The sequence below is a fragment of the Protopterus annectens genome, chromosome 7.part0, assembly GCF_019279795.1.
Source record: "Protopterus annectens isolate FY-2018-M chromosome 7.part0, PAN1.0, whole genome shotgun sequence".
Taxonomy (NCBI): domain Eukaryota; kingdom Metazoa; phylum Chordata; order Ceratodontiformes; family Protopteridae; genus Protopterus; species Protopterus annectens.
In genome coordinates this window covers 666,303,513-666,375,601 of record NC_056739.1, presented here as the reverse complement: position 1 = coordinate 666,375,601, position 72,089 = coordinate 666,303,513, and positions in this window count along the sequence as shown.

Here is a 72,089-nt window from a genome sequence, read left to right as displayed (position 1 = left end):
TCTGGTGATGCTCATTTTACAAATATGCAAAGGATCCATCAGACTGGGCTGTAAAGATACCTTGTATGTCAGGCAAAAATCACCTCTCAGCAATCTGCAGTATACAGAGTATAGAGACAGAGTTTTAAGGTAATCTGCATAAGACATTGTGTTTATGCCCAGAAAAAAATGTCAGTGTCTGTGGGTGTTAAAGGAGCGTATCAGCTCAGCAAGATCCTGCCCAGGTGTCCTGCAGAGTCCTACAGCAACAGAAGGATAAAAGAGAGACTTTGGTTTAAGTAATTTTTTGGTTTGTTTCTTGCTAGTTATTGCTAATTCCGCCTAAACGCTCCATTTCCAGCATTTATTTGATACTAAAAAGCCTATTTCTGCTGTTTATTGTATTTACTTACTGTTTGCACTTTTAAAATTGTTTCTTTGAGCATTTAAACTGTTTTAACTGTTGTAGGTTACACACTCAAGTGTGATAGCCATTTTACTGTGCTTTAAAGTGATTATTTTGTTGTATTTGCTTTAACTTCTTAAATAAAAACAACTCCCCCCCAAAAAAATAATCTATTCTACACTTGTTTCCCACCTTTCTGAAGCTAGTAGAGTCCAGTTTTCAGAGTTTGCTGAATCCAGGACTGTATTGTAGTTTCTGTGTTGCCCATATCTTACTTGGATGGAAAGAAGTTTCTCTGTTCACAGTGAGAGTGGGGAGCTTTGAGTAGCCTATCTGTCCCTGGAGGAGTAGTTTTCAGCTCAAAATTTGCAGTTTATTGGCCATTTTGGGCTGATTTCTATCCCTTTCATCTTTCTGCTATAAAAACCCACATTTGCGCATTTTTTGCGCTTGTATCAGCTCAGCAAAATCCTGCCCAGGTGTCCTGCAGAGTCCTACAGCAGCAGAAGGAGAAAAGAGAGGCTTTGGTTTGATTAAATACTTTTTTGACTTGTTTCTTGCTAGTTATTGCTAATTCCGCCTAAACTCTCAGTTTCCAGCATTTATTTGATACTAAAAAGTCTATTTCTGCTGTTTATTGTACTTACTATTTGCACTTTTAAAATCATTTCTGTGAGCATTTATACTGCTTTAACTGTTGTACGCTACACACTCAAGTGCAACAGCTGTTTTAGTGATTTAAAGTGATTATTTTGTTGTATTTGCTTTAACTTCTTAAAAAAAACAAGAAAATAACCTATTCTATACTTGTTTCCCACCTTTCTGAAGCTAGTAGAGTCCAGTTTTCAGAGTTTGCTGAATCCAGGGTTGTATTGCAGTTTCTGTGTTGCTCATACCTTACTTGGATAGACGGAGGTTTCTCTATTCACCAGTGAGAGTGGGGAGCTTTGAGCAGCCTATCGGTCCCTGGAGGAGTGGTTTTCAGCTCAGAATTTGTAGTTTATTTGCTATTTTGGGCTAATTTCTATCCCTTTCTTCTTTCTGCTATAAAACCCGCATTTGCACAGTTTTGCACACCGGGTTAACTATCCCTGGCTCCACAAAGTCTGATCTTCAGTTTTGTCCCTTATAACTAGTCAGTCTTTCAACCAAAGCACTCAGACCCACACCTTTTAGCCCAGCACTTGTTCTAAATCTGCTGCAGCACTAAATAACTTCAGCACTCAACCCCCGCACCTGCCTGGAGGGAACAGTCTATATATTTCCCTACTTGACAACTACTTCCCCACCTAACGAAAGTGAACAGTCTATACTACTTATTCAGGCATGCCCAAGAGACAGCCCCTGGTGTACTCTCCAGCCTACCTGATGAACCTGGGCATCTTCAGGCAATGTTACAACTGCCTCATGTACACAGACAACCCTCTCCTCCTACCATCAAACACTAATACCTGCAAGAGATGCTCTTATACACCCAGTCTAGAAGCAAAGCTCTCTCCAACCAAGACCGGAACAGACAGTCAAGAGGAGAAGGTAATAACTCACAGCACCCCACTCACTTCACATAGACCTACTAAACCAACACCTCCAAAACCCAAACATAGTAACACCAAGACATATATGGAGGCTCTGAATAAAAATCTAAATCTGCCTAGACAACAGAGAACTCCAAAGCAGCACACAAGCAACCTCCTCCCACCAACACACCCCAAACAACACATAGCCCACAAACTCGGTGTGCCACACAACCACAGCCCATAAGGCAAAACAACATGCTCAACACACTAGTTATAGGTGACTCTATAGTCAGGCACACCAATGTCCCACTAACCAGGCTGGGCAAAGAGAAGGTTACTGTCAGCTGCTTGTTGGGTGCAAGAATCCACCACATAATGCATGCACTCAGGTCACTACAAGGCAAGTACAAATATGACTCTGTCATTGTCCATGTTGGTGTAAATGACCTGAGACATACATTCCCTGGACTACATTAAAAGAGACATGGAAGACCTCTCCGATCTTGTAGCCCAGGCAGGTATGCCCTAGCCCTGAGTAGCATCCTGCCTTCACCAAGAATGATACCACAGTACAAGGATAAGATGATTAACTTCAACAATTGGCTAAGCTTCTGGTGTCATTCAAAGGGGATCCAGTATCTGTCTGCCTAGGATGACATGCTTGACAGGCCATGATGCTCCAGAGATGGCCTGCACCTGTCACCCCTGGGATTCAGGATATTGGCCAAGGCTCTTGCTGCCCTCATAGTGCCTTTTTTAGGCAAGGCTCAAAATGCAAACCCTCCACCATAAGAACTACAGGTGATAAAAAACTGAGGGCAATGCTGCTCAATGCTAGGCACTCCTCAAAATGGAGAAAATCCATATCTGTACAGTGACTGAGACCTGGTTCAAGGCTCCTGATAGCACCCTAGCACTACCAGGCTATAATTCATACAACACATTTCAGCCACAAAACCTGGACCAAAACACAAAGGGTGGAGGTGTATCCATATTCATCAAGGACATTCACACCTCCAAGCTAGTTGCACAACACGATGCCTCTGAGATCATCCTAGTGCAACTAACCCTGGGCAAAAATGCATTCCAAATTGTAGCTTGGTTATAGATCACCCACCATGACCCAGGACCCACACTCCTCGTTCCTGGAGACATTGGAAAAAATGAGGATCCAACCAAAAACCATAATAATGGGCAATTTAAACTACCTTAACATAAACTGGGAAAACTGCTCTTGTACTAATCCCCTTGCTCAATGATCCCTGAAATTTATAAGCTCTAATGTCCTGGATCAACTTGTCAATGCCCCCACCAGGGGCAACAATATTCTTGACCTGGTCATTGCCAACATGGGTGAATGGAGCTCAATGCCCGAGATCAACTCTGCACTTGTTAGATCAGACCATAAACTAATCACCCTAGATATCCACATCCCAACCCCACCCCCACACAAGGAAACCATCTTAGAAAATTACTCCACAGCAAACTTCACACTACTCAAAACTGAGGGCGCTAACTTTGCGACACCCCTGCAGATGGAAAATACAATCATGACTGCTGAATCCTTCACAAATGCACTCTACAAGCACCTGCATGAATGCATGGATTGCGCTATCCCCAAAAAAACCAAGACACTATCCTCCAAAAGACAGAAGCCGATCTGGTGGTCCCCTGCCATTAAAAAAACTCTACAACAGAAGGAAGAAAATGTTGCAAAAGAGAATAAAAACCCAGGAATGGAGGAACTCCCTGATGGGCCTCAGTAAGAAGCTGAGATCCCTCATAAAATCCTCCAAGGCAAATTGTGAAAGAAAAATTGCCACGGATCCCAAAGACAGCCACAAGGCATTCTATAGCTATGTCAAGAATCTCCATGGCAGCACCCAAATTTGCACTGAGCTACAACAGAATGGCACAAAATATACAGAGCCAACTGATATTGCCAACATCTTGGCAGATAGGTTCAGCGCAAACTTTACTCCCCTCTCACCCCCCCTTCAAAGGGCCTATAACTATAGCAAATGATTGTAGAGCTCTGTTAATCACAAACACACAGGTAAAAATGTCACTGTCTAAAGCCAAAAACACAGCATCTATAGGACCAGACAACATCCCAGGCTGCATCTTACACGAAATCCAAAATGAACTAGCTCCCCACCTAAACTCCATGTTCAGTCAGAAACTCACCACAGGCTATGTGCCCACTGAATGGTGCACAGCAATGGTTATCCCACTCCACAAAGGTGGAGCCATCACAGACCCTAGGAACTATCGACCTATTGGCCTGACAAGCCTGGTCTGCAAGGCCATGGAGCTTATCATCATGGAACTCATAAACAAAGACATTGGTAACCTCCAAACTTTGGATGCTACCCAATTCAGATTTGTAAAGCATAGATCATGTCTTCTAAACCTGGTAGACTTCTTTGAAACAGTTACCAAGGCCATAGACAAGGGCAAGGTGGTCCACACAGCCTACCTGGACCTTGCTAAAGCCTTCAACACTATCCCCCATTCAGGAATCATAGATAAACTCATCAACCTCAACATAAACCCCTACGGCACAGGATGGGTGGCCAACTGGCTCACGGATAGAACCCACACTGTGAGAATTGGAGACTCCAGATCCGACTCCAAACCACTGACAAGTGGAGTGCCCCAGGGTTCAGTCTTGGGACCTCTCCTGTTCAGTATTTACTTCTCCAAAGTGCAAGCAAACACCAAGGGTCTATTTCTACCCAAGTTTGCAGATGACTGTAAACTGGGTGCCATAATAAATTCCCCTGCTGACGTAGCCATCCTGCAAAAGGGCCTCACTGAGACAGACACCTGGTGCCAAAAACATGGCCTCAAGCTAAATGCCAAAAAGTGCATTGTCATCCCCTTTGGCAAAAACACGGTACCCATGAATTACCAAATAGGGGGAAGTTCACTCAACACAGAAAGTGTGATAAGAGACCTTGGGACCCAAGTGGATAGTAACCTCTCCTTTGAAAATCACATTGCCACAGTTGTCAGAAAATCTTTCTGTGTGGCCCACATAATCACAAAAGGGTTCGCATCTAGAAAAAAAGAAGTCATTGTCCCCCTCTTCTCATCACTTATCAGACCCCTCATTGAGTACAATGCCCCATTTGGGATGTACCTTACAAGACACCTACAACAACTGGAGAGGCCCTAGAAGTACCTCACCAAGAGGATTGCTGGCCTCAAACAGTTGCCCTATGCCGATCGGCTCAAAAAACTCCAACTCTACTCAGTCGCATACCACCTGCTCTGAGGAGACCTCTATCTGAGATATAAAGCTATGTCAAACCCAGAATTGATGGACATACTCCACTTAAATAAATCCCAATCTCCCTGAGCTACATGCTCTAGGGACCTAAACCTCACCACAACAATAAATAATACATGCTGGAGGGATCGGTTCTTGCCCCAGAGACTTCCCCTGCTCTGGAACAAAATTCCCATCGACATCAAGCAGAGTTCATCATTAGCACTCTTCAAGAAAAACCTTGATAAGTGGATGGGTAATAGGAAATTCACCCCTGGGATCATGTCTGTGGCTCTGCTTAATAGAGGGGCAGGAATTTAACACTACATGGGTGGCGAAAGCCAAGACACTGTTGGTTAGGCTTAATTTGGCCTTCGGGCCAATAGCCTACTAACTACCTATGAACCTATGAACCTATGAAACACATTCTCAGGTAAGACCTAATAAGGTTCAAACTCATGATCTCTTCTTAAAACCAGTACCTTAACCATTAAAAATAAAACAGTTATATTACTTTGCATTAATGGGTTCGCTTATGGTCTGCAAAATTCAGTTTGAGATTCATTCATTATATGTATACTGTTCAGCATTCTCTAGGTAATTATGATTGACTCAGAATGACCATCTTTAATTACATAGCTGAGTAGACATCTAAGCCACCTCTATAAGAATGCATATTTAAATGGTTAAGAACAGACCCAAATGAAAATCCTGTTTTAATTTATCCTTATTATACTCAGGAGAACTAAATTCCCATTGCTTTCATTTTGCTGTGTGCACTAGTTCTCTGTTAACCAATGTAAAATATATGTAAAATATCAAACATTTTTATGTAGTTAACTGTGGCACTGTGAGCTTTAGCTCCTTAATGGCCAACTACTGCCTTTTTTCTGCCTTACACTTCATTTTACCTCCATAGATTTCATCACTTGTGCATTCTGCCCAATTAACTGTATTTTCTTATATCATGAGTAATTAACCCTGTCACTGAACATCACTTGTCACTGGTAACACCCAACAGATTTCATAAAGAAGAGCACAAAGGGATGGTACACTAATGTAAATTCTGACCAGTACAATACCCCATCACTATACTCTTTAATTGTCCTAGTACTTTCCCTCTGGATGCATAGCTTGGATGTGGCTTTTCCCTCTTGTTGCTACTATTAAGGTAAATATATTATTAAAATTATAGGCTGTGATACAATACATAGTTAACGAACGTTAAAAACACCAGTCAGTGCAAAGTATCTGTGGTTCTCCACTGTCTGTTCTAATGTACTAATTCCCTTAACAATGAGTTTTGTTCTTCAATTGACTGGTTTGCAACACTTGTGTGCTAAAATGTAAAAGGAAAGTCAGGTCTTTGACATTGTTTATGTTTCAATACTCAAATGCACTGTTTACAGTAATATTCAATTTTAACTGACTGTATATTTTGTCAAACAGTTGTTGATGTTATCAGTTATCCTTCTAGGTTATGGAAATGGATCTTATGTTTTATTTAAGCTGGAGAGCATTTTGCTAGCGATGTGTTTCAGTGACTTTCCTGTTTGGTCTGATTTTTTCTCTAGAACTTTAGAACTATATCTCTTGTTTCCCTTTCTATCTACATACTGTATTTTTGCCTGGTCCCGTCCAGCTTTCTAATACATTCTCCCATTGTTTACCACAATAACACTTATATATAGAGAGAGCTTCTCATCATATTAACACATTAATTGTCCATCTAAACATATCTTTTTCCATATGGTTGCCCTGTTTACTTGCTATCACCATGCTCCTTTATGCTCACTTCCTTTAATTTCCTGGTATTTTTTTACTTCATTAGACAAGTTAGGGTTGGAAAAAGTGTTTGGGAGCAGGGATTCATCATTAGGCTCTCATAATAAAATTTTAAAACTTTTGCTATTATTGTAATAGGTGCATCCATAGTATTACAGAATTAGAGGAATTCAACTGAAGGAGAGAAGTTGCTTTAAAGTCTGACATACCCAATCAATGAAGGAAAAGCTGCACACTAGCATTCAGGGACACCTGCATTTTACTTCTGTCTGCCCCTTTGCTGTTCTAAATACTTTAGGTAATTGTAGCAACAATTGTTTAGTGCCCTATTTCACAAAGCTTGAGTATTAAGAACACTGGCACAGCCAAGACTGCACGTACAGAGGATATAAATTGCTTAGTGATGTAACTTCCCACCTGTGTGGGCTGCTTTCATGTTTAAGCATCTTTGAGCACCCAGTGATATATCGTTACAGTTGTACTTCTTCCCATTCTGTACGGTTTGACTTATCGCTTGTTTATAGTAGTGTACCTTCAGTTATAGTTTCTGTCTTTTAACAGCCATGGCAAAACTCTGCCTCAGGCCATTTGTTTAGCTGGGTGTGAAGAACTACTGGGTTTGAGAAGGCCCAGACTGATTTTTTACACATTAGTGGGAGGTTTTTCCCATTCCTCTCCTTCCCACCCCCAATTCATAGGTTCATAAGTTCATAGATTAGTACTAAGCTAACTGCCCTTGTGAGCCATTTTAAGCCTAGCCAATTATCCCTTGTGAAACTCAAACCCTGCACCTTGTGTTTGTAAGGCAAACACCTTAACCATTAGGCCACCCTCCCAACCCAAAGCTGGACATGTAATCCTACTGCTCCCCTCCCATTTTTAAAGACATAAAAATCTGCTTAAAAACACAGAAACATATCAGAACTATTTCCACACATTCATCCATCCTCTACCATCCATCACAACAGTGGTACCTTCTTAAAACCATATTGCTCACTATCCAACCTCATAGAGCACACATTTAGAACCTTACACCCACTCAGGAATTCAGCTCCTCAACACAAGAGAACAAACCATCTCCCATTCCTGCTAGGGGGTCTAAATATCTTTCCCATCCACCTCTCAGACATGATTTGTCCATACCAATTATTCCACCTTTTGGAAACGTTTAAACAAGAGTAGTTGACATTGATGGAACAAGAAAATACTGGTTTATGTCCAACAGCTATTAGGTATGTCAGTAGAGACCATTTTCTCCCACACCCAGCTGATCTTTCCTTACTGCTAAGAAGTACATTAAATGTTATGATTCTGCTAAATCATGTAATAGGTTGCCTTGTCTTCAGTTGAGTAGCTGTCCCCTACAATTATTCTCTCTTGTCACCCTAGAGAAATACTGCATTTCAGTCTATTTCTCCCTAAACCTAAGCAGCTCTGTAGAAACATAGCAAGCACCAAACCTGTAACTCATGTAATAAAAACAACCCCCAAGAAAGGATTTAACATCAGAGTTTGATTACCTTCTAGATCTTTTTATAAACAAAACAACGTCTAGATACTTTCACCCATTAGTCACTCACATCTCACTGGTATCTCACAAAAACCTTCAACAAACCCTATACACAAAACACCACACAACAATGATATACATATAGCTAATCTCTCTACTACTCTTCTCCACACTTACACACACAACTAACTATCAAACTTGCATATCTCAAAAGAGCACATTGGCTACCAACTCACAAACCCATGCACCACTCACAACAGCACCATCCTTTTTTGTTTCATTACACATATACCCACTAAATCTCTCTTTTAGCTACAAAAATCATAAACTAACATGAAAACGATACACCACCTCCTTATACACACATCAAAATCTAAGTGGTATTTCCATTTGTATTACTCAGTCATTTATCTGATACTCAGGGGAGATATCTATCCAAATGCAGGTCCTACTGCTATGTCACAAACTGCTTCAATACCCCCTAAGCTCAACACCTCTAGCTACAAATAAATGGGAAATAATATTACTTCATATTAATCTCAGAAGCATATGCAATAAACTCCAAAAATTCCAGTTATGCCTAGAATTTTATGACCCTGATGTAGCTATGTTCAAAGAAACCTGGCTAAAACCTTACATAAAAGATAATGAAATACTACCTCCAGTTTATAACATTCTCAAACTTGAAGGAACAAAGAAACAAGGTAGAGGAATATCAATTATATACAAAAACTCCATAGAATGTATCCTTTACCCACACCCTTTACTCACATTTAACAATGCAGTATACCTCATAGCACATCTCAAACTTAACAGAAAACCCAGCTGCATCACTGAGCTTTACATCTCACCAGAACAAAACAGTAACCCAGCAGCACAGCTTCTGTGCTGGCTAATAACAATATACCCTTTGAAACCATTATAATGGGTGACCTTAACATAAACTGGGACCTTAAAGACATAAACAAACCCATCAATTAATCTATTTGGTTTCTCAAAAATAATAAAAGATACAGCCAGAACACATAAACACACAAACAAGGACTGCATCTTAGGCTATAGATTTACAAACAAACCAAATAACATAAATTCCTCTAGCTGCCTTGCTGACAGCAAAAGTGACCATCTACCAACTTATGGTGTCAGAAACTATCCCACTATATGCAGACAGGTAGACAACAAACAGGTGTGAAATATAAAATTCTTTCATTCAAGCAACTTCATCTCCACAATTAAGGCCTACAACTATAATATTCTAAAGACCATGCCACTAGATGATGCTGTAACCCATTTTAACAATACTTTCCTAAACATCCTTAATAGTCACTCACTACTCTAAAGAGAGGGAGTGAGGTCAAACCCTAAAGCCTGGTTAACTACTCACTGCACTTACAAAGGACCAGGCACATAGACCCACATATGCAGAGGTGCTCACATCTAACTTATCCAGATCTCAAAGACCACTGAGTCTTATCCCGCTGCACACATGCAAGGTAACTCCCACCATATCACATAAAACCACATCTCGTTGTGTTTCACCTACCAAGATCATAAGGCATAATACCCCACTACCCAATATTTTGATCATAGGAGACTCCATTGTGAGACATATTCATGTCCCTCTCACCAGGATGGATAAGGAGAAGGTCAGTTAGTTACCTGACAGGGACAAGAATCAGCCAGATCGTGCAAGTACTCAGGTCGCTAAACCCCAACTACCAGTATGATTCAGTCATAGACCATGCGGGTGTAAATTCCTGAGACGTACCTCCATGGACTCATGATTAAGATCTCTGAATGTGTGTTACAGGCAGGTATGAGCCTAGCATTGAGCAGCATTCTATCATCTCCAAGGATGAAGCCACAATATCAACAGAAAATAATTGACTTCAAAAATTGGCTTAGCTATTGGTGTCATACTAAAGGGGTTCAATATTTGTCAGCCTGGGATCACATGGCTGACAAACAACACTGCTTTGACAGGGATGGACTTCACCTGTCACCACAGTATTCACCCCTATATTGCCATTTTTAGGCATTGCCAAACAGACATATCTTCCAACACAGCAAAATGTACTCAATATAAGCTATAAGTATTACTGGTCAATGCTAGGAGACTCAACAAGAAACAGAACTCCCTGGAAGCCTCCTTACCTCACAGAATGCTGACATCTGTGCAGTTACTGAAACATGGTTCAAAGCCTTGGAAAGCACTCTGGCAGTGCATGGGTGTAATGCCTTTCATACATTTTGATCACCCACCTGCACATAAAAGAGCAAAAGTGGAGGTGTATCTATCTACATAAAGTATATGTACACCTCAAGACCAGTCAAACAATATTGCATGCTTGAGCTACTCCATGTCCAATTAACCATGGGAAAAATCCATTATCATATTCTTACAGGTTCCCCACTATGAACCTGGAAACTCATACACCATACCTGAAGTTACTAGAATCACTCACCATCCAGCCCAATAACATACTCATGGGTAATTTTAATTACTCCTCCATTAACTGGGAAGCATACATGACCAGTAACATTCAATCCCAAAGATTTTTTGACTTTGTAAACTTAAATGTCCTAGAGCAGCTAGTCTGCACTCTCACTAGGGGTACAAATATCCTAGACTTGGTTTTCAAAAATAAGGGAGAGCACAGATCCCCCAAGAGTGATTTCTTCACTGGTTAGATCAGATCACAGAATGATCTCCCTTAAATTCTGTGATGGTGTGGAAGGTCACAATACACAACTGTTTGAGCACTGACTTTGATGGGGGTTATAAACACATCCTGTTCATCTAAAACGTCTGCTAAATTTAACATAATTCTAGCAGACACCGAAATTCTGATGCTCAGAATAGATTTGTATCATGACACAGTGCATCTCCTTTACACATTTCTAAATCCCACCACCTACATGAGATTCCTTATTTTCAGACCATTATGAATTCATTCATATCCTCTCCATACTGTACTGATTTTCCTCATTTTATACCCCTACACTTTTCAACTGTCCATAATTTTGCAGAAAGTCCATATTTTTGCCTCGTATTATGGCCTTTAATGGCATATCAGTGAGGGTTGAAGTAACTAAATAATGACAAACATTTGAGTTACAGACTTCATATCCTTCAGAAAATACATTCTAATGCAAAATCTGTTATTCTAACAGGTTTCTTAGTTTATAAGGTCATAGGTTCATTCTAGGCTAATGACCACCAGGGTATTTACACGCCTATCTGTGCAACCCAATCCAGTTTTGTCCCAGAGTTTCCTGGATGCCTATATTGTGGGGAATGTTATTAAGGATGTAGCTAAGGGTTATGTGTGTGGGGGATATGTTAGTTGGGGATTAATTTACTTACTGTCATCCTGTCCATCAGAGACATGGGGGCTAGTCCAGTGCTGAATTTGCGATTTCCCATCCAATGATCAAGGGTCAGGGAGGAACTCAGCTTCAAGTAGACGGAGATCTTATGCCATAGTGCAGAGATCCTTTGAGACACATATTGGTCCCCCCATTAGGTTCTATTTGTGTTGTAGACAAAGTTCAGATCTTTGGATCTAGTGATTCTGGTGTTGTTTGTCTTGCAGAAGTGCAAGAAATCCATCACAGCTGGATCCAAATATGCCTTATATGCTAGTTATAGACTGCCTCTCAATAACCTATAGGAAACTGAGTTAAAAAAAAAGACCTTTAAGGTAATCTGTGTAGGACAGAGTATTCATCTGGGTTCCCCTCGTGAGGAAGCTTTGATGTATTCCAACCATTGCAAGCAGAAAAACAAACCTGAAGAATCGGCACTAACACAACTAAGTCACCAATAACTAAACATAAAGTGGTAGTAACGTAATCACAAGGAAAAAGTACAATTTTACTAAAAACGTGTTTTAATAAAAAACTTGGTTGAGTGCTTTTGTCTAAAGCAAAGACTTCTTCAGAACTAATTAACGTCATTCAACAACCCACTTATATAACAATACTATTTCCGGTCACACAAAAAAATTAAATATTTAAAGACCACTATTCAAAAAAATTATGCTGTTTTATATAATCTTCTTACTTCTTCAATTTTAAATACATAAATAAACAACCATAAAAAGTAAAGATATGGTTGACTGGAATGTAAAATAAAATTTATAAAAAATCAGAATTTGGCAGCCCTGAGATTTAAAAGACTTTTAAGTAAGACGGCATCATTTGAAACAGGTGGAACATGAGAGTTTAGTAAAAGTGGTCATCTTTATTCCTTGTATTCAAAGATATGTTCCTGATTACCCCCTCAAAAGACCCATGGACATTGACAACTTCAAAAATAAAAATGTATTAAAATTACTACAAACCTCAGAGTGTTTATACAAAGCATTATTAATGTTGCTGTTTTTAATATCCCTAATGAGTTCCAGGATTCTAACATTAAATCACCTCAAAGTTTTCTCATTGTAATAATCATCAAATGAGGAGCGACAAGCTATATAAACACTCTGTTACTTTTGCAATTACTAAACTCTGAGAAAGATATATTTCTATTAAAGCCAGCAATCGTAATATAAGAGCCCTCAAATATAAAATGACATGCCTTACAATTTATACATTTGACCATTCTTTTTCCTTTGTTGCTTGTGTACTCATCATTATTCTTTCACCTCTCAAGTACTTTCTTAATATTTAACCCTTTCCTCTATGAAAAACAAGGTTTTAGGATGTTAGAGAAACCATCCTGTGATGACTAGACAAGGACATTTTGAACACTAGTTACAGTCCTATGAGACATTTAAACTTTCAGCTAAAAAATATTGCCCCTAATGCTACCCTGCAAATCCAACTTAATCATTTTGAACAAAAATGAATGAAAATGAAAGCTCTTCACTTGGAAAATATTTGTCTAGCCAAATGTATATGGAGATGTATTGTTCCCAAGGGGGTCTGACTGTGGGAGTACTCAAATGGTCTCATTTCTGAAACTATGCTCTTTAAAGAGCTTATTAGTTTATTCAACAGCACTAGAAAAAGGCTGACAAGGAGGCCAAACTAAGTGAACTAAACTTAGACATTAAGACATTGCGCAATTCTATTACAAACAACTTGCTTTTTTCTGTATACAATTAGAAGTTTAATAACATTTTTCCCAGGACTGAAAAAGCATCACAATCCAACAGGTTATGCAAACTTAAAAAAACTGGAAAGGAACCAAAGTCAATCCAATGATTGAGCTTACCCAAAGATACTGTTTCAATAAATTAGATTTTAAACTTTACTGTTTGCCCCTGTAGACATTTTCTTTGTTTTTAGTACTTATTGATGTATGCCTTTTTTTCAGTTTGAGAAACTGATTCATCCTTCTACCATAATATTGTCAGTTTATATGATCTAGCTGGATTGTAATTGCTGACCATTTTGTCTAAATCCAAAGAAACAAATATGAAGATTTTTACAAAATAAGATTCAGGAATTAAAATATTCTTTTACAATTGATCTTTTGTGTCCCTCCTAGAAGCATGATTATGCTTCAGTTTTTGGTAAAATAGAAAACAATATTTCTACCCACAAGGTGAATAAAGAGAAAAAATGTTGAAGGACAGAAAAGATTATGAAATTAAGGTGGCATATCCCTGTCCTGAACTGAAGATTTCCTTGACAACACTGGATTATAGTAACAAAGTTTATTCCAGTGACAGCCAAGAAGTCAACACAGAACGTTTTCTAGAGTTTCCACCACTACGCAGGTCAAGTCACATAGCAGAGAGGTCCAATGGACATGTTGTCCATCAGGAAGATTTTACAGTGACCAAATTTTCATTGATGAATCAACAATGTAGAACACTTTATCAGCCAAAGATAGTACAGGGCACATTACAGGAACTTGAAACAGTGACACATTCCTCTATTCCAGGTGCTATTCAAGTGCACATATATATCAAGACTTTAATATCTTTAATTGTACTGATGGATTTATTATTAAAGTGCACTTTAATTTGTTTTCTAAAGGTTTCTCATTTTGAGATTCATTAAGAAGATGTTTTTGGACAAAGAATATCCTCTTGATTTATTAAATCAGTTAAAAGAAGAGATAATCCCTCACCTAAACTGTGTTTAATGCTGTGGAAAACTAGTTCCTACATCATGGCCTGCTCCTGTACCCCAAAAAACAAAACTATTACATTTCACTCCTACACAAAAGTCTATCCCAATAGACTTCACAGTTATATCTAATAATAGCACTGTTATATCTCCCGACCCAACCACTAAACTCCTACGAGTAACAATTGACCACAACCTTAACTTTGTCACACACATCAACACCACAATAAAACCAGTTAATAGAAAACTAGGCTCCCTTTACAAAATGAAACCCTTCCTTACTCCAATAGCAATAACTACTATTGCCCATACTCACCTTATATCCACCCTCCTCTATGCCTCACCAATTTATATGAATCTATCCAAACACAACCTCAACAAACTGGCAACCTCTTACAATAACATTGCCAGATTTGTCACTGGCTCCCCTTTTAGAACCCACCATTGTCACAATCTACAACAGTTGGGTTGGCTGGAATTGCACAATCAGCTTTAATTTCACCAACTTACTATTGCCCATAAGACCCTTTATCATCCTAATAATACCTCAATACTCACAAGCCCTATCACCCTTACAAAAATCTTACAACCTTATACTCAGCAAGTAGACTACTAGTATCCATACAAAAATCCAATAACAAGGCTGGTGAATCACTGTTCTCCAACACTGTGGTGAAAGCCTGGAACCTTCTTCCCAGTGAACTCTCATCACTCTCTTCAACACTACGTTTTAAAAAGCAACTTAAAGAATACCTGAAAACCCATTGGCTTTGCCCATGTATTAACCCAGACTAATAATTCCTTCCTGCTATGTCCTCTGAATAATTAGCTCTCTATTGCCCCCTTTCATGAGCCTTAGAGAATGAGATCTGTAAGCTACTGAAAGGCTGTTTAACATGGTCTTTCTTATTATCCTCTCTAGAGCAGGAACTTGCATTGCAAGTTTTCTACTGTATACCATGTCTCTACCATATAAATACTCTATTTCTGTCTTTTTAAATATGTAAAGTATATGATTACTAAGCTGTTATGGAAAATAGCATTCTAGTCTTAAAATAGTATTGTACCTGATGTTACTATTATCTGTTTAGTGGAGTTTATCTCCTCGGGCCTCAACTGAAAATGGACAAATATCCAGTTGGACTAGCCCGGTCAACAAATGTAAAATAAAAAAAAATAAATAAATAAAGGTATTTCTAGGAAACAAGTTGATATCAAATCTCTTTTGAAAGATGACATTTTTAGAAAAATAAGCCAGCTAATCAATTAGATATTTGTCACATATTAATTTTGCCTAGTATAAATAATTTACATCATAGGAATATACAAGATTTTGTTGAAAGGCATTGGTCAAATATTTTACAGTATGATGACAGAACTAAGATTTTGGGCCCAAAACCTTGTTTTTCATACAGGAAAGAGTTTAATATTAAGAATGTATTTGAGACGCAAAATAATAATGATGAGTATACAAACAACAAAGAAAAAAGAATGGTAAAATAGGGAAATTGTAAGGTTTACAAAACAAATACTCTCAAAGGAATAAATTGTGCTTAAGAAGTCAGGATACAATGTTAAAAGTACAAAAGCACAGATACATGACTGCCAATACACGTAGAAGTATTTAATCAATAATAGGTAAGCGTTTTCACACATACAATTGTGCTTCTTCAGACCAAAAAATGTACACGAAACAATACATTATATATAATTTCAAAAGCTAATAAAACAAACAATGACATCATTAATTGCACTTCGTTAAAAGTATTTGATTTAAAAGCTTTATTTAAAGAGACTACATGCCTTTAAAACAGGCTTGATGGAAACCTTTCCATTCAAGCCTGGAAATTATCAGCCTGCATATTTATTATCCAGTGCAATTCCTTACTTTCAGTAATATTTCGTATATCACCGGTTATTTACTTGAATCAAATCTATTACCATAAATGTAAAGGTATGTGAAGTTCCCAGTTCAATAAAGTGCTTGGCAAGTGCATTAAGCAAATCTCCTACATTCATACAATATTAATCTTCCCTCATTCTTTCCATCAGGGACCTATTGGTTTTGCCAATATAAAAACAAGTACAGACACAACAACAAGCCAAATAAATTAAATTCCTCATTCTACAAGTGGCCCGTAAATTAAATCTATACTCATAATGTGTGACCGGATGTCTAAATACTGATAAACTATTAACCAAAGTACAAAAATTGCAACTATTGCATCCATGTGTACCATAGCCCGTGTTTGATGACTCAACATATTTGTTTTTATTCTCTTTGTAGCACAATTGCCTTTTTAATGACTTATTATTCTTAAAAACATTTGGCTGCACCCCCACTGCTTTCTTAATATCATCATCTAAATGTAAAATAGACCAGTTTGATCTAGCAATATTAAAAATTCCTGAGACATCACTCGTATAATGTATAGACAGAGGTACATACCTTTCTTGGGGTATTGCTGTTTGAGAATCATTCTGTGTAGGGTGTTCATTAAAATAGGCCCTACCCCTCCCTTGTCTTTGTTTTAAACTTTCACCAATATTATAGTCAATTTCTGACTTTTTATATCTCCTAGAACTAAGTTTTTGCTTAAACCTACTCATGTCTTGATCAAATTTCTCATCATTGTTATTTAATCTAGAGATGTGCATACTTTGACCTTTCATTATGTTTTTAAAAATATAATGTGGATGCATGCTATCACGTTGTAGCAATGTGTTTTCCCAACATGACTTCCTATATAAAGTTGCATTAAACTTCTGTAAATCATCCTTACAGATAGAGACATCTAAAAAAAATCTATGTTCTTACCAGAAAAATTATGTGTAAAACATAGGAAGTCAGTGGTAGTATTCAAATGATTAACTAAATCCAATAGCTGTGATTCAGAACCATCCCACAACAATAAGAGATCATCTACAAATCTACAGTAAAATCTCAATGAAGAATGTCGATTAAGGACACAGCATCTCTCCCATTGAGCCATGACTATGTTGGCATAGCTATTGGCACAAGAAGTGCCCATATCTAAGCCAACCTGTTGTAAATACAACTGGTCATCAAAAAGAAAAACATTATTTTCCAAAACTGTTTCAAGAAACATACATATTAAATCCACATCATTGGCTTCATAACTACTATTGTCCAACAAAAATTCATGAACCATACTTATCCTTTGTTGGTGTGGGATAGCCGTAAACAAAGAGACAACATCCAATGTAACCAATAAAGTGTTGTCATGTATTACATTTGCTATGCAAAAATCATGTAGAACCTGTAAAAATTGTTTAGTATCATTTAGTATTTGTGTTTCATTAACCAGGACTGGTCTAAGCTTCTTCTCTATAAAAATGGAAAAAGGCTCAGTGAGCCATCCATTACCAGAAACCACCGGTCTAAATGGTGGAGTAGAAACTCTTTTATGAATTTTCTGTAAGCCCTGGAACACAGGCACAAGAGGAAAGTCATCCTTTAAATATTCAAACAATTCCTTGGAAATCAAATTACTGCATAGGCAATCCATCAAAGTAGAATTAATTTGCCCATGCATATGTTCTACAGCATCATGATTAACCTTCAAATAAACATTATTCTCAGCCTACATTGCATTCACAGTTGTTAAATAATAGTCGCGGTCCATTACAACAATCCCGCCCTTATCAGCATTTTTAATTATTATGCTATCATCATGCTGCCACTCAATAAGGGCCATTCTTTCTTCATTATTTAGGTTAAAAAACTTGTCTTTAAGATGTCCTTGTCTGTATGCTTGCTCGAAATCATATTCGCATTTCCTACTGATGGTTTCTAACAAAGGGTGCAATACTGTTTGATATAGGCTAGTTTTTTAAAAATATCACTTTTCTGGTCATTGTTACCATATGTAATTTTCAACATTACATTACGGACAAAAAGTTTTAAGCGAGAAAGGTATGTACCTCTGTCTATACATTATACGAGTGATGTCTCAGGAATTTTTAATATTGTTAGATCAAACTGGTCTATTTTACATATAGGTTCATAGGTTCATAGGTTCATAGGTTAGTACTAAGCTAACTGCCCTTGCGAGCCATTTTAAGCCTAGCCAATTATCCCTTGTGAGACTCAAACCCTGCCCCTTGTGTTTGTAAGGCAAACACCTTAACCATTAGGCCACCTTCCCACCCCTCCATCCACCAGATGATGATATTAAGAAAGTAGTGGGGGTGCAGCCAAATGTTTTTAAGAATAAGAAGTCATTAAAAAGGCAATTGTGCTACAAAGAGATTAAAAACAAATATGTTGAGTCATCAAACACGGGTTATGGTACACATAGATGCAATAGTTGCAATTTTTGTACTTTGGTTAAAAGTCTATCAGTATTTAGACATCTGGTCACAAATTATGAGTATAGATTTAATTTATGGGCCACTTGTAGAACAAGGAATTTAATTTATTTGGCTTGTTGTTGTGCCTGTACTTGTTTTTATATTGGCAAAACCAATAGGTCCCTGATGGAAAGAATGAGGGAACATTCATATTGTATGAATGTAGGAGATTTGCGTAATGCACTTGCCAAGCACTTTATTGAACACTAATTTCAGGATCACACTACAGTGGAGAAAAGGGCATATATCTTTTAAATACCTTACAGTAATTTACACAAAGCCAATACTGCTGGGAACACAAAAAACATCCACCATATTACTTGAGATACTTCCCATAAAAATGTAAACAGACATACCCACATTTACAAAACACTACAACATTACTTTCTACATGACTATCAGTATTCTGACAATCATCTCTGTAACCTACAGTAATTCTTTTTTATCACAAGCAAGTCACAGGAGAAGGGAAACCCACATCGTGTCTATGTCTTACAATTCAGTATATTGAGATTCAGTCAAATGAGTTTTCAGCATTTTGAAAATTCGGTATTATGGTCTGAAATGAAATTCAGTCAAATGAAATTTCAGTCATATGAAGGAGACCTGGTCAGAGTATATGCATTTTTTCCTATGACTGCAGATCTATACTTGTGATCAATTTCAAGGAGGTCCATACCTCCTTCAGAAAGATGGATATGTAATCTTGGTATAAACTGATTTTTATGTATCATTTGATAAGCGTGAAACATTTTTGTTTTCATATCCAACTGATCCAATGCTTTTTGGGGACAGTCAATCACCCCATGTCTGATGAGCTATACAGTTTTAAATCATACACAACAAGAAGCTAAAGCTCTATATTTTGTTGTTGTCTGTGATCCAAATTGTAACCATGACCTAATCTGTTAAGTAGGCAGCTTAATGGGTTAAGGACAAGACAAAGGAGCAACAGCGATAAAGATTCACTATGGAATATCCCCCTTTCAATTAATATCCCTGGGATATTTCCTTTACCATGGCTTATTTGCAAACTGGTTTGCCACTATTTCATGGTCACTGTAATATACTTGATCAGTGTAGGGTATATCTTATACATCTGTAAGCACTCCTTTATCCATGAATGCTGTATGTTGTCAAATACTACTTTTGTAATCTTTCCATGCCATAATTAGATTCTTCCACTTTTTATAATTCTCCATTAAGACTTTAACAACAAATTATCTTTTTTTGCATATTACTTTCTTTTGTTACCCTTTTACATACATACATACATACAAATATTTCAAGCATGGGCATTGATGACCTTCTAGCGTACCAGTATAAAAAAATACTTGTTCCATAATAAGTATCCAGGTTGTTCTTAAAAATATCAAAACTAGTACTTGCTTTAATATAATTTGGTAGTCTGTTCCATGCATCAGCTACTCTGTCAGAGAATCAGTTAGTGCACTTCTCATTCCTATACAATATTCTACATAGGTTGTCTGATGATTCTCTAGCACTTTTTATTAACCTCAAACATTCCCAGAAGTAGTTGTCACTAAATACCCTATATACCTGAATAAGATCTCCTCTTAGATATCTGTAAGAGACACTATACAAGTTCAGATATTTTAGTCTTTCATAACTTAAATTTTCACATTCATGGATGCCCTTGGCATATTTCCATTGTACTCTTTCCAGTTTACTCATGCTTGTTTCTTATAGGGTTTCCATATTGTTATCCCATACTCAAGCTTGGGTCTAATGTAGCTAACAAACAGTGACTTCGTTATTTTTGATTTCCTAGACTTTATAAATCTTTTTTATACAACCTATAGTTCTATAACTATCATTAACCAATTGGTTGATATGATTAGAAAAACTCATAGCTGAATCTACCCATATACCCACATCCGTAAATGAGTCTACAGTTTCAATCACTGTGTGCTATATCAAATATTCACCTTTCAATTTTTACCTATCAAATCTCATCTGCTTAATTTTTGATGTATTTATCAGCATATATTTTCCTGTGCCCAAATGGTCAATTTAGTCAAGTTATTTTGCAGACATGCCTTATCTGTAACACATGTAATCAGTTTACCCAATTTCAGGTCATCTGAATATAGACTGCAGAACACCTCAGATGAAAACGTTAGGTCGGAAAGATACAATCTAAACAAGTAAGGGCCTAGGACAGAGCCCTGTGAGACACCCTGACTGTAACCAAGGATTTCTTCTGTCCAGTTGCTGTATGATACTTGCCATGTCTTATTTGTAAGCCATGCAACTATCCGTCTTATCAAGAGTACATTAATACTTAGTTGTACTAATATGACCCTGTCAAACATTGGAGTTCAATCTATATAAATAACATCACAGCACAATTTTTATTCATAGCTATTATATTTGTTATAGAACATCATGTTACAGGCGGTAATAGATCTGTTTTCAACATATGCATGCTTATATATGGTTTCAAGTCCCAAACTATACAGTTCTGATAATAACTTATCCAATATTACCTTCTCCATTATGTTTCCACAATATGAAAGTAGACTTAAGGATCTATCTGACCGAGTTTGTCCTTTTCCCTTAAAAAGAGGTTTAATAAATGCATGTCTCCAATCTTGAGGAATCTCCCCATATTGATATGACCTAGTGAATAATAAATATAATGGTACTGTAAGTTCTTGCTGAAGAGTTCTCAGGTCATTGTTACTAATTCCGTCTCCTCCTTGTGCTTTGTTTGGATCCAGTTTGTGCAGTTCTTTTTCAATATAATCTAAATTGATTCCAGTATCTGGGGTTACCAGGATGTTACTAGGACAACTTGCCACCATTTTTGAGGAGCCACACTGTTTTGTATAAGATTGTGAAAATATATCTATAATCCGTTGTGTCTGAGAATAAATTTTAGAATCTGTACACAGTTTATCAGTTTGTGTGTCTTTACTCCTTCCACATCTTCTGTATTTGTAAAAAAGTTTCCTGTTATGCTCAATATCTTTATATACATTTTCTTCAATTTTTTTCTTGATCTTGTCTCACACTATGCTTAATCTGTTTGCCCAGCTTGTTTATTTCAATTTTCAAAGTTGTAGTTCGATCTCTCTTCCATTTCTTATATTTTTTTTGTCTCTGACCTTAATCAGATATCTTTTTCTTATGGAAATATATCCACCTGATGTTGTATGCCTAGATCCAGATGTTTTTTTATTTTATTTTTTGCACTCAAACAATTTCTCTTTCAAAACTTTCCACAATCCATCTGCAGTTTTTCCACTGAACTCCTCACTCCAGTTCGTTTTACATACTGACTGTTTTGCTTCTGGGCATTGGCTTAGACTTCAGTTTGGTAGAATTATCTAGCAACATATTAACCTTTATACCCCATGATCACCACACATCAAGGGTGGTAAAACTTGACTTGAAGTTATAGTAATTTCTTTGGGAGCGCAAACAATATCTAATATGTTCCGTGGGTCTATATTATATCATTGAACATTTAGGTTCTCAAACACCTAAACGTCGACCCCTAAACGTCGAAAGCTACAAACTGCAAACGGCCAATTACATGATTTTTTTTTAAAGGGTAAAAATTCACTTGGCCGGCAGAAATCAAAACATACTTTCAAGTCCTTCACACCCCCAAACTAAATATACCAACTCCGAGATAGCTCTACATCGGGGAAAAGGGTAAATTCCCAATGACAGCCAAGCAAATTTTTGCCCTTTAAAACAATTTGCATAATTGGAGATTCACACTTTGTAGCTTTCAATGTTTAGGGGTTGACGTTTAGGTGCTCAGCAACCTAAATGTTCATTGATATAATATAGATCCTGTTCCGTCCCCTGCTAGGTTTTTTTAATATCTGAAGCAATTGTTGTTCCTGTATATATGCTGTGAATAATTTCCTTACTAACATTGTAGAATCAATATTATTCCAGTCTGTTTCTGGTAAATTTAAGTCCCCAGCTAATATTATTCTTCCATCCTGTGTTTCATGCAAGAAATGTATGAATTCCTCTAGGTTATCTGCACTTGACTTTGGTGGATATATGTTTCAGGGTTGTCTTTATTGTCACTGCTACATGGTCTATAGTGTTGGAGTTATCATTGAGCATGTAATAATCACAGGTCTTATAGCTATATTTAATCCCTATCATAACACCTCCACCTGATTTTTTATTAGAATGTCTGTTACAGTAAAAACATTTATACCCTGACATAACTGGTTTCCAATCATTGCTATTTAACCATGTTTCACAGACAATAACAACAATCTTGTAGGAATGTAACAAATTTTCCAATAAAAAAAACTTTATTATTAATGCTCCTAGCCTCAGAGAGGCATCAAATGTTGCTCTCTGCAGGCTGTTACATTTTTGACATGGCAAAAATCCTGCTAGTGTTTGTCAAATATTGCAAAATATCTGCTACAAAAATTCTTTTCCCTGATCTAGGCAAATGTTGTTTTATTGCCATTTCTTCTAAATGAAAATAAGGCATGCTATTGGTTTATAATTATGCTAGCTTTCAAGGTTACTCTTAAGGAGGACTATTGTTTTTTTTTTTTGTTAACCAGGATAATGTCTGTTCAGTGTACCCAGTATTTCTTACTCAGAGCTATATTTTTGTGTAAAGATGTTAATACCTTTCGCAAGAAGTTAGGTGCATCTGGGCATGGGGTTTTCCACTTAGGAGCTTTTCTTAATTTTGTTTCAATTTTTTTGGTCATTACTTCATCCCATTTTATATCCTTTACATTTGAACTTCTTACTCTTTCTTTATCTTTTTCCATCCATTCAGCATCTTTATCATATTCCACAGGATCGTCATAGATATTTCTCCAAGTTGTGTTTATTTCTTCTTTATTTGGTGGCATTTCTCTTTCTTTTGCTTTGCTTCCTAACTCTCTATAAAAATGTTTGAGCCATCAATGAATTGCTTGTTTTGTACTTTTTCTTTATATTTATCTGCATATCTTCTAAGTTATTTTGCCTCTGCTGATATCTTTAGTTTATTATTTGCAATAGTGTACGATAGATCCTGGTCTGTTCTAATACTGCATGTTGCTTTTATCATATCTATCTTTCAAAATATTTTTGTTGATCTGTTCCCTCTTCAATACTGTTCTAACAGTGTCACTTCTTGTTTAAATTGCTTTATAGTTTATTCTACTCGATACTTCCATGATGGCATTTGATTTCTTCCCTTTCTTTCCCTTATTGCCCTGACATTTTCTTGGTAAGACTTAATCTGTTAATAATTTGGCTGCACAGTAATCTATTCTATTTACTTCTGTTACATCTCATGAATTTCTCTTAATAGTCTTGATTACTGTGTTTGTTTGTTTTATCAGACTTATTTTGGGTCTTATAGACTTTCTGTAATATATTTCTTTCATAGATCTCAGTATGTCTATTTGTCTCTATTACATCAAGCAACTCTTCCCTTAGAATATTTTCTTCTGAAATCAGGGCACATTCTTTGTTCTCCATTTCATGCAGGCATTCAACTAAAAGTTCCAGAACATCTTACTGTGACATATTTTCTTGAGCTGTATCCAGCGTCGTTCACTACTCTTTCAGATTGGAACTCACTGGCCTATCACTCCACATCATTGACTGTGTCAGAGCTGCCACTGTTCCTTCCCTTACTGTGCAACTCTTAACTGAACTTTTGTACTGGTTTCCTACTGATGGCTCCAGAATATCTTCATGTGGTATCTGATCAGATGCTTCCTTTTCCACTTGTTTTTGTTCAGTTTGGGGACTGTCTGTTTTCTCATGCTGTAACGTTAACAGAGTTTGATTTTCTACACTAAATCCTTCACTTCACAGGTAATCCATAACTTCACTTCCTGTTTATTTAACTTCTCCATTATTAATCTTCTTTTCTACCTCCCTCCTTTGTTTTCTTTTTTTTTTAATTGTAAAACTGTCCCTATCCTGATGCCTTTGCCTGTTATTTTTCTTCATGGAAACAGTTTGTTTCTAGGTGCAGGCAATTAATTATGAATTGACTGAACCATAAACTCTGAGGCGTTTATATCAGAAACACTATAATTAGTTCCTAAAGGGGAAGTGGTAAGGACTGCAATCAAAATAAGTGGTCTAACACAATGAAGGAAATACCTTTGCAAGTGCATGCAATCCTAGTAACATTTAACTCTTCAGTAGAAATCATGACACTGGATGGTAGATTATTCTTCTGAGGGTAGCTGGCACACATTTTGGAAAGACTAAAAATTAGTTAAGTGTGAGACTGCAAGTAGTTTTTCACACCTAGGAGGGAAGCAGTGATGGGATAAAAATAGATGGTGTCAGAGCAAGGGGCAACAAGGGCTCCAGCCTGTGCTTTCAACATGATTAAATCTAATTTTATAATGGGTAGAGCCTGTGGGTGTAGCTGTCTATTTCAGGCAGTTCTCCCTAAATGGAGGGTTAACTTCCCTTTTTGCAAAGTGTGTATAGTTTTGTGTATTTGGTGTGAGTTAAAAGGGCTTAGGGAGTTAAAAGGGAAAATGTATATAGTTATGTGTTTCTTGAGCATTTTTATTGAAGCTAAAAGTCTGAGAAAATGTGACACAGATTCAAACTGAGATGAGAAGCCACTATTGCATATAAAAGCAGCCTGCAAAACATTAATGTGTGCATGTAGTTGTAAGGTGGAAGCATATTTTCAAAAATATGTCATATAACGCCTAGGAAAATAATACCTTCTTATCAGAATGATTGATATCAGTTAGATCATTGAATGTAAATGGTACTATTGACATGGACAAGAAGCAATGAGTATTGAATCAATTTGAGTGTAGGGTGCAGATAGCAAAGTAACAGGAAAATAATTTGATAGAAATAAGTACATGAATTTGGCAAATAAAGATTTTCAGAGTGGATATTCAGCAAAATATCAAATACAATAGAACATGGTAACAATAAAAATTGCAAGAAGGGCTTGAATAGTAATAGAAGAGGAGAGGACAGACAATAATGGTTCATTTGTGGCAATAAGGGGGTTACTGGCAGGGGAGGAGGTTTATGCTGGGATGTATTTATATTCCACCTAAAATTACTATTAAGGAGCTTAAGGGAGTTATGGGAAAGGTAATAAAAAAGGGCTAGCTCGAACAGAAATTATACTTCACAGCAGCATGAACATTTAATTGAAAGCTTTAAAACACATCAAATAACTATTTCGGATTATGCACCAATTAAGATAAAGATGCAAGGTACTCAAGTCAAATGAGATACTATTGGTTTCCTACTTATTTGTTAAAAATAAGAGAATTCAATCAACGTGTAGTGGAAATGGTTTAAGAGTTATTAGCAAATATATAAATTTCTTCAGAAGATAAGGTTGTAGGATAAAATAAAAATAGGCATGTAAACATATGACAGAAATGAGTGAAAGAGAGATGTGAAGAGTATCTTGGGTGAAGGGAATCATAGAAGAAGAAGAACAACAATTGCTGAGTGCTAAAGAGAAAATGGAGGAGCATTTGGATAGTATGCACATGATTAGAAAGGTTGTTGAGCAGCTCTTCTGACAACAATTCCAGAGCCCAATAAAACTATTAGGAAACTACTTAAGAAGCAGAAAATAGAAAGGACTCTTACAAAACTTTGGGAGCCTATGACAAGAAAAAATAACCAGAGACACTAAACAGATATTACAGAAATTCTTTGAAGATCTTATAAAGCAGAGGAATGTGGAAAGAAAGAAATGGTACAGATGGAATTATTTATGCAAAACTTAACTATGCCAAGATTAATGGAAAATGAGTCTCAAGAATTAATAGGAAATATAAGAAGCGTGAGATAAAAATGGAGATGTATAAGCAATCAATAGGAAAGTCTCCAGGAACACATGGCATTTCTGTTGAAGACTGAAAGTTAGGAGGGAAGAAAATCATGAATGGATATAGATCTGGAAGTTGTTTTTTAAACAATATTTAAAAGGAGTGACAATAAAAGCATCTTAGAAGAAAGCTGTGGTGGCTGCACAACCCAAAGAGGGTACATACTCTTGAGACTCAGCTTGTTATAGAGCCACAAATATAATGTATTTATAAATATAAGATAATTGGTGCCAAAATTGATAGAAGGTCAATGTGGTTTTGAGTAGGACAGGCAAACATTGTTTATTATTTATTTATTATTATTTATTTATTATTAGACAGCATTATTAAAACAATGATGATCCAGAGGGAATAATAATATAAAGATATGCCACTATTGTTTGTGGGTTTGATGCAGAAATGAAACATTTGATAGAGTTATATAGGATTTTATGATTAGAGCAATGGTAGCATTTGCACTCCATGATAGAATAATATAGTTAATTAGGAGGAGGATAATATATGAAGGGTTTTTCTATTTCTATTACAAACTGTTTTTGATCAGAACAGTCAAGTCAGGTGTCCTATTTCCCCTTTATTTATTATATACTTAGAATGATTGGCAAAGAAAATAAGAAACTCACAGTTTCAAGGATATGCCTGTTACAGTAATTAAGAAAAAAAATATTTTTAGATATTATTCTGTATTTGATAAATTTAGGAAAAGTTTTTTTCTGGATATAAAATAAATAAAGATAAAACTAAAGCAGTCAGCTATGTTCCCACATATGAACTGGTTCTGTAATACCCATATTTATGGGGATATGATAAGATGAAGTATATAGGTGGTTGTATTAAAAATAGATATGTGAGAACAGACTACACAAAAGATAATATAAACATTGAGAAGTCAGCAGCTCTTTACTATGGATAACAATCATAAGGTACAAGCAGTGCAAATATTTCTAGTGCCTTTTGTATTATATACAGGTCAGGCATATTTTTATCAACCAGAGAAGAAATTGTGGGCCATAGTAAAGAATTAAAGGAATGTATTGGGGAGGGGATAGAGCAAGCATTAAGTGAGATAAGTTGTTTCTCCCCATAAAATAAGGTGGTTTGGAATTACCAGATTTGATGGCATACTTTAGAGCTGCATAGTTAAGGCTTATATATATATATATATATATATATATATATATATATATATATATATATATATAAAACACAAGCAAAAGACTACAAATCAACATGGAAAGAAATTATGTTGACACGGTAATTGTTCACAAAATAAGGAGTGTGCAGGATTTTGAATGCAGACCTTTAAGGAGAACGCCAACAGCCATAGAGAATATAATGTTTATAAAGCATCACACAGTATTTTAAGAACTAAGCCAGCATCAGAATGGAGAAAGAGGTTTTTTCCAGTGGTGATAACTGTAAGAGCAAGGTAAAGAAAACAAGCAAGATGGGGTTAGTATTACTGCAGAAAATTAGGAAAGGAGCCACAATATTGGAAACAAATAACTAGGGAAGGGAAGGAAAGGTAAGTGAGATGGATAATGTCAAGCAGAAGGCAGGATTCTGATTTGGAGACTGTCTTCATTACCAGAGACTGATAGCAGATTGTACACAAATAGAAATGGATAGGGGGTTCTTAAGTGAAAATCCAGTTCTGGTAGCATTTTAAGATGAGACTAAGACAGAGTCTGCTACTATAAAAGGGATAATTAGTGGGGTATATAAAATAATACATGATAACTATAAGAATCAGTCTGAAGAGTTTAAAAAACAATGGGGAATGAGAATGGAAAGGCAATATACAAAATGACAGTGTGGCAACATTTATATGGCTCACAGGTATGCAACAAAATCTAGGCAGTTCAGGATTTTTGTATGGAAGTGTTTATACTAAAAGTAAACTTCAGAAAGTTAGTCCTCTGATAAATAACAAATGTTGGAGGTTTGAAAGAGATGGTGCATTAAGAACATGTTTTAAGGAATGTAAGAAGATGGCAGATTTTGAACATTTCCAGCAGGATGCTTTTTCAGAAATTCAGTGGAGCAAGTTATTTTAACAAAGGAAATCATTCTTTTGAGCTGGGATAAAGAAACCAAATTGCTTAGATGGAGTAAGGCCTTACTAAGGTAAATACATTTTGCTAAATAATAAAAAAAAAAAAATCAGTTACTAAAAAATGCAAATCAGTATATCTAAACCAACTGTGACAAAAATATTGAATGTTACAAATAAGATCCAGAGCTGGAGATGAGATATTTAAAAAGAGAGAAAGAACAAATTACGTAGAAATAAATGAAATTTGTGGTAGTAATACATACAGAAAAATGTTAAGAAGGAGGAGTCAAATTTCAGGGAAGATGGGACTTGAGCAACTTATGTAAGCCTGGAGTGAAGGATAATAGTTAAAAGATAAAGCATTTATAATGCATGAAAATGAAAACTATTTAATTGTTTCTTTACCTTTTATTAATGTATGTGCATCCATGACACTACTCTGTCTGAAATTAATAAGGTAATTAATAAAATAAGAGAGACAGCACCTGCATAAATGCTGAAGATGTTTAAGACATAGCATGGGTGCAAGGAGGGGACAGTAAACATTAAAAATATGTGGTGATGGGCAGACACATTCATCAGAAATCTTACAGAGCATCAGTGGCTTGAAGTTCCATAGAGTGCAATACTGGAATATAAATTAGCAGCAAGTATAGGTCTCCATGGTAGAGCTTTTGTCACAAAATGTTACAGTAATAGAAGTGATTCTGTTCAACATCAGTTTAATTTATGTGAATCTCCTGGAGTGGTGGGTGTTAAAGAAGAGGAAGGAGGTGGAACAATGCATGTGCAATTAGTTCATAAATGGTTTAAGCACTGGCACTTACATTTTTCAAGCAGAAATTGACTTGCTCATGAGTGAGATTGTTTATAGTACTTCACGGATGCAGGAAAACAGTTCAAAGTTCTGTATCACTTTAACGGAGAAGAAATGGCTCATTAGGACAAGTCTGTTATGCAGCCATCTAAGTATCACAGTGCCAATGGATGAATTTGTATGGGTGCATATTTGTGTGTGGGTATGTGTGTGTGTGTGTGTGTGTGTGTGTGTGTGTGTGTGTGTGTGTGTGTGTGTGTGTGTGTGTGTGTGTGTATAAAATCATCAACCCCCCCCCCCCTTTTCACATTTTCTACATAGGACTGCAGTATCATGTCAACTGTTGCCATCTCTCTCAATTCAATGCCACCCTCCTACCTTATTCAATAGATATATCTGACTGTCCCCATGTCTTTTCTCACATGATCCATGCATCTCATTACATGATACCCTGTTTCCTCTTAGCTTCTTCCTGTCTGTCCCAAATCATCTTCATTGATAGATTTCTGCTTTCCTGCACATCTTCACAGATCACTGTAAACTCTTCACTTTGACCTTATCTACAATTGCAGCTTCTCTGATGTACTCATTTCTTCATATGTCCCACAGTGTGTATCCTACAACCCATTTCAGGCATTTCATTTCCATCACTTCTAGCTTCCTCAACTGCTGTGCCTTCCCTGCCAGAGGTTTCTTTATAATGCTGTATTATTAGTCACACCACTGTTTTGTACACCATATTTTTCCATTTCTTTTGGATTCTTTTGTCACTCACTTCCCCTTGTCAATCTGAGCCAGTTGGCTGCAGCACCTCTGATACAGCTTTGAACTCTTCATTCAGACTTCTCTTCTCAACCACCACTCCCAGATCCCTGAAGCTGTTGCACTATTTTCCCTTCTATCTCAGTTTTCCGCTTATTCTGATTTCCCTCATTTGCTGCCCTTAAAACTGTCTTAGCTATATTCAGTTTCATACCATACGTCTTCAGTTTTCCATTCCGTTGCCTTATCATTTGCTGAAGTTTTGTTCAGTGGCTGCTTGTAACACTACTTCTTCTGCATATAGTCCCCCATGAGTCCAAACACTGTGTCATTGGTCTTTGTACATAGCCTGTAGTGTTTTCAGAAAATTAAAGCATCATAGGACTGCTCAAATACAGTTTCTTGGGATATTTTTATAAACCTTTTCCATTTTTTTGAATGCCAGGTTACAACTCTTTCCTTATCTCTAGCTTCTTCTCAACTATGTCCTTGTACTCTGGCAATAGAATGCTTATTCTCCAGTCACCTGGGGTATGCCTTTTTCTCCATGCTCTATGATAACCTTCTGGAGTCATTTCTCCCCTAACTCACAAAACATCTTGATCATATGTGCCACAACCTCATCTAAGCCTGCTGTTTCTGTGACTTCATTTTCCTCAGTGCTATTTTTACTTCTTCTAGGATGGGCTTCTCCTCTTCTTTCATCGTAGGCTGTGCCTGGGGCAGTACAACATCTATGGAGTTTTTCTTCATTTAGAAGCTTCTGGAACTACTGCTTCTGTCTAGATTGCATACTTGGTTTGTAGATTGGTGCTGGGCTGACTGCCTTTTGAGCCATTTTGGGGCTGGCTGGATGCCTCCTGTGAGAGTCAAACTCTGGACTTGTTTTTTGTGGGGTGAACACAGTCTTTCTCCTTACATTTTTTAAGTGCATGTAACATTTCGGAATGTTTTACAAGGCTTTTAACAATGTTTTTACATATTTAAAAGTTTTTTTATATTCACTAACAAGCATTTTAGTGGTTTTAGGTAATATGTTTATATGATTTCAGTTTGTTTTAATTTAGTAATCAATGGCAATTAATAGGAAAAGTATTTAAACAGTGTTAATAGGTTTAAGCACTCATCTGATGAAGTCTTGCTGGGATGAAAACACAATGAATCAGTTAAGCATTTATTTGTTTTTAAGTTTATGAATAAAACTGAGAATTCTGCCTGATTCTGCTTTGCCTGGTCCTTCACAAGTGCCTTTAGCCAGTTCCTGGTTACCACACCTTGTGTGGGTTGGCACTGGACTGTCCTCAGTTTACTTTTTGGACTGCTGCTGTCTGCCTTTGATGTCTGGTGAGTTGGCTTTTCTGGCATCCAGTATAAATTGTGTCTGATGATTATGTTCTTTATCTTTCTGCCTTTGCCTTACAACTTGATAAACTTATTGTGTGCCATCTTAAAGTTGATAGAATTCCTGTGATGCCTTGTTCTTTGCTATTGCAACTGCTCTCTTAGCCTCTTTGTTAGCCAACCAGAATTCCTTCTCAGGTAGGTTCAGCTTTTCTGTCTCCCACTTTTTCCTCCACTACTACTTTCTTTTGTTAACTTTCTAGAGTTCTGCATTACACCACCCTCTTTCCTTAAGTACCTTATTCCCATACATGGCTCAACCGCATATATGCTTTATAATTCTCAGACGTGCTGTTTTGAGGTGCTGCCTCTTCAAATACTACTTTCTCTTCCCTCTTGAGATCCCTGAGCCCTGAGTATTTCCTTGAACACTTGTGCTTTCTCTCCAGTCAACTTGCAGGTCTTCAGCCTAGCCTCTATTGACCTTAGAGCTTTGTCTAACCACTGAATATATGCACACATGTACAAGAAGAGACAGAGGGAGAGGGACAGACATGCATACAAATATGCACTCACACACATCTATATACAGAGAGGAAAAAAAGTTGCCAATAGTTCTTTTGTAAAAAATACTGCTAATGCTCTATTTCAGAATAATTTTACATTACATAGTATTAATAAAAAAAGAGTTATTGGCCAAATCTCAATTATTACTACTACTGCTTTGTAAGAAAATAGTGAGTAACTGCATCATTACACTAGTTTACCCAAGGTCATTTTAGTTTAGGAAACAGGCATTACAGATATACTGAACTATTGTAAAAGCACTGGTTATTTCACTATACCATATGGCATTACACAGAGTGGAAAGACTATTAACTTTAAAGTAAATTGTCAATAACTGAAATTGTAGTGTCATAGCTGTAGCCTGAAATATAATATCTATACATGGAGGGCAGCTTTCACCAGTGTATTCATGTCTACGTAGCTACAAAACATACTTCAGTATTAAGAATTTAAATAATTATATTAAATAATTGCAGGGAAACTGTAGCAATTGTAGCTGATTGAAATATTTCATAATCATGTTTATGCTCTAGCATTTCTGAAAGCAATGTTTTAATAAATAAAAAAATGTATAATTTAATTATCAAATTGAGAAGTGAATTGCCATTAATCTTTTTAAACTGCGTTTCTTGTAAAAGATGTACCACTGCTAAACTGTAGTACATTTACCCTTATTAATTCTACGTATCTTTGAAAGAATATGCAAATAAACATGTGCTTACTCATTCAGTAGTACATTAAGTTACTGTTCAGTAGATTAGCACCTCAAGTAGTCAGGAGCAAGATCAGAATACATCCTTATTAAGCTTTTTGAATCTTCATTAGTAATTTTTTATAAAGCCTATCTGATATTTTAGTTAATGGCAGGTCGATTAATGCTATGGCAAAGCAGTACATTTTTAATATAAAGGCTGATGAAAATGATTTCATTTTAAAATAGCTTAGACGATTTTTTTTCTGTCTAAAGCCTTTTTTGGCAGTCCTTGCTTTTTACTGATATTGACAAAAATACAGTAGCCGGACAGCATTGTATGATACACATTATGTCATCACAACATAAAATATAATACATCACAATTAAAAGTAGAAGCCACTGTGCTGTATAGAATGGACAAAATTAATCTTCATTGTGTGCCACTACACCACCCCTTCCTTCTACTTATACATAATATTACCTGTGAGGGTGCTGCACCTCAACTAAATGAGAGATCCCCGAGATACAGCAACCTTAACCTTTCAGCACAAAACCTGATAGTTACACACCGGTACATTGTGTTAACCATTTGAAATATTGGAACCTGCTAGGCACTGAATGGTAAAAAAGCAAGTCTGAGATTGCACTTCCTAGAATATTCCCTTTTCTCTGAGGTATGATGAACCTGGAGTTGGTATATACAACTCCTGGGTTGTGCTTGGCTTGCCCCCGACATTGGGGGAGATTGTCACCATTAATGATACATAAGTGTCGATCAATTCTGACAAAAAAAAAAAAAATTGACACCCACAATATAGGTTATTAAGCAGGACTGCCATTTATAGACTAGTAATCTAAGGGTGCATAGAATAAGAAAGGGAAGGAAGAAAGCAGGTTGGACAGGAGTAGTTGAATAAGATTTAAATAGCTCTTCTCAGCACACAAGGTCTTTAACCATGACAATTATTGTTTGAGAGCTAGCTAACATACATTCATATATTGTTACTAGGCTAATGACCCTGGGGGCCTTTCTAAACTTGTAATAAAGAATAATGATGTCCTGCAACCAAATAGAACATTGAGGGCCACTCAGTTATAAGCTACCTCTGACCATAAGGGACATGGGTGCCAGGCTTGTTGTAAATTTTCTATTCCCCATCAACTGGTCTAGGTTGTGCTTAAACTAGGTAATAAATGCAGTCAGCTTCATATAGATGAGAAGCCTGTTCCATAGGAGGAGCAGTCTCTGAGACATATATTGTCTATCTAGCATGTTCTGTTTAAGTCACAGACACAATTCAGATCCCTAGACCTTGTGTTTCTGGTACTCTTTGACTTATGGATATGTAGGAGATTCATAAATACAGGGTTTGCAGATGCCTTTTAGCCAGACATAGATCACCCCTCAACAATGTACAGGAGACTGAGAACAGGGAAAGGACTTTAAGGCACTCTGTATAAGGCAGGTTTATTGTGCCTTGCATTCTTTTTGTAATGAACCTCTGAAGTTGCTCTATTTGCCTGGTCAGGTACATACCAAAGGGAGCATTGTACTATATGAATGGTCTGATAAGAGTGGTGTAAATGGCCTCTTTGAACCTAGATGCCATACCCTTACCTATAAATTGCACAATATAAAAGGATTTCCTCACCACTGTGGAGATGTAGTGGTCGAAGGATAGGTTACTATCTATTTGTGTACCCATATCCCTGACCACTCTGCTGACACTTAGGGGTGTATAATCAACATGGTAATTGGCTAGGATGGTTAATTTTCAAAAGTGTACAATTAAGTATTTCTTAGCTTTGAGTTTAAGACCATGGCTTTGGCACTATTTGTTAGCCAGAGATAGACCTTCTTGAAGAATGCTAGTCTCTGCAGGGGAGTCAATGATAAACCCCAGCTTGCAATCATCTGCAGACTTAATCAGTCATAATCTTTCAGCATTTGCTTACATTTCAGAGAAATAGGTGACAAAAAGGAGTGATCCCAGTACTCAGCCCTGATGAACTTCACTAGTGACTGGCCTCCTCCTGGAGGTGGCCTCAAATATTTTTACCTACTGGGTCCTATCAGTTAGCCATCTGACTATCCAGAGGGTAATAAAACTGTTTATACCTAAATCAGTGAGCTTGTTTATAATGCCTGACTGGGGTATAGTAGCAAACGATTTGACCAGGTTGAGGTAAGCTGTGTGCACAGTCTTACTTTCATCCAATACTTTGGTGACCCTCTCAAAAAATCCACCCAATTTAATAGACATGACCTTCCTTTAAAAAAAAAAACAAACTGTGGTGGATCCAACATTTTCAGATTATCTGTGTCCATGATGATTCTTACCATGGCCTTATGTATGCAGCTGGTTAGACTTATGGGCTGTAGTTGCTTGGATTAGTGTTTGGACTTTCTTGTGCTCAAAACTCAACTGATGGCTCTAGTTGAAAAGTGATTCAAGTGAACCATAGAGGTCATGTTTCATGCTATTTATTAAACATTTTGGGATGTTATCAGGGCCCTTTGATGCAGTATTTTTGGCTTTGGAAAGTGCATTGATGACCTGTTCCCTAGTAATGGTTGGGGGGTTTGTGGTATGCGGTATTTCCTTTGAACTGTTGGAGGGGACTGGGGAGAAAAATTCAAGTTAAACCTGTCAGCCATAAGGTTGATAATGGCATCTGGTTCAGGGTGGGTAATGCCATTTACAATAAGTTCTGAACATTGTTGTGTATTTCCCCTGAAGTTACAGATGCAGCTGTAGAAAGCATTGTGGCTGCCCTTTTCCTGAGAAGCAATTTTTTCTTCAAATCTAGTGTTTGAAGTATTAGCTAACCCTTTTAGCTTCCTGTTTAGATTGTTCAGGGGGTTAGTGTGTATGTATGGCTTTATTCCTTCTACTCTTTGCCAAGATTTTGTTTTCTTTTGTTGTATACCCAATTGATATTGTGATTCCAGCAGGGTAGCTTGTCTTTTGACTTTGTGTTATTTTTATCACAAATGGGCACAGCTCACTCTATACAGCTATCAATATGGCTATGAAGAGATTTTGCAAATAGCTCATTATATGTTGTGGTGTTTAATGGGTTTGGGAATGCTTGGAATTTAGCTAAGGTGTTGCTTAGTAGAGAGATATTAGGCTTGGAATAGTTCCAAAAGGTTTTTTGTTTAAATGGATCTCCATATTTATTTTTTCTTTCACATAATACTGCCTTATGGTCAGATATAACAAGTAAAAACATACATTGAGTGAAGAACATTGGCCTGTCCATGTTTGCAATTACAAGGTCAAGGATGCTTGTACTACTGGTAGGAGAATGGACCTACTGTTCCAGGATGTTGGTCTTAACAAAGCTTAGGAATCACTGGGCTTGTACATTGGAAGTGATGTTGGATTCCTAAGTTATAACGGAGGTAGTTAAGATTTCCCATGAATATTGTATTGGGTTGAACAGTGGGGAACTTTAGTACATTGAGATAGGTAGTATGGGTTTCCTGTGACATGGAGGGGGACCTATAGGTTGCAAGGATAAGGTATGAGACCTTGTTTAGGGTGAGTTGCACATGAATGAGTTCCAGTGGGTCATACACTTTAACTAGCCTGGATGTGAGGTTGGTTTTAATATAAATTGAGACTCCACCGCCTTTAGTTCCCTCCTTTGCAGTAGCTGGTTTAAAGGTGTGAAAGGCTTTATAACCTTGCATTGCTGGGGTACTTTCTGTGGCTTTAAACCATGTCTCCATTACTAAACAGATGTACATACTCTCCAGGGAGAAGAAGGGTTGCAGGGAGTGGAGGTTTTTGTTTTCTTATATTTCAGCCTGTTTAGTTATCTTCATACCAGTTCATGACTGTGGTCTGTTTGTGGATGCTGTAGAAGATGCTGGTCATGAGATGTTGACAGTTTCAGGTAATGTTCTACCTCATGAGATAATGGCTTACTGATACACAACTATTTAAAAGAGACCAGCTTGGAAAATGGTTTAATACTGGTGAAAAAGAAAGCATATCAAGGCTATGACCTGTAATTCCTACCGTACAGGATTCGAGTCCCAAAACCCTCATTTTCCTATTGTGTGACCTTGAGCAAGTCACTTAAACAAACAGTGCTACGGGGCAACTGGGAATTTGGAGTAGGGTCCATAAAGGACCCCCTGGACCTGAAGCCTGGTAGCTACATGTGAACTAGTGCTTGATCACAGTTTTACATCATTATTTTTAAGCCTTGAAATCATGGGAATCGCTGCACTGGGTTAGGGAGTTTTAATATCCAGTTAGCTGTATTGTTGTCATGTCTTTACAAATGCAAATTTGCTTCTTTACTAATAGTCTGCAGAAATGTATGCCTTTGTTCTATAAGACTGCTTGCAGAGCTCTAGAAATAGCTGTTTGAAGGGAGGGATATAAGTGTCCTGACCCTGTTAATATCATGCAGAACCCCATATGTGGTAGTAACAGGCTTAACTGAATGTGCTTTTTGTCAGTGGAAGTGGCATTGGCACCAGAGAAGCATTCCTTTTTGGAATTTATATTATTAACAAGTATGATGTGCCTTTAGACGTGAACAGGTTGTGTAATATATTGATTTAATTTACTTATTTGGATTAGTACTACTCTATAGACATTAGAATCAGTGAATTAGTGCCATTTATCTGGACCAGAATTCATGGATTTATAGGTATGTGTGACAATGTTTAGCAATTATGTATGATTTCAAAAAAAAGAAGGAATGAAGGACATGGTCTAGTTACTTATGGTCCAGAATTTGGGGCAGTAGGCTGATTTGTTATAAGCAAAGGCAGATTCAGTACATTTCCAAAAGTAAGAAAGCAGTCCTGCAAGCAAGGAAAATGCAAAACTGCTCTGATTGGAAACTGAAACACAGAAGCTATGCTGGGGGGGTTGTGGAATACCTGGAAATCGGTTGCTGTGATAAGAAATGTCAAAAATTGTTGGTTTTATGCAGTGCTTTTTCATGGTTATAGCCAACGATGATTGCTGTGAATTTTAATGTTATAAGGTAAAGCTGTTCATCAGTTTTTCACCCTCCCACTCCAGATTCAAGGACAGAAAATCCATCTGTCTTTATGTTGATCAGTATACAAGAATCAGATTAGGGATATTCTGGCCAGGGAAATAGGAAAATCCCCCTCCTCTTTTCAACATGTGCTTTAAGAATTTTTTTTACATCCAACTTACTTACAAACAACTCAGGCAGATGGGACATCCGTTTAATGCTTCATCTGTAAGAGTGCAGTACCTCATTTATACTTCACTACAGTGTCATTCCTGAAACTGAATCCATGCACTTGGTATAGGAATAGAACACACAGTTTTCTAATCTTTTAGCATCAAAGCCAAGTGTGCTATCACGTGTACCATCGCCACTTGACAAGTGAACAGACAGCAGGTTCATCAGCTCTACTAGCACTTGGATCTTAGTATTATTTATTTTGTGTATTTATTTTAATTTGTTTACCAGGATAGAGCACTGATCAAATTTAAACATCTGTAGACTCAGCCTGGGTTACATACAAAGTAACAACAAAAAAGTAACATTGATGGCCTAACTAAATGATACAGTATAGTGACATAACATAGATTCAAGAAAATACAGACATTTACAAGAACGTTTAAAAAGAAGTAGAATCAGGAGTACATGTGTTATACATAAGATAACTGTTGTCCAGCCAAAACAATGGACATAGTATATACACATATGGAGAGAAATTTTAGCAGTGAAGAGAATCCTAGGATATGCAATGGCAGAGCTGAAAAGAGGATTAGTGGATATTAGATATATGGTAGGAAATGTATAGGACAGATGAAAAAGCAGTGGGTATGAGTTTATTAGTTGAAAGAGTTATGAGATTAAGCACTTATAAGACTTGGGGATGGTTATTCATGCCCGTGATTATTAATAAGTTAGTGTGGGAAAGTACAAATGGTTGAAAAAAATAATAGAGACATACCTGAGGTATATTAATGCCTGAATGTGTAGGGCAGTGCAAGTAGAAGCATTCGTCATGTTATCTAGATTTAGAAAGTAAAGTTTGTGACAACCTTTTGGCTGGATTGTGTTTTAAGTCCAGTGATGACTGGCTAGCACCAATGGGGTTTGACTCTTTCTACTGTCAATTAAAATATCACATATGATGAATGTCACTGTCACCAGTATGTGAGGTTAACTCAAACCTGCTTATGTGAGGGGCAATGGCTAATGCCCTTGGATTCATTCCAAGGGCCAAACAGGTCTGAAGCCTATACGAGGAAAGGTCACTTGGTTCAAATCAATGGTACCTGAAAGGTTATTGTAAAATAAAATACATACAGGTCTAATGCAAAAACCAATTCACCCAAATGCAACCAGGTCACAACAACATAAAGGAAATTTGCACTGATATCCTGGAAATGAGCTTCTAACATCTAAACTCACACAAACATTGCACACTGATCATTTGTAGAACTGATTTTATGGCCCAGTACCCTCTCTCAGTCTCTCTGCTAACCACAATGTTATCCATTGCTCTAACCCATAGTAACTGCTTTGCAAAAGTTATTTTCATACACACAATTCCCAGGGAAGGCTGGTAGAATTCTCCAATTTCTCACAACTTTCCTTTTGACATGATATTACTGCCATCACTCTGGAAATGGCCAGATACTATAATTTACCAAACATAGGCTCAAGTGAGCTAAATAATTGATGGTAGAAGCCACTTTTTGTCAACTTACAGTGCCAAATAATGATAATTTTCATTTTGGATAATAAACAGTACAAGTAAATAAAAAATAATAAAACAGTCACAAGAGCTTAAAAGTTAATAACTAAGGTTTTGCTTAAACAATAAGGAACATGGTGTTCATACTTAATAAATCCATAGAGGTAAAATAGTACACATAAAATATAACATAACAGTCTACTGTATATGGGAATATTCAAAGAAAAACTCTATCTAATCTAGACAAATAAATCTAAATGCTTCTAGCTTGAAAACTAATGAACCCTTTCTGTTATAGGTTCCTGGAAGATAAAAGACAAATATGGCAGATAAACTTACAGTGAAGAGTAAACAGCTATTATCTGTGTATTAATGATGGCTTCCGCTCTCAATTCTGAAAATCTGCTTCTTTCAAGTAATCTGCCTTGAACTACACTAGGGTCACATTTCACCCTTCATAAGAATCTCAAGCACGTTGTTTGGAAGCTTCCTTCAAAAATTAAATCTTGAGACTAGGGTGCATTCTTTTGATACTTTAACCCTTACCCTTTCTAGAGAGACTGCATGCTTTAACATTGGCAATAACATTTCTGTATTGGATAGTCCTATAATAAGACTGTAAAGCTATTATTTCTGCCTTCTTCCCAACACTTTAAAAAGCTGCAGTCAATAACCACAGTGATATTTTCCATAGAAGTAAGTCTATGTCCACTCATTTTTATGTCTGCATAAGATTTCCAACTGGGTTGAAGTCTGTGTTACAAATACACAAGTGTGTTTCTCTCCCTCTCTCTCTCTCTCTCTCTCTCTCTCTGTCTCTCATTAAAAAAACCTAGCTAAGTGCAGTCCCACCACTTTTATCATAGATACATTGTGGATGTATATGGTTTTCATATTACACTGTTTTTTATTTAGAACTTTAAGTTTAATGCATTACATAGGCCGGGGCTATTATTCATTTATTGTTCTTCATTCTTTTGAACCTCTACCTTATCATCTTGATTCTGATTTGTTGCTTTGAAGAGGTGTTGCCCTCACCACCTAATCTGCTTATTTATTTTCTTTATTCATTTGTCTTTGCTTACCAGGAAAGTCTGACTGGGTAATACCCCTTTTCAGCAGAGGCATGGGGAGAAAAGCTCCATTTCCTTACATTGCATTACACTAAGTTCCAGTGAAATACAGAGTAGTTACATTTCTATTTACATTTATATGCAGACAGTAGTTGCATTTATACATATACATATACATTCTAAGATTTTACAGAGGTGGAAGTTACTAAATAGAAAACACACGTGCAACTTAGTGGATTGTACAGATAGCAGTTATGTATAAAAATTGTTTTGTCATTTTGTCATTACAGTAAGAGGTTGAGATTATTATGTTTAAGGAGAGGATTTGGGTAGTATTGTACAGTGAAAAAGTTTTAACCCTGTGATGAGGGCCAGGATTAGTTAAGATATTGTTTAAGCAATGGTTAAAACTATTAATTTTGTTGAAGTGTTTTATTTGCCTGGGGATATTATTCCAGAGTTTATCAACACATTAAATAGTTAATTAAAAAAAACAAATATATGAGGTATTTGTTCTAAAAGAAATTATTAAAAATGTTAAAAAAACTACTAATAAGCAAATACAAAAGTTTAGAAACTTATCATATTCTGTTTTTTAACAGGCATTGGTTTCATTCAGTCCTGGTTCTTTTTCTGCCTTCAAAAAAGTTGCTAGTTGAGCTCCTTACATTCTAACACATTATTAAAACTACCAACACTATCAGTCTTTTCAGGTACAGATATACAGACTTTCTTATAACTAGGACAACAAGAACTCTGCTTAGCCAGTGCATTAGTATGTTCTTTATTTTTAACTGCAGTATTGTGTTCTGAAATCCTCTGTGATTACCTCCTAGTAGTTTTACCTATATAAAAATGGTCACAGTTAGAACAACTGGCCAAATAAACGATGTTTTCAGTCCTGCAATAATATCTCCCCTTTAGGGGTAATATTTTTTTTCAAATGTTTAAAATAAACACTATGAGTGACATTAATAAATCTATTCTGTTTGCAAATCATATATGGAAATGTAGCAAATGAATTACCAATAAATCTGTAAGTCTGTAAACTTTGCCTTTCTAACAAATCTTTAATGTTAAAATGTGTTTTAAATACTAGTTTAGGGTGATCTCCTTTTGTTTTGACTAAATCAGCGTTACCTAGAATTACCTTCCAGTTGTCACCTATGACCTTTTTGATTTGTGTGTTATCCAAAATCATTGGTATAGGAAATGCACACATTTTATCAAAGTCACTTTTACAATTACCTATTTCTTTGGGAATAAATCCACTTATTAAAATAAGGGGAAATTTAGTGTATCTAGCTTATATTACTTCTTCAGAAATAGACTTCAATTTAATGAAGAGGTAACACTTAACTTTAAAAAAATCTGTAAGGATTTCTACCTCATTTAAAAACAATTAAAATTATCACTAATTAATCTACTAAGTCTAATGGCTTTTTCTATAAAGATGTTAAATTTCACAAAATTTGGATGATATTTGTAAAAATGTAAATAATTGTAAGCAAATGTTTTCTTCCTGTGTAATCTACTTTCAAAACATTTGCTTTCAACATCAATTTTAATATTAACATCTAAAAAAGTTGACATATTTCAAAAATTCTTGAGAAATGCATCCACCTCTAGCTCATGCCATTCATTACACATAACCAACTCCTCACCCCAACACAACATAGGTTCCATCCTGGTCATAGCACAATAACAGCTCTTTTCTCTTTTCTAGACATTGTAAACCATGCCCATGACTCTGGAGAACTTGTATCCACAGTCCTCCTTGACCTCTCCAAGGCTTTTGACAGTCTCCAATACCCACCTTCTTCACCACCTTTCTAAGCTTAACCTCTCACAAAACACCATTACCTGGTTCAACAGCTACCTCTCTGAAAGATCTCAGGCAGTAAAAAGGAAGACTGGCACCTTGGCCTTCCTTCCCACCCCAACCGGAGTACCCCAGGGATCCATTCTTGGCCCTATGCTCTTCAATATCTTCATTAATGAATTCCATGCAGCCATTCCTAACACTAAGATAGTACAATATGCAGATGACTCAACTTTAGTTTGCTCTGCATCAAACCTCCCTGAGCTCTAAACAAAAACTCAAATTGCCTTCTCAATTACTGAGAGCTGGATGCTCCAAAATCACCTCTCTTTGAATGCCAACAAATCAAAGATCCTTCTATTCTGTCCCTCAGAATCTATCTACCTAGACAAAACCTCTTTCAAGATTACAAGCCTTTCCAACTCCACTATAGAAGTTGTTCCTTTTGCTAAACTTCTTGGAGTTACTATTGACGAACACCTAAAATCCGATACCCATATTCAGCTAAATATAAATAAAACCGATCAGAAACTTGGCATGCTGTACACAAACTCCCACTTCCTCCCCCCCTCAACAAGACAGACCCTCACCACTACCTTTTTATTATATTCACTAATGTATGGTGCTCCCCTACTAACCAACCTATCTTCCTCCATCTCTTCTAAACTAGAATCCTGTAACAATAAAATCTCAAAGCTCACCACCACTACCACTCACCACTGTAAACCTCTCCACCAGCTGCAATGGCTAGAACTCCCAAACTACCTTGACTACCTCCAACTCATCACCACTCACAAGCTTATTTTCAAACCAACTTTATGCCCAGCACTAAGAAACATCTTAACATTATACACCTCAAACAGAACTCTAAGATCTACCCACCAAAATCTAATCTCTGTTTATAAACCAAACCACCCCACTGTTCAGCTTCTCCTATCCTTTTCCATCACCAAAAAATGGAATTCTCCTCCTCCATCTCTAAGAATTTCTGAGAACTATGAACACTTCAAAACCCAGCTGCATTCTTACCTCTCCCAAAAATGGAAATGCAATTTCACTCCACCTACCTAACCTGCTTAATACATAAATTCTTTATAACAAAGTTTGTTCTTCCTTACACACTATTGATTAACCCTATGTACTGCCTTCATGCTAATGCTACCTCTATACCACTCTCCGAGGATTTAAACCTCTGTATTAATTTAACTCATGCTAATATTCATGCATAAAGAACTTGTCCATGCTAATGTTACTTCTATATCATTCTCAGATGATTTAAACCTCTGTATTAATTTAATCTTGTACTACTGTTCTCAACCACTAAATATGTAAATATGCTTTACATCCTTCTCCAAGCTGCTGTTTAACTTTTGCTTAGTTTTTGCTATTTTGTTTGTAAAATTTGCTTAGTTTGTTTCTTTTACCACTATGTATTGTACTTCATATTATGGACTTGTACTATATTCTATTGGAGCTTTTCTCTCTGGGCCTCAACTGAAAACGGGCTCTTTGAGCCCAGTGGACCTCCTCAGTCATCAAACTGGAAATAAATAAAGAAATAAAGAAATAAACATTTTTACCTATACCACTAATTTCAAAGGATAACCAGCTGATATTTTGATTAATTTAAAATACAAAGGAGCTAAACAGTTCCTTACTACCTCTCCAAATAAAAATAAATCATCAACGCATCTTTTATACAATGAGACATGTTTAAACAGAGTTAAGATGACCAACACATTGCTTTCCCACCAACACATCACTATGTTCACAAAAGCTGAGGTTACATTGGCTCACATAGCTACCACAGATTTTTGTTGATAAATACTGTTTTCAAATAGAAAAAAAATGATTAGCCAATACTGTTTTCAATAACAAACAAACTGTGTTTATTTTTATGTTATCAAAATTAGTGTATCAATGTAAAAAAAACCCTCACAAAATCAACACCTGTGTACTGATCTATTGAGGTATATAAAGAAACAATGTCCGCTGTGCCTAATAATTTCTCATTCCCTTTAAATTGATAATTCTTTTAAAAATCTAAAAATAACCAAGAATCCTTTAAATAAAAAGACATTTTTGAACATTAGAATTTAAAACACAGTCTAGTGAGCTCAGTCTAAGTAATGAGCTATAGCAACTGTCCTAAAAGCTGACTTTTCTTAGTCTTCATAAATTTTGGGAATGATACAAACTTTTCCTAACTGAGTTTGTTCAACAGTAAGAAATTCATACAGTTCATGCCCTATATAGCCCTGATTTAATAAGTCGAACAATATAGCATCAACCTGTTTATAACATTTCCTAACATGTTCTTTGCTGACTTTCTGATAATGGTTTTCTACAGCTAATAATTGAAACATTGGGTTTTTATAATCAACATAATTCATAATTAGTAATCCACTCCCTTTGTCTGCTTTCATGTACCAGAAACCACTATACTAATATGAGTTTCTAAACTTTTATATTCACTTATTGGCATTTTTTTAGAGTTTGTAATAACATCGTTTAGAACAAATACCTTGTATATTTGTTTTTACTTAATTAACTATTTAATTAATTATACATGAAACAAAGGTTTCTATTGGATAAAAAGGACTGAGGTCAATAAGCTAAAGTTATTTAAGATTGAATTTGTATTTTACTGGCATTTCTGATGAAGTTCTGGTGTTATTAAAACAAAAGTACTTAAGCATTTGTTATTGTGTGGCTGAGCAACTGAATTCTTCAAAAGGTTTACAGTGGTGTCACATATCCTTAGAATCTGTCATTTGATATCATGTCTGTCATTTTATTTTTATGATATTGACCTACATGATCTAAAATCTCTCTCTCTGTCTCTTCAGAGCTCCTGCTTTGGATACCTGGTTCAATTAAACAATGGGCAAATGATCTTCTGTTGGTCTTATTTTATTATTTTTTATATTGCATTCAATAGATCATTATGCAAGTCAGCTCTCACAAATAAAGCCATTCATTTTTTTATTCTTAAAAAGACAAATACAACTTATAAAAGCATTACTTATTTAAAAAAGTTCTGCTGTGGTGACCCCTAACTGGGAAAAGCCGAAAGAAAAAACAACAACTTTATTTACAGTTAACTCTTTGAAACATTGCTATAGCTATTATATTTATAATTTTGAATCCTTTTTCTATCATGTACTCTTGCAAATTATGAAAACCACTGCTCAGTCTTTATATATTCAAGCACACGCATACATGCATACATACTGAGAAGAGAGATGTATAAAAAGGAAATAAATAGTCTGTTTTGTATAATACTTTTCTTTAGAAGCAGAATCTGAATTGTTTCAAGATGAATTCTGATAGCTTAGGACTGTCTTGAGTTTTTCGACTGTCTTGGCATTTCCTAAGTACCAATGTGGAAGATCAAAATGTGTGCCTAATAAGGACAGGCATGGATAAAGGGTCAACAGATGCTTAGTAAGCAGCATAATGCAAAGGTGTTTAGTTTTAATTGCTCAGTGGCTATAGTTTAATATATAACAAAATGTTTTTTCATAAGCTATTACTGTTTAAAATGACTGCACTTTCTCTTTTCTGGGAGACAAGACCTTAATTATTTAGTTTATCTTGAAAGTATGTTCTTTTACAATAAAAGAGATCATTCTACTGTGCTAAACTTTGTTGTATGAAGTTATTTTTGTACCTTAACAGTTGGTGCCATGACTCTGATTTTGAGCTGGCTGCTAGTTGCTGCAGCAGAAATCACATTTTGGACCAATTATTGACAGGTTTTCTGTCTGGTGCATTTTTGGTATATCACCTTACTGGTATATTTTTCCACCTTCAGCAGAATTTGAAAGCAATGCAGATAAGCTATTGTTACATGATTTTTCATCTTGGGATTATTGTGTGATAGCGGGTTTTCCCATATGAGAGTGGAAAATGTTTTCATTGTGTCAGAGGGGTGCAAATGTGCAGTTAGCATGAAAGTCCAGCTATGCATGTATTTGCACTGGAAACAATTTGTGAGGTGCTTTGGGGTTTATCCTTTAAAACTGTTTGAAAAATTAAGGATAACTCAACCTGACTCCTCTGATAATAGTCCCCAATTTCTTCTGCTTCCCTTCCCTCTTATGCAGACCATTTTGTCTCTTATGAAGTAGCTAGCCGTCCCTCTCCAGGAAAGCAGAGCAGACTGCAATCGAACAAGTCGAAGATAGTCCCTCTTGTTACTTTTATGGATATTTCTAGCTCTCAAGTTATTTCTGATACATCAGACTGCCCTAAAGGCTCTGCTTATAACACTAAATTTTGGCAATGACTACAAAAGCATGCTGTTTCAAGTTCTGATCAAATGTTAATGAGAATAGCAAACAAAAGTAAACAGTTCTGTCCGAAACAGAAACATGTCTATGGGGAAAAAATACATAGGCATACTAAAATTATTTGGTGTTAATACACTTCCTTTAAGAAAATAATTACCTTAAAGAGATTTAAAAGGTCAATTACCCAATTTCCAATAATTATTGATAGAGAACAGTATAGGTGGAAGCAACCTCCCCAAGTTCCAAGGATGCATCAACTTCTGACTCATCCTCTGATGATGATGATGATGACACCTCCACCACCACACCACCTGATACTCAAATTAATTCTTTGAAAGAGGTATCTAACTCCACAGCTGCCCAGGAAAGTGATGCCAAGACTATTGTAACAGTGGGTCACCAGTGAACTAAAGTGGATTTTTAAACTATTGTAGACATTCTCCCTCTCATTTAAACACATTCAGCCAAATGCACTAAGAATTTAGAAGGACATGCACAGTTGCAAAACCTGCAACTGAAGATTTGCTGTCAGTTATAAAATATTCTATCCTTACATATAATTTTAGGAAACTATGGAGAAAGTCAGACATAGGTGACAATATTCAGAAACATACAGATGAAGGATTTTTAAATATGAGAGACAACTTACTGAAACAAATAAATATGGCATTCTCACATACATGTAATTGGGCATGTATCCAAACTATTGTACAAAAAGAAAATAAATCTATTGATGCATACTTGTAGTGCATGAGAGATGCATTTGTGGCTTTCTCATGACATCCAAAACCTACTGGCAGCAGCCAGTGGGATGTCAGCAGCATTTGTAGAAGTTTTAAGACAGTGCAGTCGTGCAGCGGTAACATTGTCACCTCACAGCAAGAGGTTCTCCGGTTTGATTCTCAGCTGAAGTGCCTTCTGTGTGGAGTTTGCATGTCCTCCCTGTGTTCGGTTGTTTTTTTCTGGGTACTCCATTTTCCGCTCACATTACAAAGATGTTCATCTGGAGAATTTCTCCCCAGGCTTCCGCTGAAAATTAGCTTTGTTCCAAATTGGACTTTCCTGGTAAACAAATGATAAATAAAAAAATAGAAATTACCAGCTATGCAACATCAGATAAAAAGTCACAAACAAATGGGTACAACGAAAGAAACTTGCAAAAAAGAAAAAAAGCTACAGGCAACAGCAAGGAAAACTTCCATGAACAGACCTTTAATCTTCAAAACAAACAAGTAACATAAGATCTTTTGTTTTGGATCAGTGACCAAAACCTCCTCAGACAATTAAAAGTTACACGGCTACTACATTAAATAGTACAAAATAGGTCACATGATCAATTGCACAAATTCAAACGTCCCTTTCAATTCATATTTAAAATAAAATAAAAGTACCATGCTTGCATGTAAAAAAAAAAATTCAAAAATATCAGGTGTCAAAAATGACATCTGTTATATACATAAACAACTTAGTAATAAAAATGTATATATACTTTAGGATATTAGCACCAGCAAACATAAAAACAGTGTTACAACCTGACTACCTTTGTAGGCTTCTTAGCTTTAAGATGCATGCTAAAGAGCATGCATCATTCAAACCTGGCTGACAATAGGCATTCAATCTTATTTGCCACACCAACTCCTGAATTTCTAGTTTTAAGGAAATAGGTCCCCCTCGAGGGTCCTGTTCTACTTGGTCAATGATCCGAAAACTAAAAGTGCGGTCAGGGTATTCTTAAACATGTTTTGCAAATGCATTATCTGGTTTAAGTTTCCTAATGCTGTAAATATGCTCGTATACCCTTTCCTTAAACTTTCGGTTGGTTTTCCCGACATAAAAACATGGACACAATTTACATGTAGCCAAATAAACCAACCTTTCAGAACAAAAATTAAATCTTTTTCTGTATCTAAAATGCTTCCCATGAATCTTGAGTGTTGCCCCCACCTCCATAAATCTACAATATGGACAGTTTTCGCATTTATACATTCCTGCTGTTCTCACTGTTATAGCCTTAGGCTTCTCAAGTAAATTTTTCAAATTAAGTCCCCTCCTAAAGATAATCTTTGGTTTAAGCTCAGCTATATGTTTTAGTTCATAATCAAAAATTATTAGATTCCAGTTCTTATTAAGAATTTGCCTAATAATTCCGGCATCCGCACTAGATGCTGTAATAAATGTAAGACTGTACTTATTTCGATTTGCAATTATGCAGTTACTCTTAACAATTTCATTTGATCCATCCAAACTAGTTCCCTGCACTAAAATAGGGCAAAATGTCCTATTTGCTCACTTCCACTTGACTTCACTTACCAATTCCTCCACTAATTTAGGGTGGTATCCTCGTTTTAAAAACATATCACTCAAAGTTTAGCATTCTTTTTAGAATTCAATATTCTCAGACACTATGTGGGCCGCCCTCACCAACTGACCCTTCACCGCCGATCTCTTCTGTTGTAGTGGATGGTTACTAGAGTAGTGGAGGAAGGAATTTGAATAAGTTTCTTTCTTATGAATCCTAGCTTTAAACATTTGTTCATCACTATCTTTGTATAGTTCTACGTCTAAATATGCTACAATTTGTCCCTAGAGGATTGGTTCCAGCCCAGCAACTTGTAGTTTATTGGCCATTTTGGGTCAATTTCTGGCTCTTTTCAACCCCCTGCTATAAAGCCCGCTTTTGCACGCTTTAGAGCATTTTAGCGCAAAGTTGCTCATAGAGCAGCATAGGGCAGTGCCGGTTAATCAAGTTTAAACTATTTCTGGCTCCGTAAAGTCTACTCTTCAATTTTTCCCTTAGAACTGCTCTACTTGCAATCTAAACAGCCTATTCTCTAACTGAAAAGCTCAGCACTTGCTCCTAAAGCATTTTTATACAGGTAAAGCACTCTTAAACAAAAGAAAGTACTTCTTTCACCTAAATTCCCTTGAGTACCCATTTCCCTATAGATCCTTTCTGACTCAGTTACACAGCAATCTTTTTCACTATTCTAGCATGTCGAAGGGTCAGTTGCTGGCATCCTCTCCTGTTCAGCTGGTGAATCTGGGAATCTTGAGGCAATGTTACAATTGCCTCATGTACACAGACAACCCTCTCCTCCTCCCAACAAATACAAATATATGCGAGAGATGCAACTATATAGCCAAACTGGTGGCTGAGCTCTCTCAATTCAGTACTGGCAAGACCAGGCAGGAGGAGAAGGTAACCACGCACACCACAAACCCAGTCTCACATAGAACTATCACAACTGCAAACCAAACACATAAACACACAAAACATACTCGGAGGCGCTGATTAAAAATCTACCAAAACAACAGAGGCCTCCAAAGCAGACACCCAAGCAACCGCCACCTCAAGACATAGCACATGCAACATATAGTTCACAAAGTCAGTGTGCTAAACAGTCACAGCCCTTAAGGCCAAACAACATGCCAGACACACTTGTAATAGGTGACTCCATAGTCAGACACACTGACGTCCCACTCACCAGACTGAACAAGGATAAGGTCACAGTAAGCTGCCTGTCGGGAGCTAGAATCCGCCACATAACACAAGCACTCAGGTCACTCCACAGCAAGTACAAATATGACTCAGTCATTGTACATGCCGGTGTGAATGACCTGAGATGTACCTCCCTGGACTACATGAAAAGAGACATAGAGGAGCTCTCTGATTATGTAGCCCAGGCTGGTATGACCCTGACCCTGAGCAGCATCTTACCCTCACCAAGAATGATGCCACAGTACAAAGACAAAATGATCAGTTTTAACAATTGGCTTAATTACTGGTGTCATTCAAAGGGGATCCAATGTCTGTCTGCTTGGGATGACATGCTCGACAAGCCACGCTGCTTCGCAAGGGATGGCTTGCACCTGTCACCCCTGGGCTTCCGGATATTGGCCAAGGCTCTTGCCACCCCATAGTGCCTTTTTAGGCAAGGCTCAAATGACAAACCTACCATCCTAGAAAACACAAGTGGAAAAAAAATAAGGGTAATGCTGCGCAATGCCAGAAGTCTAAACCTCAAGATGCATGCCCTCAAGCCCTCCTCAGTATGGAGAACATCGATGTCTGTGCAGTGACTGAAACCTGGTTCAAGGCTCCTGAGAGCACCCCAGCACTATCAGGTTTTACCTCATATCATGCTTTCGGCCCCAAAACCTGGACCGAACCACAAAAGGAGGGGGAGTATCCATATTCATCAAAGATACCCACACCTCCAGGTTAGTGGCAATGCACAAAGCATCGGAGACCATCCAGGTGCAACTAACCATAGGCAAAACTGCCTTACAATTTGTAGCATGCTACAGACCACCCTCTCAAACTCAGGAAACTCACACAGCCTTCCTGAAGACACTGGAGAGTATGAATGTCTCTCCAAATACCATCATATTGGGAGACTTCAACTACCCAAACATAGACTGGGAACATTACTCAAGCCCAAACACCCTAGCCCAAAGGTTCCTAGAATTCATAAACTCAAATGCGATGGAACATCTAGTCACCATTCCCACAAGAGGAGACAATATACTAGACCTGATCATCACAAACATGGGGACAAAATGCTCCACACCAGAAGTATATCCCTCATTGGTAAGATCAGACCATAAATTAATCTCACTGGAAATCCACATCCCGCCCCCACCCCCTGCACAAAAGACCACAGTGAAGAACTTCTCAAAAGCCAACTTCACACTTCTTAAGACTGAAGTGGTATCCTTCAAGGTCCCCGGGCCAGTGGAAACCACAACCCACATTGCTGAATCCTTTGCAAATGCCTTCTACGGGCACCTTCAAGAATGCATGGATCATGCAATCCCAAATAAAACCAAGACCCATTCCCTCAAAGGCAGGCACCCGGTCTGGTGGACCCCAGCCATAAACAAACTTTACAACAGAAGGAGGAAGCCACTACATGACAGAGCAAAATCCCTAAATGGGAAGGCATCTCTGATCAGTACTAGCAAAAAACTACGATCACTCATAAAATCATCCAAGGCCAACTTTGAAAGAAAAATCGCAAAAGACACAAAAGACAATCACAAGGCCTTCTTTAGCTATGTTAGAAACCTGGGTGGAAACTCCCTGATATGCTCAGAGTTAGTCCAAAATGACAATAAATACACTGAACCCACTGACATTGCCAACATTCTGGCAGATAGGTTCAGTGCAAATTTCTCCCCCCTCCCCAAAAGGAGAAATAACTATCCCAGCAGAGTGTAGCCTCCCTAACATCTCAGATGCCCAGGTGAGAGCCCCCCTCTCTAAAGCTAAATACACAGCATCAATGGGACTGGACGGTGTCCCGGGCTGTGTGCTACATGAACTCCAAGAGGAACTAAACCCAAACATAAGGCTGCTGTTTAATCTTAGCCTTACTACAGGATATGTACCCAAAGAGTGGTGTACGGCAACAGTGGTCCCACTTCACAAAGCCGGTGCTTCTATGGACCCTGGAAATTACCGCCCCATAAGCTTGACGAGCCTGGTCTGCAAAGCTATGGAGAGGATCATTATGGAACTCATAAACAAAGACATTGGGGACCTACAAACATTGGATCCTACCCAATTTGGCTTTGTCAAGGGCAGATCATGCCTTTTGAACTTGGTCGACTTTTTTGAAACCATCACTAAGGCCATTGATGAAGGTAAGGCAGTTCACACAGCCTACCTTGATCTTGCAAAAGCCTTTGACACAATACCACACTCGGGCATCATAGACAAACTCACCAGCTTAAATGTAAACCCATATGTCACGAGATGGGTTGCAAACTGGCTCAAGGACAGAACCCACAGGGTCAGAGTTGCTGGAGCTATGTCAGACTCTAAGCCAGTCACAAGCGGTGTCCCACAGGGCTCAGTCCTGGGACTCCTCTTGTTTGGCATTTATTTTTCCGAGGTACAGGCAAACATAGGAGGATTGGGGCTGACAAAGTTCGCAGATGACTGCAAACTGGGTGCCATAATTGATACTCCAGCGGACACAAACATCCTTCAGAGAGGACTCATAGAAATGGATAATTGGTGCCAGAGCCATGGCCTTAAGCTTAATGCCAAAAAATGTATAGTCATACCCTTTGGGAAAAACAAGGTACCCACAAATTACCACATAGGTGGTAATCCATTAAGTACGGAAGAGGTAATCAGGGACCTAGAGACCCAGGTTGACAGTAACCCCTCATTTGACACTCACATTGCCAAAGTGGTTAGGAAGACCTTCTATATTGCCCATCTTATCATGAAGGGTTTCACATCTAGATCAAGAGAGGTCATTGTGCCCCTGTACTCATCTCTTATTAGGCCAATGATTGAGTACAATGCCCCATTTGGGATGTATCTTACCCGACACCTGCAGCAGTTGGAAAGACCCCAAAAGTTCCTCACTAAGAGGATAAAGGGTCTTAAACATATGTCATATGCTGCCCGACTGAAAAAACTCCAGCTCTATTCAGTCACATACTGCCTACTCAGAGGTGACCTGTGCCTAACGTACAAGGCCATGTCCAATCCTGAATTAATGGACATGCTCCACCTCAAAAAATCCAAATCCATCAGAGCCACGAGAGCAAGAGACTTAAACCTCAACACAGAAATAAATAGGACGTGCTGGAGGGACAGATTCATAACCCAGAGGCTCCCTACACTCTGGAACAGAATCCCAATCCATGTTAGGCAGAGCGCTCACTAACTCTATTCAAGAGAAGTCTTGACGAGTGGATGGGAGATCATAGGTTTACCCCGGGGGTCATCTCTGTGTCACTACTAGACAGAGGCACAGTAAACTAAACCCTAAATGGGCATAGTATTCTCATCCTAAGGGGTGGTGAAAGCCACACACACTCTGGCTAGGCTTATAAATGCCCTAGGGCAGATAGCCTAGTACGACCCTATGAACCTATACACCTATGAACACTCTAAGTCAGTGTTATATGTAAAAACTAAAAACTGGGTGGAGCTATTCAAATAATCTACAAATGTAGACACGTGGTCGACATCATTCTCAAAGATGATAAAGATGTCGTCCAGGTAATGGGCGTAGTAATAAATGTTTTTCTTAAATTGTTATTAAACACATATTGTTGTTCCCAATGAGCCATAACCAAATTTGCAAAGCTCGCACAACAGGGCAAACCCATTGCAACACCCATTTTTTGTAAATAATGTTCCCCTTTGAACATAAAATAATTATTGTTCAACACAGTATCTAACAGTTTTTGTATTAATTCAGTCTCTCTTATTGCACTTCCTTTCTCTCTCATTATATTACCCACTCATTCAATACCAATATCTGAAGGGATGACCGTATATAGGTCTTTTACATGGATCGTCAAGAATGTTATATTATCTTTAAATCCCAAATTAAATCTTCATGGTTTATGAGTTATTAAAACTGCAAAGGTGGTGGTCTGGTGTTTTTTGAAGATGATGATTATAAAAAGCGTATGTATTATTTGCTTGACAGAAATAATTGTGCACCTGCATCCCTTAATGAATTCAACAGAGCTTATCAGAAAATTAAAGTGTTTTTGAATGATTTATTTATTGAAGCTAGAATCACTCGAGTTATACAGCTTTTTTTCTATGTTAGTTCCTAAAACACCAGTTATTTTTTGGATTACCAAAGGTACACAAAGATCTGGAGAACCCACCTTTACGCCCAATTGTGGATGGGAGAAATTCTATCACATACCCTATAGCCAAGTACATAGATATGGTGTTAAAAATATATGTTGAACAGGTAGACCATATCTGTAAGGATTCTTGGTCTTGTCTGAGGAATATTAATAATTTGGAATTTAAATTGACCATGTTTCTAAATTTGTAGATTATTTGAACAGCTCCACCCAGTTCATAGTTTTTACATATAACACTGACTTAGTATAGCATATTTGGACGTAGAACTATACAAAGTTAGTATAAAAATAAAAAGAAAGCTACCAGGGAATAAATGCTTCTTGTCAAAAGCAGCAAATAAAACAAACCAACACACAGCACAGGAGCAATCCAAGGCTAAAGATTACAGTCCACATAAATAAAAATGCACAAAGTTCTAACTCCACAGGCTCCACAAGAATCCACAAGAATGGTAGTTATAAAAAGTAACCAAATCGATTTATTGGGATATAAAACTGGCAAGCGCTTTCACCCAACAGGGCTTCTTCAGACCAAAAACATCTTTGGAAAAGTAAGAACTGCAAGGAACCACCATGAAAAAAGTAAAATACACAGTTTAATGGAAAAACGAACGCTTTCACGCACACTCAGGTGCGCTTCATCAGGTTAATGTTTGAACAATAAAAGCCATTCCTTATATACAAAAAGGATCTTCAATTAATCAATCAAATAAAACAATTATTAAGCAGTTAAAACCAGAGCAATTTCAAGTTACAAAAACAGAGGTTACTTGAATAATGCAGCATCAAATTTTGATCACACTACAGATAGAAATATGTAATCTTGTCACCAATATAAAAATATATATAACAATATATATCGTAAATCAAGCAAGAATCCCATTATTTAAACTTGCCTGCAAGTTATCCACTAAACTATATGTCATTTTTGATCAGGCGATAAGTTCAGCACCAAAAACATCTTTGCTAATGCAGCACATAAATATATATACACCTGTTAACTAATCAAGACTATGACATCACATCCTGTCCTTTAAAAACACATATATATAAAACATAAAAATATGTACTAATTTCAACATTTTATAAAAGACAAGATAGTTCATGCAAAAGTAATTCATTTACAATAATTAACATAAAAGTAAAACATCATATAAAAAATGTTTCATATAAAATCCTAATATTATATAAAAATCAGATTATTATCTAACCTTCAATTTCCTAATCTTTAACATAGGTCTTACAGGTACTTTACCATTCAGGCCTGGTTTCTTGTCAGCCCTCAGCCTGATGATCCACTTCAACTCACACTTTTCGGTATACTTCCTAACATCTCCACCCCTGTTACTGAGTGTATTAACTTGTAAGGCTAGGAACCTAAAACTGTGTTGTTCATTGGTTTCCAGCACGTGCTTGGACAGAGCATTGCTATTAGATTTAATATGAATGTTATACATATGTTCTCTAACTCTGTCTCTCAACCTCCTGTCTGTCTTACCAACATAAAAGGCGGAGCATGATGTACAACTGGCCAAATAAACAACATGTTCAGACTAGCAGTCTGCTGTGACCCTAAATTTAAAACATTGTGAAGTAGTCGGATGTACAAAGGTGTGCATCAACAGGAAGATCATACAGAGGGGCCTGAGAATCTTAAAAATGCCTACGACAGGCACCATGTACCCTGAACTGCTGTACAAATGGCAGCAGCTGAACATACATAATTTTATGTGAATTATTGTAAATGAATTACTTTTACATGAACTATCTTGTCTTTGATAAAATGTTGAAATTAGTACATATTTTTATGTTTTATATATATATATATATATATATATATATATATATGTGTGTTTTTAAAGGATGTGATGGATGTGATGTCATAGTCTTGATTAGTTAACAGGTGTTTATATTTATGTGCTGCATTAGCAAAGATGTTTTTGGTCTGAAGAAGCCCTGTTGGGTGAAAGCGCTTGCCAGTTTTATATCCCAATAAATCGACTTGCTTACTTTTACATTGCCAACATTCTGGCAGATAGGTTCAGTGCAAATTTCTCCTCCCTCCCCCAAAGGAGAAATACCTATCCCAGCAGAGTGCAGCCTCCCTAACATCTCACGTGCCCAGGTGAGAGCCGCCTCTCTAAAAGCTAAAACACAGCATCAATGGGACCGAACGGTGTCCCGGGCTGTGTGCTACATGAACTCCAAGAGGAACTAAACCCAAACATAAGGCTGCTGTTTAATCTTAGCCTTACTACAGGATACGTACCCAAAGAGTGGCGTATGGCAACAGTGGTCCCACTTCACAAAGCCGGTGCTTCTATGGACCCTGGAAATTACTGCCCCATAAGCTTGACGAGCCTGGTCTGCAAAGCTATGGAGAGGATCATTATGGAATTCATAAACAAAGACATTGGGGACCTACAAACATTGGATCCTACCCAATTTGGCTTTGTCAAGGGCAGATCCTGCCTTTTGAACTTGGTCGACTTTTTTGAAACCGTCACTAAGGCCATTGATGAAGGTAAGGCAGTTCACGCAGCCTACCTTGATCTTGCAAAAGCCTTTGACACAATACCACACTCGGGCATCATAGACAAACTCACCAGCTTAAATGTAAACCCATATGTCACGAGATGGGTTGCAAACTGGCTCAAGGACAGAACCCACAGGGTCAGAGTTGCTGGAGCTATGTCAGACTCTAAGCCAGTCACAAGTGGTGTCCCACAGGGCTCAGTCCTGGGACCCCTCTTGTTTGGCATTTATTTTTCCGAGGTACAGGCAAACATAGGAGGATTGTGGCTGACAAAGTTCGCAGATGACTGCAAACTGGGTGCCATAATTGATACTCCAGCGGACACAAACATCCTTCAGAGAGGACTCATAGAAACGGATAATTGGTGCCAGAGCCATGGCCTTAAGCTTAATGCCAAAAAATGTATAGTCATACCCTTTGGGATAAACAAGGTACCCACATATTACCACTTAGGTGCTAATCCATTAAAACTGGAAGAGGTAATCAGGGACCTAAGGACCCAGGTTGACAGTAACCCCTCATTTGACACTCACATTGCCAAAGTGGTTAGGAAGACCTTCTATATTGCCCACCTTATCATGAAGGGTTTCACATGTAGATCAAGAGAGGTCATTGTGCCCCTGTACTCATCTCTTATTAGGCCAATGATTGAGTACAATGCCCCATTTGGGATGTATCTTACCCGACACCTGCAGCAGTTGGAAAGACCCCAAAAGTTCCTCACTAAGAGGATAAAGGGTCTTAAACATATGTCATATGCTGCCCGACTGAAAAAACTCCAGCTCTATTCAGTCACATACTGCCTACTCAGAGGTGACCTGTGCCTAACGTACAAGGCCATGTCCAATCCTGAATTAATGGACATGCTCCACCTCAAAAAATCCAAATCCATCAGAGCCACGAGAGCAAAATACTTAAACCTCAACACAGAAATAAATAGGACATGCTGGAGGGACAGATTCATAACCCAGAGGCTCCCTACACTCTGGAACAGAATCCCAATCCATGTTAGGCAGAGCCCCTCACTAACTCTATTCAAGAGAAGTCTTGACGAGTGGATGGGAGATCATAGGTTTACCCCGGGGGTCATCTCTGTGTCACTACTAGACAGAGGCACAGTAAACTAAACCCTAAATGGGCATAGTATTCTCATCCTAAGGGGTGGTGAAAGACACACACACTCTGGCTAGGCTTATAAATGCCCTAGGGCAGATAGCCTAGTATGACCCTATGAACCTATGAACCTATGAACACTCTAAGTCAGTGTTATATGTAAAAACTAAAAACTGGGTGGAGCTATTCAAATAATCTACAAATGTAGACACGTGGTCGACATCATTCTCAAAGATGATAAAGATGTCGTCCAGGTAATGGGCGTAGTAATAAATGTTTTTCTTAAATTGTTATTAAACACATATTGTTGTTCCCAATGAGCCATAACCAAATTTGCAAAGCTCGCACAACAGGGCAAACCCATTGCAACACCCGTTTTTTGTAAATAATGTTCCCCTTTGAACATAAAATAATTATTGTTCAACACAGTATCTAACAGTTTTTGTATTAATTCAGTCTCCCTTATTGCACTTCCTTTCTCTCTCATTATATTACCCACTCATTCAATACCAATATCTGAAGGGATGACCGTATATAGGTCTTTTACATGGATCGTCAAGAATGTTATATTATCTTTAAATCCCAAATTAAATCTTCATGGTTTATGAGTTATTAAAACTGCAAAGGTGGTGGTGTGGTGTTTTTTGAAGATGATGATTATAAAAAGCGTATGTATTATTTGCTTGACAGAAATAATTGTGCACCTGCATCCCTTAATGAATTCAACAGAGCTTATCAGAAAATTAAAGTGTTTTTGAATGATTTATTTATTGAAGCTAGAATCACTCGAGTTATACAGCTTCTTTTCTATGTTAGTTCCTAAAACACCAGTTATTTTTTGGATTACCAAAGGTGCACAAAGATCTGGAGAACCCACCTTTACGCCCAATTGTGGATGGGAGAAATTCTATCACATACCCTATAGCCAAGTACATAGATATGGTGTTAAAAATATATGTTGAACAGGTAGACCATATCTGTAAGGATTCTTGGTATTGTTTGAGGAATATTAATAATTTGGAATTTAAATTGACCATGTTTCTAAATTTGTAGATTATTTGAACAGCTCCACCCAGTTCATAGTTTTTACATATAACACTGACTTAGTATAGCATATTTGGACGTAGAACTATACAAAGTTAGTATAAAAATAAAAAGAAAGCTACCAGGGAATAAATGCTTCTTGTCAAAAGCTGCAAATAAAACAAACCAACACACAGCACAGGAGCAATCCAAGGCTAAAGATTACAGTCCACATAAATAAAAATGCACAAAGTTCTAACTCCACAGGCTCCACAAGAATCCACAAGAATGGTAGTTATAAAAAGTAACCAAATCGATTTATTGGGATATAAAACTGGCAAGCGCTTTCACCCAACAGGGCTTCTTCAGACCAAAAACATCTTCCCCATTGTCCCTTTCTATACCCAATAAACCCATCCTTTTAGCCAACAGTCAGGTCTACTTTCAAGTCCAACAGCAGGTGGGGAGACAGCCCACAACATGAGTGCCATCTGGCAGCCACCAGTGTGCCAGTAGGATCAGTAGTTCAGCCATGAACAAGTGACAGCTATTTTCTTTAGTACCAGTAGACCAAGAAAGGCCTTTTGTTAACCTTACAGTGTACAATTCCACTCTTCCTTTCCTTATCAACACAGGAGCAATTGCATCTATGAGAACTTCATCAAATGTGAAAAACCTCCCACTCTCTACAAAGTCTGCACAATGTGTAGGGGAATCTGGGATTCCACTGGATTATCCAGAGACAAAGTCTGTCCATATTCAAATTGGTCCACTGCAAAATCAGCATGTTTATATTGTAGGAAATTCTGCACCCTTTAAATTTGTTAGGCAGAAATTTTTTATTTAAATTATGATGTACAGTGTTTGTATAGAAAGAGTCTTTTTAGATATCCCAAATGAATCTTCCATTCTGGGTCTATAGTCAGTGGATATTATTTCAAAGATATTCTCTTCACGGCACTTCGATCACAACAAGCCAACAGCATGACTGATATGGAGACACTTAAAGCTGTTTATCTGCAGCTCTGAACTACCAATAACCATGCAGTAGGGCTCATAAAAGATATAAAGCCAGTTAAGGTTAATTTAAAACTTAATGAATCTCTACCAATTGTAGTCCAGTATCCCTTATCAGCAGAAGCAGAGAAAGAAATTGAACCTGTCATTTATGAGATACTTTAGCAATGATTATATCATCTATGACACATCCCTAACTAGAAGCCCATGTAATATGCCCATTTTACTGGTTTAGAAGTTGTGTAAGGATGCCTATAGATGCATTCAAGACTGAAGAGCAGTCAATGTGATAGCAGTGCCAACATTTCCTGTAGTACCTAATCCTGCTACTATACTAATTTCTATATCTCCAACAGCTACCGCATCTGCAGTGATTGACATTCCTGATGCTTTCTTCTGTATTCTCATTCACCCAGACAGTTAGTATTTGTTTGCCTTCACCATCAGGGGGCAACAGTATACACAGAAAATGTTACCGCAAGGATATGTAGAATCATCTTCCCTTTTCTCTAGAGCAATGAAGGAACAACTAGATAGAGTTATTAAAGTAGGTTATCAAAACTGCATTTATGGAAACCACTAATCCAGTATGTAGGCCATCTAATTTCACAAGGTTCTCAGCAAATTTTACCTTCCCACATTATGGCTATTCAACCTGCACCACACCCTAAAACATTAAAGCAGATGCAGGCTTTCTTTGGACTGTCATGTTTTGCTCACAATGGATTTCAAACTATGCAGAAGTAGTAAAACCTCTGTAAGAATTATTGAAAAATGGCAACCCTGGTAAGGGCACCATGAGCAAGCTTTCATCCAGTTGAAAACTTTACTTTCAAGTCCTCGCATTCTTCAGTAACCTTGAACCACAGTTAAAACTAACTTAGTCAAAAGAAAAAGTGTCTTGTCGGCAGCTAGAATATGAATTGGAATCTAAAAGCAAATCATCTATATATTGCATTAGGGTGCACCCACTTGGAAATTTAATTTTATCTAGCTGTTTCTTCATTTGTGTAGCACAAGTGGTAGGTGTTTCTGCATATCCTTGTGATAACCTGTGTATGCTGCTGCCCTCTGTAGGTGAAGAAGTGGCCAAACAGTTGCAGAACAAAGCTCAAGTCATAAAAGCAAGACTGGATGCAGTATGAAACAAACCAAGCAACGCTGATACTGAACAAGTGTCTAATAAAACAAAGCTTTCAGGTCAAACAAACCCTACATCAGTGTATATAATACTAACACATACTAACCATTTTTATATGTGAGAATTTTGTTTGATGGTACTGAAATTCAAACTACTGTTTATAAAAAACCTACACATAGAAATAAAATTCTCCATTGAAACAGTATGCATGCACCATGTGTTTAAAAGTGTCGCAAAAGCTCAGTTTATTAGAATTAGTAGACTTAATACTTCTATAGAAGAATTTAAGAAACAAATGCAGGAACTGAAAGATGAATTTATGGAGAGGGGCTATAATAGGGAGTCCCTAGATATGGAAATTGAATATGTCTTGAGCTGTAGGGATGATAGTACTTAACCTTATTTCTCTATGAACACAATGGAAGTACCCTTTATAACTGAGACCAACGTAGATGTAGGCAAGCTACGTTTTGTTACAGCTTTTAACAGAGCTACTTCTGAGGTAAGAAGAATTATTAATAATAACTGGTGTATATTAACATCTCTACCTGAATTATGTCCCATAGTTGGCATGAAACCCAGTTTCTCATACAGAAACTGTCAGAGTTTAAAGCAGACGTTATGTTATAAAGACATGTGTGTCAAGAATGGGGGGGTAACAGCAGCTAAATCAGGTACCTTTCCTTGCTACAATTGTAGCTGTTGTGAAGTCATTAACAAAAATAATACTTTTCAACACCCAATAACTAGGAAGAATTATATATTTTCTGGCTTAGCAACATGTGTTACAATGAATATAATATACCTGGCTACCTGTAATAGATGTCAGGCATTTTATGTTGGGAAATCTACCAGAAAACTGAAGGAAAGAATAACTGAGCACCATTCAGAAATAAGAAGAAATATTGACACTAGTTCCTTGGCTAAGCATATCAGTACATATGGAAATGCACATAAATTCTCTTATAGGGTGATAGAGTATGTAAGGCTATACGAGAGGAGATCTTAACAATAAGTATGAGATGAAGGAATATCAATGGATAATACACCTTTGTGCTGATGTATTACCAGGTTTAAACCAGACTGTTTCTTTAAAACCTGTACTAAGGTATAAATAAATGTGTTTGAAATAAAAGTTCTGTGTTTCTGCAACTATTGTTTTTAACTTGGATTGATTGTTTAATTGAATAATTAATGGCTGTGTGATTTTTGATAATATATAAAAATGGTTAGTATGTGTTAGTATTTTATACACTGATGAAGGGTTTGTTTGACCTGAAAGCTTTGTTTTATTAAACATTTGTTCAGTATCAGCATTGCTTGGTTTCTTTCATACTGCACTTTGAAGAAGTGGACCAGAGTGGTTAACACATCTTAGACTGTAAATGGGAGGTGCGTCATCTGAAGATGTTGTAGGCAAGAGAAGTACAGGATTGTTCTTTGAGGAGCTTGAAGAGTTGGAATCTAGGAAGCAGGTTGGCATGTTGTTGCAGAGGTAGCCAATTGGTTTTATTAACCATGATACAATGATGCTCATTTCTAGGTAAGTGTCTAATGAAATGTCAGATTTAGCCATGTACTTCCTACTAGATCAGACCTAAAAGTTATTCTGCCACCAGTTCCTTAGTTGATTCTATTTGTCAATGCGTTTGAGGAAAAGATTCATTATTAGCAGCATTTTTATTATAGACTGGACAACTAAACAGAAATGTGTATACTCAAATAGCTGAACTTGTAGCCATTACTGAAGTATGCAATTAGCAAAAGACAGAACAGGAAAGAATTTTACAAACTTTAATTATGCCTATGTAATTCATGATTTTGTGACACTTTGGAGAGAAACAGGGTATATTACATCAGCCAGAAATCTTATTAAAATGATGTCTTTGTTAATGAACTGTTAAATCCACTTCTGCTACCTAGGGAAATATCTGTGGTCAAGTGTTCTGCTCATAAGACTGAATATTTTTATATTTCAAAAGGAAATGCATTTGTGACATGGCGACCAGACAAACTACATTGTCTTATCCTTTTCAAGCTTCATTTTTGAGCAATTGCCAGGCACTAATACATCTGTTTCTCTACAGGAAGCACTGTCTTTTCAGAATCAAGCTGATGGCTCTGAAAGTGTAAGGTGGACACGTAACAGCTGTAGCCACCCCCTGAACCCACTGAAGCACTATCCAGATTGGAGATTAGTAGATCCATGTTCTTTTCTAGTCCATTTGGTACCAGCTTATCATTTGTCCTCTCATTTGGAAAAGATGCATTAATAAGACAGATTTTAACTGAATGGTATGCTGCTTAAATTTCCAAAGTCATTCAGCATTTTGTAAACATTTGTACAAGTTGTGTTAAAACATAATGTATCATAGAGTGTTCCTGTTCCCAGACAAGCCTTGAAAAAGCCATGGGGATATTTGTGCTGTGTACAGCAGCTGGATTTTATTGAGCTGCCACAACAACAGAAGTTCAAATATGTTTTGGTATTTGTAGATGTTTTTTTTCTGGTTGGGTTGAAGCTCATCCTTTTGCCAAGGATGATGTTACCATAGTCACTGAGGAACAATTGCAAGAAATAATACCTGGATTTGGTGTATCTTGTTGTATTCAGTCAGATAGAGGAAATCATTTTACAAGCCAGATCATACAAGTTTGTAAAATCCTGAAAGTGAACATGCAGCACCATTGCCTATATGGACCCCAAGCTTCAGGAATTGTTGAGAGGATGGATCAAACTTTAAAAATTAGAATTGTAAAATTGTGTGAGAAAACTGGCCTTAAATGTCCAGAGGAATTGCCTTTTGTTTTATTTAGAATTCACAGTGCAATTAACACTTCTAGGAAACACTCTCCCCATGAAATTCTTCTGGGAAGAACCACGAGAATGCCAGCTACACCATTGCCCAGTAATTTGGAATTACAAGATGTAGATGAGTTTATTTTCCTTTATTGCAAGTCTGTGATCTGTATAGCATATACATTCACAGGACGTCACAGCCCAGGAGCAACCTGAACCCTCCTTCCATCACAATGTAATCCATGGAGACTGGATGTTTGTTAGATTCCTCTCCATATATGCCCTCCATCCAAGTTGGAAAGAACTCCTCCTGGTTCTCCTTATAACAGCTACTGACATTTTATGTGAAGGCTTAACTTCCTGGATTCATATTTCGCATGGTTAGAAGACCTTCTCTAGCAACAAATACCGACAAGATGCCAACAATGTCATTCCACCAATTATCAATGCTGAAACAATCTTATTCTGTACCAGAAAAAAAAAACAGGGATACCATCATGGCCATCCAGCAACATCATCTACAATGGATGATGAATTGGAATCGGCCCAGAATTCGGGAAATAAGTCAGGTGACCAAATGCTGCTTACAGCTCAGGACCTAGAGTGCAGTTTGTTTAGAAATCAATACTATAGTAACTATAAAAAATAAAGTGCATCATCCTTGTTTCCAATTTTTTAAAAACATTCTCCAGCCTGAATCTAGTCTATATTTGCATGTACATATCATTAGAATGACTGTAATGATATTCAGTTTTCTGCTGCTACATTTCCTTCTTTCATCAGTAGCCTCTGAAACTCTAACTACTGAACAATTTTTTATCAAGACATAAATGCTTGATTAAAACTGAACATTCATCACCAGATTGACATCCTAAGTGGAGCACTTTTTCTGCCACCCTGTATACCAATATCAAGGCAATGAATGTCAGTAACTGCTGTGTGTTTCTGCACATATACCAATGGCACATGATGGGGGCTTTCTGTTGTTTCCAATACCTGTAACAGAGACAAAAGTAGGAACAGCAGTTGGGACCATTTGAAAACAAAAAACAAAATGGCAGGCATAATTCTTGGCATGATGTTAACTCCTTTAGACTGGTTCTGCTTCATTTATCAATGACTTTAAAGGGACATACTTGTTACATTAAAACAGAATGGTTTCTGTTGGTTTGTCAGACTGTAATATTACCCAATGAATATGTAATAGGGCTGGAGGAGAGTGCATGACCATGTTGAGCAAGTTTTATTATATATGTGGAAGCCCAGTTTACCCCTGGTTACCAGCAGACTGGCTGGGATGCTGTTACACTGGCCAAGTTATTCCAGTTGTTCAACATACAGAGACTTTACCTAGTGGGAACATTTGCAATGGTCACCAGAAGAGTGAGACAAAAGGCATTATGAATCCAGTCAGGGAGATAGCAGTCCCTTGGATTACTAATCACACTTTTGGACAGACTGCATGCAAAGGACTTTTACAGATGGATTTGGGTAATGATGTTATCTCTGAGGTGTGTAATTTTCCTACCTATAGGGCAGTGAAGTCAATTTGGGAACTGAGAAAATTATTACAGGTATTGATTAATGCAACTTTTGAGTCAGTAAACCAAATTGCTATTAAAAGGACTCCCATGCATAGTGTAGAGCTGCAGAATAGAATGGCTTTGGACTTCACCCTCGCATCTAAGGGCAGAGGTTGTGGTATGTGTACACTCATCCAAATGATGATAATGAACATGCCATTTGTAGTCATCCAAAAATTATACAAAAGATTGCAGAGTTGCTTCATGCTAAACAAGCTGACAGCTTTCAGTAAGTATGGTTGACGAGTTTGTTTTCTGAATGGAAGGTGAAGTCTTTTAAAATTCAACTAGCTGATTGCAATAATAATAAGTTTTTGCATCTAGAAAAAATATTACATTACAAAGTATGTAAATTAAAAGCAGAAAAGAAAAAGTGCCACTGACAACTGTTAAAGAAAACCATAAAGAGAAAAAGGATAGTGAGGAAATCATATTAAAACGTTTTGGAAAAATGTATGATAATATATTCAAAAAGGTGATTGAAATTGTAAGGTATTCAAGCTGTATCTTTATTCCATCCAAACATACGTTTATTGTTTATAAAACAATTTTTGATAAGCATTTGTATAAGAATTTGGGCATGCCAAAGTCAGAAGGAAACTGCATGTGAATAATATCTGATTGCATGTGAAAAGTGTCTACTCATTTCAAAACCTGCTGTTACTGTCCAGTTAATACAAATACTCAACTTAGTGATGCTTCACAGCATCAAATGGGGGATTCAGAATGGAGAAGTGTAAGGAAGAAATATTTAATGTTTTATATGAATTAGGTGTGGGAACAAACCAATTTGTCCAGGGAGATCTTTAGGAAGGTTAGAGTGAGTTAAATGGGGGTGGGTGTGAGACAGTTGATGGGTAGAAGGGTTAAGAATAGGGATAAGAGGTTAGTTAGGCTTTGGGAAGAGATGGCTTAATTTGTGAAGGGACCTTAGAAGAAGTGAGGTAGATGTAGACATATGCTTGAGATGACCTGTAGATATTGCTGTGGTCAGGTAGACCTGGAGTAATGGGTGAGTGCATGCAGAATGTGGGTAAGGTTTTGTTATAATTGTGTGTGTGTGTGTGTGTGTGTGTGTGTGTGTGTGTGTGTGTGTGTGTGTGTGTGTGTGTGTGTGTGTGTGTGTGTGTGTTTTTCCTATCATTCATTTTGCATGTTTCAGCCTGTAATGGTTAAGGAAATTTGCCCGGGATAAGGAGTGTGGCTCCAAGGGGCTTACATGGTTAGCATGTGAGTCAATGTTCTTAGCTTGCTTTGCAATGTTTAGTGGTTGTGACTTAATACATGTCATTATTGTCACTGTTGCTATGGGGATGTTTAGCTGGCAGCTTAAGGAGGAGGTTTAAGCAGACCTCATGCTGGGCGGGCTCATGGCGTTCAGTTTCATGTAGTTTATGCTTAATTTATGATAAGAAGTTATTCTTAATGGGTTATATTTGGCCATGTTGATGGTGTTTTTGTTGTCCCATTTGCATGGAAGCCATTTGTAGTTTCCCTGGTGCTCTAGATCTACTGATTTGTTCATCGGTGGGGGTTGATGCAGGTTTGCTGAAGTTGTGCAGTCGACAGGAGCTACAAATAACTGGATTGGCTCTGAGTTGTGATGTTTAATTGTCACCTGGGTGCACATTCATGGTGCTGGGCTCAGCTTTGCATACCTGGCGTGGCAACATTTTGTAAAATGGCCAGCTTTGCATCACAGAGGTATGTGGGGACTGTTTCTTCTTTGTCTTTAACTTGTTTCAAACATAAATTGCAACCTTTAAGTGATGGTAAACTGCAAAATGTTAAATATTTGTAGTATGTGGGCAGTCTTACTGGTTTAACAGTCTAGTGTGTCGTGTTAATGAGCTGGGACTAAGGAGACTGGTTGTTAAGAACCTGGGTAACATTTAACAGTATATTTAAAGGAGAATGATAACTATGACAGTGTTGGTGTCGATGGATGTTTTTTGTTCCTGAGATGGATCAAGAGCTCAACTTATTCACTTAGACTATAGAGGGAAACATTATGTGTTGAAGAATTTTTTATTTTTTTGAAATGTAACTTCAGTGGTCGACGGTAGTGCAATTCATACCTATCAATGTTGCTAAAGAACTGGGGTTAATGCCAAGCAGCAATGAGTACAAATGCTCAAAATCAGGCACTGTTTTTTTTTTATTTTACTCCAATTTACTTAGAAAGTTAATAAAGCAACAGGTTTTGTATTGAAAAAAAAAAAGAAAGAAAAAAACAGGGATTTGTGCATTCTGTGAAAATCTGGGCAGTTGAGAGTTGTGGTTTCAACCTTGGTTTTGGGCAGTGAGGAGCAGTTGTAGAAAAAAAAAAGAAACACAGAGATGGTGTGGACATAGTTAATGGGATGGGGGTGGGGAGCCAGCACAAAGGGTTAGAGCTCCTGCCTGTGTAGGAGTTGTTATTGTCTTATGGGCTGGAGCAACTGGAAGAAGTGACTAGGTAGGCATTTGAGTTTATTGGTGGAGTGGTTGCTGCACTGGACTTAGCAAGTCAATGTTAGTGGTCCAGATCTTGCAGTCTACTTTAATGTAATAGTTGTGGTGTGTGTGTGTGTGTGTGTGTGTGTGTGTGTGTGTGTGTGTGTGTGTGTGTGTGTGTGTGTGTGTGTGTGTGTGTGTGTGTGTGTGTGTGTGTGTGTGTGTGTGTGTGTGTGTGTGTTTTTCTATAATACTGTTTCTCTTTCTTGTTACAGATGGTGAACATGCAGAGTTTATGGCAATGGTGGGAGTGGGAGGCCATTGTGGAACAGGCGGAAGAGCTGTTCAAGGAGGTGCCTAACACTTACCCTGGAATGGGAGTTGATGCAGGGGAATCCAGCCAAAAGAGGTGACATTTGGCAAAGAAGACCAGCTCTGTGACTTGCTGGAAGAGACAATGGATGTCAAGAATAGTGGTTGCAGTTGATTATCCAGTGGCTGGAGTAACTCAGGATGGAGCAGCAGGTAATGATATTATGTTACGTGTTCTTCTAGCGCCTATATCATAACATTGACAGCTTAGTTTGTTGAATGCTAAATCATTGACACCTAAGCATCAAATGCTTAAAATAGTGAATGGCCACATCATCAAATTCTTTCCTCGGGAAATAATTCTGGTAGCCATCTGTAAACAAAATAAACAAACACACCCAAACATAGTGGGGGGGGGGGCTTCGCCCCCAACATCCCTGATGTGGGGGTCTGTGCCCCCCAAACTAAGTATACCAACTCTGAGATAACTCTACATTGGGGAAAGGGCAAATCCCCAATAACGGCCACGTGAATTCTTTCCTGAGGAAAGAATTTGATAATGTGGCCGTTCGCTATTGTAAGTGTTCAACGCTTAGTTGTCGATGATTAAGCATTCGACAACCTAAGCTGTCAACAATTCAATAGGAACCCTTCTTTTAGGGAGGGCAGGTCTGGAGTGTGTAAGGAATGATTGTGGGATAATGGGAGAAAAGGTTTGTCAGGGGTTGGGTGATGCTAGGAGGTCTATAGGGAATGTGCAGGGGGTCATGAGCTAGGTCAAAGAGAAGCAATTAATGGGGAGGATAGCATAGAGTTGTTGGTGGGCAGTTTGGGGTTATCATTTTCAAAAGTGGGATCTGATTTTGGCATATGGCCGGGCAATTGATTAGCTATGCAGGCTTTTGGGAAAAGAGCAGGGGCATTTTTTCTGAGTTCAAGAGAAGATTTGTAAGGGAGAGGATGTTGATATCTTTGACTTAATTGATTCAGAAGGGGTACAGTGACTGGTGGAATCAGAGTCGGTAAACAGTAAGGATCTGTTGGCAGGTTTAGCAGCATTAGGGAGGTGGAGAGTAGGTAGGCTGTGACCTAGGACATGGGATAATTGGGTAGTAGGTTTTGTTTACTATATGGCAGTTTTGTTAGAAAAGGATGCTTCTTTGTCATTGCCTCTTGTGGGTTACTTTATTCTGATGTGGAAAGCTCAGCATTTGTGGCCAGGGATTGCCTGTTTATGGTATGACCAGAGATTTTGGAACTGAGAAGCAGTTGATCCCTGTCTCCACTGGTAAGTTCAACATCCAGAAATATGGCTTGCTACTATGATGGATAGCTATGGGGGCATTGCTAGAGGAGGAAAGCTAGGGGGAGAAAGGGGGGAGTATGTTGGGTTTTTAATGCAGAGCGTTGCTCATGGGTAGGGTGTAAGTTCTTGCATGCTTGTTTGAAGTGTGCTGGGTACCATCCAGCAGTGCAGTGTGGGCAGCGGGAGATTAATTTAATGACTTTGAGTTTGTTTTCAATGGAGGGTGGCATTTTGCCTTCTTCTTTCCAGAGGTTTCATAACCTTAGAGGTAGAGATAATTTGAGAAGGTTACAGGGTGGGGTGTCATTTCAGCTGGCTATGGGATGGACTGGGACCACATTCTCCTGTTAACGTGGAAGTATTGCGGCATATGCTCCACAATTTCCTGATTCTTCTCTTAAAGAAGAAATAGGTGAAGATTTTTCTCCGGGATATTCTATTAAATCAAAGATGGTTGGGGATGGGGTAGTCTGTAAGAATTTGTGATCTGTATGGGTGAGGAGGGTATCTTGGAGAATTTGGTGGAGAAGGTCCAACAAGTGGATAGGTTGTTGGGTCCTTTTGATAGCCCCCCCCCCCATTTGAGAGTTTCAAGTTTTCTCCATTGGATTTGGTTCTAAAGAAGGTGGCCGGTGAGTTCAGGTTGATTCACCATTTGTCATACCAAGAAGGGAGCTCTGTTAACAATTTAATTTCAGTTAAGTATGCCTAGGTCAGCTATGCTTCTTTGGATGATGCTGTGAAGGTTATTTGGGGAATTAAGGATTCATGGTTAGTGCAGGTGGGCAATGAATCTGCTTTTCACCTTTTGCTGGTAAGAGAGGAGGGGTGGCCTTATTAGGCATGGTAGTTGGGTGCGGCAGCAGCGTGTGGGTATGCAGCGGGCTGTGCATTACTTAGATGTTTTTTTTGTTGGTGGGGGAGGGATTTAAGGAAGTGTTTGAAGGTTTGAAAGAATTTTTGGGAGTGTGTGATGAGTTGGTGGTCCCATTGGCTAGACATAAGTTCAAAGGCCCAGCAAAGGATTTGGATTTCTTTGGTTTATTAGTGGATTCAGAACGTGGGATGTTTTCCTTGCCTACTGATAAGATAGCCAGACTGAAGGAGGAGATTGGAAGTGTTGTATCTAAGGATAAAGTACAAATTCAGACAGTTATGGAGCTCTTAGGGCTTTTGAATTTTGCATGTCGGGCAGTTCATCCAAGGTGTAATGTTTGTAGGTCAGTGACCTTTTTGTTAAAAGGAGGGAAGAGTAAACATCATTGTGTTAGGATTATCAAGTTGGTGTGGGCTGGCTTGGCTCTTTGGTTATCATTTTTGGAACAGTTTAATGGGGTCTCTTTTTGGGAGACAGATTGGGTTGGACAGGCGTAACTGCAATTGTTTATGTCTGCAGCTGCAGGTATTGGAATGGGTGCATCTTTTGTAGAGTAATGGTTTACGGCTCTTTTGCAGGTGAATTGGAAGGAGGAGTGGAAAAGGGATGTTGCATTTTGCTAGTTAATGCCAGTCTGGGTGGTGTCAGTAGTTTGGAAGGAGAGATTGAGGGGAAAGAGGGTAATTTTCCTTTCAGATATTATGGCAGTGGTATGGGTTTTGGAGACAAAGACTGCTAGATCTGAATTGTTGTTAGTTTTACGTATGTTAGTTTTGCTGAGTCTATTAATTAATTTTTCATTCATAGGTATGCATGTTGGAGGGGTTAGCAATGCAATTGCTGGCAGTTTGTCTCGATTTCAGTTGTTGAGATTCTGGCAGTTGGTTCCGGGGGTGGAAGAGATGCCAGTGGTTTTGCCAGATGAGATGTGGCATCTTGGGTTGATGTAGCCAGGAGGTTGGTGCAGCAAACATGAGCAGCTTCTACCAGGAAAGTGTATGGTAGGGCACTTTATGATTTTGATAAATTTATTTTGCAATTACCTGAGGAAGAAGGAGTTTGGTTAGAGGAATTATTGCTCCTCTACTTGGCTAGGGCTTGGGGGCAAGATAAGACAGTGCAAACAGTTAAGGTGGATTTGGTGGCATTAGATATTTGCATAGGTGGCTGGGTTTCATGAGTTCTCAAAGTCTTGGACAATAAGGCATATGTTATGAGGATGGGGAAGAGTGGCTTGTGTGAATATGGATATGCACTGGCAGTTGATGAGGCAGATTTTGAAAGTTTTATTGAAGGGTTTAGCTTTAGTGGTGCGTTAGTCAGTGGACTGTGTTATGTGGGTTACTTTGTCTTTATGGATGTATTTTTGGTGAATTTCGGGTGTCA